The 72,089-nt window shown below is 41.9% G+C and overlaps 1 protein-coding gene and 3 long non-coding RNA genes across 13 annotated transcripts in view; 3 read left to right on the top strand and 1 right to left on the bottom strand.

Annotated features, from left to right (window-relative positions):
- The window catches only part of CBLN1 (cerebellin 1 precursor), a 3,259-nt gene extending 1,880 nt beyond the window's left edge, over positions 1-1,379 (bottom strand). The window contains exons 1-2 of the mRNA XM_017530170.1: positions 775-1,379; positions 496-615 (exon numbers count right to left, since the gene is read on the bottom strand). Of these exons, the coding sequence (XP_017385659.1) occupies positions 496-615; positions 775-1,038 (384 nt within the window). The 5' untranslated portion in view covers positions 1,039-1,379. The remainder of the gene's footprint in view (positions 1-495; positions 616-774) is intronic.
- A 306-nt stretch (positions 1,380-1,685) lies between these two features.
- LOC119471504 lies at positions 1,686-21,134 on the top strand. Of its 7 annotated transcripts, none has more exons than XR_005200579.1 (6): positions 1,686-1,810; positions 6,421-6,640; positions 9,661-9,876; positions 11,084-11,284; positions 14,027-16,099; positions 21,072-21,134. It is a non-coding gene; the product is annotated as an uncharacterized LOC119471504 (long non-coding RNA). The 7 variants fall into 7 exon arrangements; XR_005200580.1 differs by lacking the exon at positions 1,686-1,810 and adding an exon at positions 3,768-5,035; XR_005200582.1 differs by lacking the exon at positions 6,421-6,640.
- A 4,465-nt stretch (positions 21,135-25,599) lies between these two features.
- Positions 25,600-27,195, top strand: LOC119471505. Its single transcript, XR_005200583.1, has 2 exons — positions 25,600-25,702; positions 26,508-27,195. It is a non-coding gene; the product is annotated as an uncharacterized LOC119471505 (long non-coding RNA).
- Positions 27,196-27,460: 265 nt separating this feature from the next.
- Positions 27,461-55,218, top strand: LOC108305489. 4 transcript variants are annotated; one of them, XR_005200575.1, is made up of 3 exons: positions 27,461-28,857; positions 53,433-53,602; positions 54,570-55,218. It is a non-coding gene; the product is annotated as an uncharacterized LOC108305489 (long non-coding RNA). The 4 variants fall into 4 exon arrangements; XR_005200574.1 differs by lacking the exon at positions 27,461-28,857 and having other exon boundaries at positions 51,119-53,602; XR_001825759.2 differs by lacking the exon at positions 27,461-28,857 and having other exon boundaries at positions 51,131-53,602; positions 54,611-55,218.
- Positions 55,219-72,089: the final 16,871 nt, after the last annotated feature.

Here is a 72,089-nt window from a genome sequence, read left to right as displayed (position 1 = left end):
GCTAGCTCAAACCCAGAATCAGCATGGGGTAAGAATTGGGGGCAAGTCGGGGAAAACAGGTGCCCTGTCCGTGGTGCTGAAGACAAGTACACTAGCAGCCTCTTTGGCTTCTGAGCTGGGGCAAGGGATCGGGGGTACAGTCGACGGTACTTCCCCGGGAATCCGGGAAGGTTTCCCAAGTGGCAGCTGTATGGGGCGCTAACAACAGCGGTTACAAAGAAGTGCCTGCAATCCAGGAACCCTTCGGAGGGGCCCAGAAGGCGGAGGCAGAAAATTCTGCCTCTGGGGGTTATGGGGCTGGATCCCAAGAGCCAGAGACAAGGAAAGTAGAGGGCAGCTGAAGCCGCAGAACTGAGAGGCCCAGCTATTTGTCCCTCCAAGCAGCCCGAAGCACATGCAGCAGCCACTCCTGCCTCCCACCTCCGGACAGCCCGAGCACCCCTGCGGCCAGTTACCCCCTACGGGGCCAGGGCCCAACCCGAGGCAGCAGCTGACCTGGATGGTCTGTCTGTTGTAGACTTTTACCACGTGGAAGTTAAAACTGTAGATCCCTTTGCGCGGGGCGATGAAAGTGCTGCGTTCTGAATCAAAGTTGTTCCCAATGTTCACTAGCACCTACAACGAGACAGGAACGAAGGGGAGCGGGCAGGAATCGGTCCCGGACTGTCGTACCCGCGCCTCTGCAGAGCCCTTGGAGAGGACCGGGCAACGGTCTTCCAGCCACCCCTCCCTAATCAGCCCAATCTGCACACAGCGGGAGGACGGAGCACTCACCTGGTCGAAGTAGATGATCATGGTGCGATTACTCATCTCGGATGGCTCGTGATTGGTGCTCCTGATGGCAGAGAAAGCCACCTTGGCGCTGCCGGAGCGCACAGAGATGCCCAGGGCTGTGCCCGTGGGGTCCGACGTGGGGTTGGAGTCGCATACCACCAGGCACTTGCCTTCCAGCACGATGGGCTCTGTCTCATTCTGCCCGCGGGCCGGGCCCGCCAGCCACGCAGCCCCCAGCAGCAGCAGCTCCACGACGCCCAGCATCTCGCCGCCGGCGCCCACCCCGCCCCCCACCCCGGGGCTGCTTTCGCCAGCCGCCCCCCAGCCCCAGTCCCGCTCCGAAGCCCCCTCCTCGGCTCCGTGCGCAGCTCCGCCGCCGCCGCTCTGGACGCTACTGCTCTTCCTCGCACTCCGGGACGAGCGTCCCCTTCGCGCTGTGTTCCCGGAGCCCCGCCCGGGCCTCAGGGGTACCGCGGCTGCCCAGCCGCACTTGGATGCATAGCCGCTGCTGCTCGGTCCCGCTGCTGCCGCCGCCTCCTGCCCGCACCCACCGCTGCCGCTGCCACCACCGCTCTGAATTATTGATGCAGCCGGCGCCGCAGCCGGAGCGGGCGGAGAGCGCGCGCCGGGCACAAAGGCGCGGACCGTGGCCTGGCCCCGCCCCCGCCGCCTTCTGGCCTGCCTCCCTCCGAGGCCCCGCCCCCGCCCCGGCAGTGGTCACGCCCCGCAGCCAATCCTGACGCCCCGCGCTCCCCACCGAGCCAATAGTGGCGCTGTCCGCGCGCGGCCACCTGACCCCGGGAGCCGTTGTTATTAGGCGCGGCGAAGCGGGCGGCGCGCGGCAGCAGGGTTGGGCTCTGGCCTGGAGTGGACGAAGGGAGCGCGGGCGGGGAGCGCGGGCGGGGAGCGCGGGCGCGCGCCCGCGTCCGCGCCCGGAGGGTCCGCCGTGGCCGCTCGCTTTCTCGCCTCCCGCCTGGAGCCTCGATCCTGTTCCGCCCCCTCGGCCCTCTTGCCCGCCCCACTCGTCGGCCCTCAGGTAGGAGGCGGCGCGCGCCCGGGTCGGGAGTGGAATCGCTGAGGGCTGCGAGGCGCCCGCCTGCGTGTGGGCGAGCCGGGTGGGAGAGGAGCGCCCCCCAGCGGGCGCGGGCGCGAGGGCAGCCGGCGCGGGGGGCGAGCCTAGCGCAGGGTAGCGGCGGCCGGGCTGCTGGGCGCGTGCGCGCGCGGCGGGGCGGGGCCTGCGCGGCTCCGGGTGGGCGCACGTGGTGCCCAGAAGCTGCCGGCCTGGCATTCGCCGCGGGGACTCGGTGCGGAGCCGGGGCGCCAGGCGTCTCCGCTCCCCCTGCCCCAGCCGGCGGCCGCGACGGTGGAACTTGGCCTGTCACTCTCTCCCGCCTCCCGCAGCAACTGCCCCGCGGGCCGCGGGAGTCAGATCCAGCGGTCATTCATTCATTTCTTCATTTGTTCACTTATTCAAGAGAGATCACTGAACCGGTACGGAGTACCGGCTACTGAGCTGGGCGCTGAGGACGCGGGGCTGAGCAAAAGCAACCGAGGCTAGCCTTCGTGCCCCTTAAAATCCAGCTTGCGGGGCGGTAACAAGTACTGCTTTTATATTTTGCACTTAAAATTTACATTTTGCATTTATACTTTTTATTTATTGTGCACCCTTAAGGCGCGCTTTATGCGCACGTACCTGCACAGCCTTTTCTTGAGTGTAGACACCAGATCCTGAGATTTATGGGCAATTTTTCGAGAATAATTTTTACCCTAAGTGGATTTTCGTCCCACGCATGGACTTGGAACTACACACACCTAGTCAAAAACGTGAAAGTCAAAATGCAGCTTTGCCAAGTTTCGGGGAGAGTGGAGAGCTGCGGAGATTGGGAGAGGAAGGGCGCGCTCCAGGCGTTCCAGCCCGGGTGCGGGAGAGGTAGCCCTGAAGGGTGAACGCTGGCGGATAACCTGGCAACGGGAGGGCGGGCGGACCTGTCTGTCAAGTACAAAGCAGAAATGCGGCTCCGGACCCCAGACTGAGGCCGGCTGGAACGCTGCCCACTGGCTCTAGGCGCTTGGGTGCCCGCCGGGCGACCTTGAACCTGGTGTGCTCAGCGAAGCCAGCACAGCCTCGGGAGCTGTAGAGACGCGAGACACAGGCAGAGCGCTCCTGCCCTCGGCCTAGGGGTTCGCCTCTGGCCTGGATGGCCATTCCCAGGGTACGCTGTCCCCCAGCTTTGGGATCGCCAGCAGCCAAGTCTATGCTTCTAGATATCTTTTGTTTTTTTGAGACTTCATTGATAGCTGTTTAAGGAATTATATGGAGGAAATCTCTTCTCCGTCCCCTGCCTCCGTTGTGAGCCCTGCCTGGTCGATGGATGGACCCGGAGGAAAGGAAGGGGCGGGGAAGAAGCAGCAATTTTACTTTACTTTAAATTAAAATGACACAAAAATATTTTTTCAACTCAGATTTTTCTGAGACATCCCCAGAAACCGTTGCCAGCTGTGATTACACCTAATGTGAGAGCATGAACTAATTTAAGAGGTGAGAGCTGAATAATGAGACCGCATCCTGGGTAGCGGCCAAGACTGGCAGCTCTGGCCGCGCCGCGCTGAAGGGGACCGTGAGGGACACCCTTGTACAACCAGCCCCTGGCGCCCTGGGGTCTTAGTGCCCTAGTGCTGCGTTGTCCATCACTTCAAGGTATTTACTGGGTGCCTCCTGAATGCTGGGTTGCAATCAAGAGCAAGAGATGGGGGCAGTGAAAGAATCTGTTTTCAGGAGCTCATAAGCAGGGTTACAATTACCCAGAGGGAGGTGGTGGCCAGCCTCTCCCTCTTCTTTTCATGCTGAGGCTCTGGTGGTTAATGCCCAAGCCTGAACTGCCATCTCTATGCCAGTGGTTACCCATCTCGTATTTTCAGTCTTAGTCTCTCTGGTTCAGACTTGTCATTCTAAGGGCCCTGTTTCACTGACTTACAGTCTCCTCCCTCCCTGCCTTTTTCCCTACCCCACGGACAACAGCTGCACCCACGCAGAGGTGAAAACTCTAGAACTCCATGTCTAACCTAACTCCCTTTCTGTGTCCTGTTGCTTGAGCCATTCTTATTAGGCCGCCTGTTCAGAGTTCATCATCTCCTAATTTTTCATCCAGGAATTGGTGAAGTATCACCTCCTGGCTCTCCCATACACTGTTTATTCTTTCATTTGATGATATCTGTTGAGTGCCGTGAGTAACTTCCACTTCCTTCCTATATAAGTGAGATTTCACATTGATTACTCCCTTGGCTTTCCCTGTCCCTTGTCCACATAGTATGTGTTCAAAATAATGAATGTTAATTTAATGTTAATAGACATGTGCTTTTCTGAATTGTGAGGATTAAATGAAATCCTGTATATAGGAAGGAAAATCCATTAGAAACCTCAAAAGCAGTCATGTTCATTTTTGCTATTGTCACATTGTTAGAGTCCGAATTCTTTTAGCTAGCTGCAAGTGACAAAACCAACTCAAACTGGCTTAAGGACTTTATTTAGTTGATGCAAAAAGCCTCAAGTTAGGTCCTGCCATTTAAGGTAGATCTGGATCTATCAATCAAGGTTACAGGATCAGTTTCACAGTTGTGGCTTCCTTCTCAGACAAGTTGTTTACATATGATAGCATCGTAGAACGTACTACCAGCTTAGTCCTAGAAAGAAAAAAGAATACGTACTCTTCAATATTTGCAGCAGAAGTCCCAGGTCTGTTCTTATGAGGGCAGTTTAAGTCACTTGCTCTTCTCTGAACATGGAGAAGAGACTATTTAGATGACCAAAGTTGGATTCAGGTGCATCCCCTGGAATGGGGTTTGGCATTAGCTTCACATGGTCTAGAATAAAGGGATTCTCCAAAGGAAAATTAGGGGAGGGATGTCGAGCAAGTGGAACCAACAGATGTCTCCTTTAGTCCTTTCCAAAGGGTGAGCTGCAATGCACTGCAGACTATCAGAATGGTGATGAAGACAGATACAGTAGTCAAGACAATAGATGTGTGTTTGTCATTATTTTTTTCGGTCTTCAAGACCACAGCTAAACATCACTATGATGTTATTTGAGGTTTAGCTTTGAAGTGTAAATGTACCTCAAACAGTAGAGCCAGATAAATATAAATAAATAATTGTAACAGTCTATTCTAAAAGATTTCTTTGGTAATATTCTGTTGGAATTGATTTCTATCTCTTCATTTGTTAGGTTCCTGGTAAGATGAAAATTTCATTTCTTTGTGGAAAGGTACCTAAAATTTCTCATTATTCACCAATTAATGAAAAACAAATGAAAATTTGAGAGAGAGATTCTGAAGAATAAAAGGATCAAGTTGGGTCATTTCTAAAATGTAAGACTATAAGGTTTAACTTGCTAAGGCTTTTGAGGGGTTGAATTATTGGCAAATAATTATAGAACCGCTTCTCTGAGGCTTTTAAAGTGATGTGTTGCAGAGATTTAGGGAACTGTAAGATTGCAGATAAAGAATTTATACTCTTACTGTTTTATACTTTACCTGCTGCTTTAAATGTGGCCTCCTATTTTGAAGTCAAAGGTTTATTTTCTCTCACTGCGTTCTAAATTTCCTACCACAGTGCATTTTGAGAAATGAATATAACAGCAGTCTTGATAGATGCCATATTCGTGGCAACTCTGTCCACCCCCCACTCTCCACACCACACCCTGGAAAAAACCAACCCTCTGTTGTTGGAATGAGAGAACATTTTCAGGAAAAGGGAACCATTTTCTCACAGGATATAGAACAAATTTATCCTTTTATTAATTCAAAATGGATTCTCTAATGTTTATACACATCAAACAGGATTTCATCTCTTTCAGTCTTGTTTCAAAAGCCCAGACAGTACCATTCCCTAGTATTTAGTACATTTGCTCATAAAGCAGAAAAGAAAGGCTACTTTGTTCTGAAGAGTGTTAGATTTAGGATTTCAAGGTTCAAGGTTATTTCAAATCAATGCCTAAACTAGACTATAAAATGCAGGAATTATTCTAAGTTGTCCAAATATGAAATCGTATTTTAACTTTCACCAAAACCTTTATCTTCTGGGTATATCTTTTTTTTTTTTTTTTTTTTTTTTTTTTTTTTTTTTTTTTTTTTTTTTTTTTTTTTTTTTTTTTTTTTTTTTTTTTTTTTTTTTTTTTTTNATTTTTAAAAGTTACATTTCAAAATAGTTTGTAATTGAACACTTTTATAAGATGTAGGAAAATGCAGTTTTACTTTTTAATTAAGGACTGGTCTGTTGATAACATCTTGATTCTTAAATTTTTTTTATCTTATAGAAATGAAACAATATATTTAAAGCGTCTTCAGGTCTTCTGTTATTACCAAGTTATGCATTTTCTTAGCCCATGTTCAGGAGAGACTATATATATTCTAAATTAAGAGCTACTGGCACCATTTTTAAAACAAGGCCTTGAATCTGCTGTGGTATGTGCTGGTAGAAATTTTGTATGAAGCTGTTATTGAAGTAGATGACATTAAGGTCAAAGAAAAAAAAAAAAAAACAGAAAATAATGTAATCCTACAGAGCTGCTCTTGAGAGAAAACCACATAGGTAACATCAAACACTAGTTGGAATCTTTCCAAGAAGTAATTATCTGTGTGCTGTTTGCAGTGGTTGATTATGGGGACAAACCAAGGTTTAGCCAATTCAGCAAACATTTATGGAGTGCCTGCAATGTACCCGACGCTGATTTAGGACCTGTGCCCACTGTAAAGATGACCCACACGATGCCTGGCCTGCAGGACTTGGTGTTTAGCGATAAGAAGAGATGCATACCTGAAAAGCCTATTTAAGACTCTTCTAGTTCTACAAAGACAGCTTCTTGAAAATGGTAGCTTTGATTATTCTTTGGATTTATTTACATTTGTCCTATAATCAGAAGGTATACAAAACGGACACATACACATATATAAAATTAATAGGTTAGAAAGCATTTAAACAAATATTTCAGGTATGTACTTGAAATGCTTTTGGCATTTATCAAAGAAATGGTAAGTGTTGTCATCCATGAGTGGCTGGATTAACATGTGGGGCAAGTTATCAGCAATTTTGTTAGGGATCTTAAGGAAATTTCCTGGATCTTGTATTCACTGGCAATTGTATAAATACTTCCCACAGCTCAGAGAACTAACAGGATGGAGTCTTAGAGAAAAGTCTTTTGAACCACAGACTTCTTTGTTACCAGAAGGAAAATGAAAGAAGGAATTTAAACACAGCTTGAAGGGAGGAAAATGCATGGGAAATGGGGCTAAGAGAGGGGATTTTTAAAAAAAAAAATTCATTAAGTGGAAAATATCCCCAAATGTTATTTCTAGTAGATTTCTTAGAAATTAGGTCAGAGGAGCTTGGTCTTCCCACCCACATCAGGCCTCAGTGACAGGTACTTGAACAACTGAGCCCCCTAATGTGCATGCTCCCCCACCCCTGAGCCAGTCTCTGCCCTCCTCTTCCCTCCTCTTGCCCCTGGAAGCTAATTGCCACCAACTGGCCTCTGGGTGGATTTGGCCAATGGAAGGCACCAGCAGAGAGAAGAGAGCAAGGTTAGGATATTTATTCCTGCTGTCTCTCTGCTTCCCTGCAGAGAGTGTGAAGAAATGACCCTGAAAAGTCTCTGGCAGAGGATTCTTCTTTCAGGATAGTGCCTCCTGCTCCATGGCCCATCCTCCTCCCCTGGGCTCAAGCTCTCACTCCAGTAACACTCCTTCCTCCCTCTCCATCTTCATGGGGAGGTTTGCCAGTCGTGGGTTCTAAGCATCTCTTGTTGATTCCCCCTGACCATGCCAACACCTCTGTAGGTTGTCCCTTCATTAAAACCTCTCCATTTGAGCTATGTGAGTTTAATTCCTTTTCCTCCTGGCATCTCAGGGAATACAGTATCAGTACAAAATCTCTCTTCACCTTCAGAACCAACAGATTTGAGATATTTTGTCATCTGTGGAACCAATAGTTATTTCATCACTGGTGTATCAGAAAAAAATCAGAAATGCAAACTCTTCTTTATTACAAATTCAGCTTTTCATATTACCAAAGTTATATATTTTAAACAAAACTATTCATCATAAGTTTTAAAAATTAACTACTGGAATAGTTAATAAATATGAATGTAATTATAGCTTTCATAATATTAAAGTAAATTGTAGCTTTCATAATATTAAAGTAAAAATACTAAAAGCAGTATTTCTTAAGCAAATGCTCAATCTCCAAGTAAATTTTATTCTGTGTTCTTACAGTACAAGAATGTGCTAATATTTTGAAGGAATGCCATATTATTTTGGGAACTCATAAAGCCATTTTGAGTTTTTGTAAAATGAAAACCTTACCAAAATGTGTTTCACTATTGGAAAGCTTGACAATTACTGCTATTTAATTTAGGTTCTGGGGTACATGTGAATAACATGCAGGATTGTTGCATAGGCACATACATGGCAATGTGGTTTGCTGCCTCCATCCCCATCACCTGTGTCTGGCATTACTCCCCATGTTATCCCTCCCCAACTCCCTACCCCCGCTGTCCATCCCCTATTCCCCCCAACAGATCCCAGTGTGTGATGCTCCCCTCCCTGTGTCTATGTGTTCTCATTGTTCAACACCCGCCTACGAGTGAGAACATGCGGTGTTTGATTTTCTGTTCTTGTTGTTCTTGCATCCGTTTGCTGAGAATGATGGTTTCCAGGTTCATCCATGTCCCTACAAAGGACACAAACTCATCTTTTTTTATGGCTGCACAGTATTCCATGGGGTATATGTGCCACATTTTCACTGTACAGTTTATCATCATTGAGCATTTGGGTTGGTTCCAAGTCTTTGCTATTGTAAACGGTGCTGCAATGAACATACATGTGCATGTGTCCTTATAATAGTATAATCCTTTGGATATATACCCAGTAATGGGATTGCTGGGTCAAATGGAATTTCTATTTCCAGGTCCTTGAGGAATCGCCACACTGTCTTCCACAATGATTGAACTAATTTACACTCCCACGAACAGTGTAAACGTGTTCCTATTTAATTTTTTAAGCTTGTAAACTTTATTTGTGCATGTTTACAACAAAGAAGGATTTTATTGTTATTACATAAAATAGGTGATTTCTAGATTTTAAAGTCACAGATTGAAAGCAAGGCAAAATAAAGTAGATTTCAAGATATAGATACTTACGAGGCATCCTTTTAGTTATACATGCAGGGTAACCATCTATTTTACGCCTACTGTCTACTATTGTTTGAGGTCCTTACCAAAGTATTGCAGGCTAGTTAGGAAACATAAAACAATTAGAAAGTAATCTTTGACAAGTAAGCTATCTATAAATGGCAATGAAAGCTAGAATAAATTCAATGAAAATATCTATTTAATCCTAGTGTTTACTGGTCTAGAAAAACAGGCTGAGTGAATTAGTATTTCTTTGGCTGTTGTGGTAGCATACTGCATGCTGTAACAGTTTTAAGTAATTACGGGTGCATTGAAATGTATCTACGGCTTTGTCACCACATTTTAAAATGTCCTGAGTACTTTTTTCTGACCTCAATTACTATGAAGTTGGTTTCCAATATTTAATGAACCAAGAATATCAAGATGATAGGGTATTATTAACGTGAGGCTCCCATAGCCTTTTCAATAAAGACCAGAATTCTGGAGTGTCTTGAACCTTAATCATTGATCCTTAATTTTTATTAAGTAACTGCTCACCTTTTAAAGACTGAGGCCCAGGAAGTGTAAGTTTCTCTGAGACAAGGCATTCAGTGCAGTGGTTCTTGGGTATTGGCTCTAAGACCAGATGCAAATAAAGGCTAAAATCCCATGTTAGTGCTCATCAGTTGAGAGCCCTTTGTTAAGCTGTATAACTCTGTGCATAGTTTTCTTATCAGCAAAGTCAGAAAATGTATCTACCTGATGGGCTGATTATAAGGCTGGGATGAGAGAATCCGTGCAATCAGCCCTCACTGACAGATGCTGCCCAGTTCATGAGTGCTGCTGCTGTCCTCCTGCCCAGGTACCCAGCTCACAGGAGTGCCGGAGTTAGAGTCCCAAGGATGTTCTCCACGGCTACATGCTTGATCCAGGCCTATCAGGTGAGTTGGCTCTTTGCTGGTGGTTTTTCTTCTATTGCTGTACAAAATTCCAGACAATAATGTCTGTCATTTATTTTTATAGATATAGTCCACTGAAAGCCCTCATTCTCAAATTTAAAACAAAGACTCTTCGTGTACCTGAATAGCAATGTACACATAGTTGGCACAGCTTCACAAACATACCATACATTTCTTTTTTTTTTCTATATATATTCAACAAATGTATATTGACTACCTACCATGTGACAGATATTATTTGTTGGCGGAATCAGGCATCATCAGCAAACAAAACTGACAAAGCTTCCTGCCCTCTATGGAAGGCATCTGAGGAAAAGACCAGATTTCATAGCAACATGTTATTCTCATTATAAACTTTATCATTGGAATACTAAAGCCAGATCATCCCCCTTCTCCTTGGTCAGGTTACCCACCTAATTCAGGCTGCTACACAATTGTGAATGCCTTTGTTTTTTTCTGCTGAAGCATCCTTAAAAAGATACCTCACAACTCAATATTTGGCTTTTCTTAAATATGATTTTTAATTTTTTAAATTTGTATCTAGCGATTTAATTGAAAATGGAAAATTCTCAATTTTCCAATTAAATCTCTGTTCCAATCAACATTATACCTTTTAGGTTGTCATTGCCATTTTTTAAGTTTAAGCCACTTTAGGGATTTTGAATTTGGCTGCCTATAAATTAAAGGTGAAGGTAATCATTGTGTTGCATTAGTACATTTTGTCAACTGAGAGTGGTTTCCTTGCTCTTAGTGTAGAAAAAGTTTATTTTTCCAATGTAGATTAACAGGGGAGATAAAGAAAAACAAAATCAATGATTTACATGGATGAGAAAAGAAACTTTTCCTCAAGGATTAAGGAAAATTCATACCTTTTATGTCTTTTGAAAAGTTTTTAATTTTAATGTGCCCTTTAAATATTTTTTTTAAATATTTCCTATTTTAAAATGTACTCCCTGAGAGAAGGAATTGATACCTTTGTTTGAAATCAAAAATAGCATGCATAGAGACTGTTTTTCTAGTTAGTTGAAGCTTTTTCCCTCTCTCCTTTACATCAGTGAACCAGCATCTTGCCCGTCAGACCCTACAGCATGCTTGGGCTCATGAAGTGTCTGACACATCCTTTTTGGAGGATCTACCATGCCCTTGCTCCCATGACTACATGAATTCTTCTGTATGTCTTTTCTCACAGGTGAGTACTCTCTTCCTGGCCCCCCTGTGGAGTGGGGAAAGGAGGCTCTGACATTGTGCTTGTGCAAACATAACTGAAAGTTTTCCGAGTCTCCTGCATCTTCATAGATGATTTTTTATTTTATGCTTGGACAGTAGTTCTTTAAATAGAATATTCTCCCATGGAAAACGTCCACAATGCTGAGAGTACACCTTGCAAAAGGTAAGTCTAGAATATAGGGTGCCTCCTCAGCATTGCCCAGAAGCTGAAGTTAGGACTCTCTGGAATACCAAAAACAAATTTAAAGCAGTTCATTAGTGTAAGAAATTATGAAAACTGTGTGGCGCCATTACCCATAGATGAAACAAAGAGCCACCACGCAAGCGCAGACTCAAAGCCCTGAAGAGGAAACCATTGATAGGGCTCTCATTTATTCTGTAGAAACCCACTTGCCTGTTTTGAACCAGTTTTCTTTAGAGCATATGTCTCACTGTGCAAATAAAATGGTGTATATATCCTAGTCACTTGGCAAAAATTCTGTCATTGCTTCAGGGAGATCCATTTTCGGCCTGAAGCATGGAGCTGGTAATAGATGGGATTTGGAACTTCCCAAAGAAAAAACCCTACTGCAAATTTAGAGAGTTATTTTTTTCTTTTGTTCCCCATAATATTGTTGCTAGATGGGACTACCTGTTTTGCCTAGAAGTTAAATATAGAGGCCTAAATCAGTTTACTCCCACTCATTCTAAATGAAAACATGTTTGTTTCTGTTCAATGAGATGAGAAATATTTGGGGCGCTTCATGATATCTCCATCACCCACTGCATTTTTCCATTTGATGTATGTTTCCGTATGTATTTAACTTTCAAATGCCCTTTAAAAATCTATTTGATATTAAATGTAAAAAAAAAAAAAAAGCAAGATGCAAAATTATTATAGGATGCATTCACAGAAATTATAAAATGCAAAAACTATTTATGGAGGAAGATTTGTAGAATATATGTCAACATATTGCTTTATTATTGTCCTTGGTTATGAGCATGGTTTTTGAAACCTGCTTTGTAGTTTTGGTACCATTGGTACCATCAACACTGGTACCATCGAGGCATTTTTCCCTCTTTTTCAGCCTTGCAAATCACACGTGAGGAAGCTCATAGAAGTGCCTCTCAGACAGGCTGTTACTTTGCTTTCACCAATAAATCATTCACAATTAGAAATAGAAAACTTTTCTTTCCAGTGCAAATACATTCCTTTCAAAAGCAGTTCTCTTTTTTGTGAATGATGTGTAGTGTCTAAGAAATTAGGTAACCTTTATTTGTACATTGCTCTAATCAAAGTATCTTTTTGTGAGGTGAACTCAAGGTTACATGTTTAAGAAAAGCATCAGGTTAATTCCATTAGAAAAACTGTCTTATTGATAAACCTTTAACCATTGGAAAGACACCATTAGGAGGCCACACAGGTGTATATAGCTGGATAGAATTTGACGACTGACAAAAAACAATAGCCAACATTTGCAGAGTGTGGTCTTTTTAAGAACCAACATATCTTTCAGCAACAAATACATATTCACCTCAACATGCGATTCTCATGTGGTTATTAATATCACATTTTTGAATGTCCAAACTTTGGCATGTAGTCTAGCAGAGGTAAACTGATTTGCCTAAGGTCTTTCAACTGACAGAGGTAGAATTGTTTTCTATCTTCTGGCTCTAAAAACCTGTCCAGATTCTCCTGCAACACCATCCTTCAAAAAGACATTTCCACTGACTCTAATGATGGTGATGTCATGCTTTAGCTAGTAGTTAGCTGTGACTTAACTTTAAATATGGAATCTTTTTTTCCTATTAAGCAATGAAGTTTAGTTTGAAAATTCTTAAAGATGATAAACCCCTCTCCTTTTTCTCATCTTCTCTCTAGTCCTGAATGATGTTCCATATGTTTTACTGCCAAAAACAGATTCTTGACGTTCCTGTTAGGCTTTTCCACACCTTGTAATCATTTCTGCAGCTGTTAGCATTGCCAACAATTATATTTCCACTTTTAAAAAATTGTTACAAAGATGCAGAGAAAAAAGAGGAAAGCCAAGGAATAAACTACAAGCAATTACGGGATATTTTTGTGATGTGACATTTTGAGAACCGAGGGGTAATGCGTCACTGATACTGCACTACTTTTTAATATCTAGATTTTAATCTTTTGTATGAAGATAAAATTCATGTGCCTTAAACCTGCCCATGACATAATAATAGGCAGTTATTTTTCTAATTTTCAAACCATCCACATGTTTTAACTATGAGAAGAGTGCATATGTTGTATGATGGTGCCAAGAAGTAGATGTGTACAATTTACTAATACATCCTTTGGAAAATGTGTATTAATAACATGCTAAGGAGTAAATTGACAGTGTGCAAAGGGAGCCCATGAGTTTAAATGTATGGATTGTACACCTTGCATCTTCCCAGTTGGAGATTTAACAGGATTTGATGACCTAATGAGTTTATTTCTGAATGATTTATATTTCTTTGTCAGTTCGGTGATTTAGTATTTTAAATATTTTTAATCTCATTTTATTGAGATATGGCATTACTGTTTCTTTCCCATCACTTAACAGAAAGTTCCTCTCCCACTCAACTTTTGTTACTACCAATATTTTTTTTACAGTTACAAGCTGATTGGCTTGACATGTCTTAGGATATCACCCAAAGACAGTTTCATTTTATAAATACTAACCTCATTTTCCTGAATGTTTTCAAAAAGATGGAATTTATCCTCATATAGTGTATTCATGTTTGTAATTTTAGAAAGGATCATGTGACCTTGGTATTACACTGCTATGGAAGTCTGTCAGAGATCTTGTTTTGGGATAGAAGGACTCAGACATCCAAACTTTTAAACTAATGAACTTATTAAATTTTAAGACTCTGTAACAATGTTAATTTGAGATGTATAATATTTTGAAAGGTATGCTTTGCTTTGCAAAATGTATCAGCTTCATTTTCACATTATGTTGGAAGCTTAACATGAAAGAACATGGCTGAAAGGAGACCACAGGTAAGCATACTGTAACAAAAGTTAATGCCATCATGTTTGTGTCTTTGCCTGTGGTTTTTTAAGTGTATAATGTTTAATGTTGATTTGGCCATCAAATTCAGTTTTCTTTTGTTAAAAAAATTTCTGTAAATGAGAAATGTACTGAATCCTTTATTTAGCAGACCAAAGATGGGTGATGATGGCTGAACAGGTTTAAACCACAGTAATTTGAAAATGAAAATACCTAAAATGATGTCCTTTCTCTTCCACTCAGTGTTTCTTCACCAAATGAAGTCCAGTTTGCTCCGAATTTGTTGCCAATAGGAGCAATGTTATCGTGAATCATGGTTTAATATACCTTGAAAATGGCACATCTATTCTGTGATAGCATACCGGTTTTAGCCTCTTTGTAAAATACGAAGAAGAGTTTGTCAACCAGAATAACCTGGAACCTGGCAATTCAAATACTATTCAAAGCAGATGTTTTATCTAGTAACTAGAACTAAATGTTAGGTCTCATGACAGTTCAACATTTACTAAGCAAGTTTAATAACAGAGTAAGCCCTCTGTATCCAGAGCAGAGACCAGCACACCACATTTACATATACAAATTCTGCCTTTAGCCTTCTGAAAGGGCCCAGAACTATTGCGGCAAGCAAAAGAGTCTTTGTAATATCCTAAAATCCATATAGTACTCTATATTTTACACATTTTAATAGCTAGTCTAACAAATAGCAAGTACCATGCTTTATTCTCTGCATGTATTATTACAACTAATCATTGGGATAATCTTATAAAGTAAGTACTTTTGTCTCGGCCTACAGGTGAGAAAACAAAAGTTAAATAGATCACCCAGGGCCTTGCTGGAACGTGTTGAGCAGGGATTTCAGCCTGTTCCGTCAGACCCTGGAAGCTGTGTTCTTAACCATTAGCAATACATCATCCCAGGCATGCCCTACGTGATGAGCCTCATAACCAGTTTTGTGATGGATAGTATTATCCCCATTTCACAGATGGCAAAACTGAAGTCCAGAGACTCTAAGTGACCTACTCAAAATTACAGTCATGAGCAGTGGCACTGAGATGTAGGGTCTTGCTACTCTACCTCTCATGGTCCTCTTTTCTGTTTTGTGTAGGTCTCCACTACCACTACTCGATTCTCTTCTGCTGCTGGAAAGGATGTATTTTATACATTTCTGTTTCTAGCTTGGAACAAAACACTCTGTGGGTCTCTGCTTGATCAGTGACCCCTCTAAACTGCGCCCCACTACAGCAGGAATGGCATAAGATGCTTCAATACACAGCATCTTTTTGTTCCCACCTCACCCCCAGAGCTGTAATAGGTAGGGCCAACCAAATGTAAAAGAGATGATTTGTCTTGGTCACCCCTAGTTTCCCTTTTCTCGGCCTTGTATTTAACAGGAATATTCTTTAGTTCCCCTTATGTTCTAAAGCACCTCCCCACCCCAAAAATAGCAAAAGAGCTGTGAGTCATTTTCACTTTAGTGTGAATGTGCCTTCCTGATTTCGCCAAGGCTGTTTTGCCTAATCCTTTTAATCTAATTTAGATTAGAATTTAATAGCAGAATGAGAGTCTCTGGATATCTTGGCTTCTTCCCTGAGAATAATGAACTGGGAATTGTTGGTCTAGACATCAAAAGTACCAGAGACCTATTGCTCAGAGATGTTTGGGCTGTACAATTGCTGTAGATTTGGCATTTGAAGCTGCCTTTTTTGAGCAATGGCCTTCTCAGCCCAGGCTCTCTCGCTCTTTCCATCTCTCCGCTTGAACCAGGTGGACTCTGGCCCTCCACTCCTTCCAGCTTGTCAGTGATACAGAGAACATTCTCCATCCTTCCAATGATTGCATTCCTTCACCTTCGTGGGGCCCAAGTGCAGATGGAGTGGCTCTTGGGAGCAGCCTGGGCTTATAGTGCAGCTCTCTGCTACCTGCAACAGGCTGGTATTCGGGGAGCTTGAATGCACCACTGATGGTTATTGTAGGTATGGAAACTAATGACTAAGAAGGGAGAAAATAATACCAAGTAGTTGGTTTGGCTGAACACAAGTAAAGACACTTACAGTCACTGGTGTGAACTGCTCATTATCAATGTCTGATTACAATGCTGCACACTAATGATATGCATGTCATTAAATATGTCAGATTAACTTTGCTGTAAAATTTATGACAACATTAAATTTTATTCACATGCTCAGCCTTCATAATTTATTGCTTATGTAGCATGATTATAACTTCAGAAAAACCTCCAAGATGGTGTTGCCTTGATGACTACACTGCTTATCCGTGAGTCTAGTTTCCCGTTCATTTGAAATGTTTGCATCGCAATGCAATAGTTGCTAGCTCTGTCTCAGGCACTACCAGTACCCAAGCAATTCCACTTGCCCAGTGATTGAAGCTGAGGGAATTACTCCCCTCTCTTTATGAATTCCCTTATTGTGTATTATTGATCGATTCAACCAACTCTTATTTGACCCTAGCATGTAACATGCATTGTGCCAGGTAGTGTGGATTTAGAATATGGATTAGAAACTGATTCTGTCCTCAAATTGCTCCTGGTCTAGTAGAGAATCATATCACTTTATAGATGATTGTTCAAGAAGGAAGCATGTTCAAACATGAATAAAAGACTGCCTCTTCTGACGTTGTAGGTGTGGAATAACAAAGCTGTTCCTCTATTTGGTTTCCAGAAAACATCTCCAAAGCTTTACCAGTCATCGTTTTGTGCTTTCAGAAATGAGTAACATTGTAGGATAGTACTTATTGCATTGCCTCTGCTTTGTGTGCTAGCTGAGCATTTGTAAATGGAAGGCATTCATGGGTAAAATGTGTTCCCTTTAGCCAAATGCACAGTGGTAGTGCCTTTTTAGAATCCAAGCTAAAGATGTCATCAGATGCCACATCCACACACTTCAACTAGAAGAACTTTGCTATTTACAACAAAGGCAAATGCTATCAAGAAGTAGGCTTAGTATCACAGGAAGCGGAGCCAAATATGTTCTTGAAATTTACAAGTTGACCTAAAAATAATGTTTTGGGAAGCCATGGCTTGCCATCAGCTCTCAAAAAATTGAGCGTGGCAGGAGAAATCAGGGTCAGGAATGGAACAGGGATAGTCAACAGCAGACAGAACAGAGAGAGGGCTAGCATTGTTCCTGAAGTCCAGTGACTGCCCAGGTTCTAGTGCGGTACTGGCAGTGGATAAATAAGTGGATCCAGCCTAGTGTGGATAGAAGGTTCATATGGAGAGAATGTAGAGAACTGACTTTTAGCCCTTCCAAAGAATTATATGTTCCAACCTAGCAATAAATGCAAGGTATCAGCTTAGAAAATGCATGTATTAGTAAATGCCTAAGATGAGGAAAGATCTGGGCATGCCTAAAGCCCATGCCATTTTTCTCTCTCCACCCCAAACCTGTGCTATGTGATTAGTTGCCTCTATTGGAAACATTGCCACCACCTGCTTCTTCCAGCTGGGACTTCAGGACCATCTTTGAATTCTCCTCGGCTCTCCACACCCGCAGGGCAGCAACCCCTCAGATCTCTTTAAATATTTCTCAAATATCTGCCTTCCTTTTCAATCTCATGGCTTTGTCTGTGGCTATAGCCTCTTGAGAGAGGGTTTCTTGCCTCCATTCTCCCCCACCCCCACCTTCAATCCATTTTCCAAACCCATGTCAGTGGCTTCTCCTGCTTGCACAGAAAATGAAGTTCAGTTTGCATTAGAGCCTTGGCTCACTTTCCCAGCCTCACCTCCAGTGACCCCCTTCTCTGCCCTACTGCAATCCTTCTGAGCCCATCTTTCTCTCTCAACACACCAGGCAATTTCACACCACTATTCCTTGCCTATGCTCTTCCGTTGGCCCAGCTCACTACCTCTTTGAAATGTTCCAGCCCCTTCCAGGCAGAATTAATCATTTTGTATTTGTATTTCTAAAACCAAGATTCCATTCTCTGTTTATCATGGCGATGATAGCTATTTACTTGTCGCTCTTAGTTAGCTTTGTAACACCTGGCACAGTAACTGAAACAGAGTAGATGCTCAAACATGGATTTATTTTTAACTCAAAATGAGGTGAATATTTGAGGATGCCAGAATCTTTGAGTCAAAAAGATGTGGCTTGGTTTTTATATCAGGCATGGCTCTTTGTTTCAAGTAGTAAAACAACCTTAGTTCATTAAGGCAGGAAGAGAAAGAATTCAAGGCTGTTGAGTTGCCCACAGGCTCTGAGAGGTTCGTGGAGACAGATGTTGGTGGCCCCAGAGGAAGGAGCAATACAAAGACCCTCCACAGAGAACCCATTCTCCCACTGCTGCTGGGTGCAGACTCTAGCTGTACCTCCCATACCCCAAGCCTCATGCCAGACTCTGCTGCTCCCTCTGAGTAGGAATGTGGCTCCCAGTGCAGCTGCCACCCCAGCCCAAATGGATTCCCTGCAGCCCCTCCTCACCGCATGTCATGCCAAGAGTCAACACTATCTGACTGACTGAGCCTGTATCACATGTCTGAGCCCTAGCTGCAAGGGAGGCTGGTAAAGCAGGCATCTGGCTTCTGTGGAGTTGTTGGTCTCTGCCCCTCATCAAGACTCATGAGGTACTGGGTATGGCCATAGTGGCTCACACCTGTAATCCCGGCACTTAGCACTTTGGGAGGTCGAAGCAAGGGGATCACTTAAGACCAGGACTTCAAGACCAGCATGGACAACACAGTGAGACCCCATTTCTACTGAAAGAAAAAAGTACAAAAATTATCCAGGCATGGTGGTATGCACCTGTGATCTGAGCTACTGGGGAGGCTGAAGCAGGATCACTTGAGCCCAGAAGGTAGAGGCTGTAGTGAGCTGTGATGGTGCCACTGCACTCCAGCCTGGGCAACAGAGTGAGATCCTGTCCCCACCCCACTGATAAATTCATACATACAAACATACTCATGAGGTGGGAAATCCCCAGATTCAGCTCAGTTACTGGGTGGCGCTGCAGATGGGGCGCTGGGGTGACAGAAGGTGCAAAAAGAATGACAGATGTCCACTAGAACTTTCTTTCAGCACACCAGAACCCTGGTTAAGAGTTTCCTTTGATGGTATGTCTGAGACTTAGCAGGAAAACCATGGCATACTCAAATTGAGTGACTGGAGGATAATTGAATAAAGGGAACATTTACAAAGGATGGGCAGGATGCAGGGAAGCCACCAGGAACAGATGCACTCCAGGGCCAGTAGCACTGGAGAGCTTTTACCATCCGAGGCCTGAAGAGGCAAGGGTAAGGGTGGTTATCAGACCTGGAGACAAACACAAGGTTTTGTGTGTGAAGAGGTCCCTGGCAGGAGCCAAGACTGCATTAGAAAGACACAGCCAGCCTGGGCAACTCCTCAGTCGGGAGTTAAGTACTCCAATTCTTCCTTCCTTCCCCATGGTCCCCTGCTGGGGCTTTTCAAAAGCCCTGTGTGGAAGCCAGAGGGCCAGGGAGCCCCTAGTCCTCTAAATGAGCACAGAGCATGTTGAAGAAGGGCAGAGAGTGGATCTGGAGGAACAAGTAGAAGACAAGCTGCCTATGAGACTTTATCAATATGTCACCAACATTTTTCTATTCATTTTATTCAATATCTCCTTTGGGGATGTCACTTCACATATTAAGAACCTGAGCCCACAAGATCGATGTGATCTTAAAGTGTCCTCCTATTGAATTTAACAAGCTGCTATTTCCCGCCTCATTTGCTATTTAGGATGCTCTATCGTATGGTTCAACAATTTGTACCATTAACGGTTAGCAAATGCTAGCCAAAAATTCATGTTTTTCCTTCCTGGGCTTGGGAAAAGAGGATGTGACATGTGACCTGCACAAACACAGTGTCAAGAATCTCTCTTTGTAAGTCTCCATGTAGAAATTCTCCAGGATTTGTGTCAGCACACGAGATTCCCTGCTGCTCATCTCTGCCTCCTCTTCATCAATATCTACCCTCCTAAATAAGGCATATAGAAGAATGGTCATAAAGTTGAACCCCATACAATTACTAGCAGCTGTAGGTCTTCCCAAGGATTCAGGCACTATAACCCCTGATCCTTTCAAAACATCTGGTGACTTGTGCTAAAATAACCATTTACTTTGAAAAAGCGTACTGAAGAGAAAGCTTCATCCTTTGTCTTTGCATGGATGATGGGTTCCTTTACAGAATATGGAAACTGATTGTTTTCTCATAAACCTCAACTAGGAGAATTGTAATCCTGTGTTATTTAGGTAAAAGAATATTCATTTTTCCTTTTTAAAAATTACAATAATAGAATTATTTTTAAGATGCAAATGATGGAGAAGTGCACCGCAATGGGCAAAAGTCACCCTTTCTGTGTGCCCACTTCCCTTGGTCCCCCCTCAATATTAACAATATGGCAGAAAAAGATTTTTCTAATTGCATGATTACAAGTGTGTCCTCAGGGATTGCTGAGGATGTGGTCTTGGAACAGTATTTATTTCTCCTTCAAGGTCCAGGCAGCTGGTGGGTCTTCAAGCCCAAGACAGAAAGTATACCATGTCTCACTCTGGGAGAACAAAACCCATTTGCAAAGCTGTAAACTTGGGTGGCGTCCCATGACAGCCACTTGCAGGGGACTCCAGAGCCACTTCTGTTTACTTAAATATTAATTGTACATTTCTGATTTACCACTCTCCTAAAATAGGAACTTGCTGTCTTATTTTAAAAAAAAAAAAGTGAAGGAACCAACTAATAATAAATATCTGAAATTTCTAGGCATGATTTTTGAACATGTGTAGACATCAATTCTTTGCCAAGAGCAGAATATATATGCTTTTGTTACAGTGTCATGAAATGAATATAATTGATATTTAATGTGAGTGTAAGAAATGCTTGTTTCCAGTGTTACACCAAACACAGTTTTCTATATGGATTTTAGGGATGTGTTGCAAGGATTCTGAAAGCTGCTTTTCTGTGCTTTGTCCTTCAGGGAGAACTCCCTGACCTGGCCCACCCTGGCTCTTCTCTTCACTTGACTCCTAGATCACATGGTATCAGTATCCCTCATAATAGCCTGTACTCATCTGATCACAAGTACTGTTAATGAGCTGGCTTTTGTGTACTAGGCTCATCTGAGCAGATTCTAAGTTCCTGGAGGGCAAGGAAGTTGTTCCAGGATGACACAAATAGCCATTTGACTGAGTTCCTCCATCCTTCTTTTCCGTAGCTTTCCTACAAGACCCTAAACCTCTGTCTTCATTACAACTATGGCAAATATCCATGCTGGACAAATACAAATGCCCACGCTTGGCAGCCGTCTCTTTCACCCATAGCCTATTCACCACAGATGTTACCTCCTTAAACACACATGCACACATACAGCCTGACATGGTGACACACACCTGTAATCACAGCAGTTTGCGGGGCCGAGGCAGGTGGATCACAAGGTCAGGAATTCAAGACCAGCCTGGCCAAGATGGTGAAACCCCATCCCTACTAAAAATACAAAAAATTAGCTGGGTATGGTGGCACATGCCTGTAATCCCAGCTACTCGGGAGGCTGAGGTGGAGAATTGCATAAAACAGGGAGGCAGAGGTTGCAGTGAGCCAAGATCGCAGCACTGCACTCCAGCCTGGACAACAGAGAAAGACTCCATCTGAAACCACACACACACACACACACACACACACACACACACACACACTCACACACACTCTCTCTCTCTCTGTCTCTCTCTCTCTCTCTCTCTCTCTCTCACACACACACACACACACACACACACTGTGGAATGAATCTGTCATCTCTCCTAGGTTACTGCAGTTGGTTTCCCATCATCCATTCTGAAGGCCTCCCATCAGTTCTTTACACAACAGAGTTACATTTTTAAAATGCAAATCTGATCGTATCACTCCTTACTTAAAATTGTTCAATAGCTTCCTATTTACCATTCAAGAAAGACAACACTTTTCCTAGAGCCTAGAAGGTCTTGCATGGGCTGACCCCACTTGCCTCTCTAACTCATTTATATTAAGTTCCCCTTTGTCTCTGACCCCCCAGTCCCACTGGCCTTCTTCCAGTTCTTCGTTGCTTTTCCCTGCCCCTGGGCTCTTGCACATGCTAAGTCTACCTGGAAGGCTCTTCCAGTCCCCTTAGTAAAATTTCCTATTCATCATTCTCTGTTAAATCAACACTATATGAGTGAAACCTTCTTTAAGGTCCCTTGTGTGTGAATAGCTTAGCCATGCACCTGTCCTTAAGATTTCCAACAGTTGATAATTAAGCAATTATTTTTGAGCATTTGTTTAATGTCTTTCCTATAAGACTGAGGTCCGTGAGGGCATATGCCAAATCCATTTTATTTGGATCCAGTTTTTATTCATCGTTATGTCTGCTGCACCACATCTGGTATATGGTAAGCTCTTTCATAAATATTATCTTAAAATATAGAAAGAGATCAGGTATGGTGGCTCATGCCTTTAATCCCAGCACTTTGGGAGGCCAAGGCAAGAGGATCACTTGAGGCCAGTAGTTCAAGACCAGCCTGGGCAACATAGCAAGGCCCTGTTTCTACAGAAAATACGAAAGATAGCCTGTCGTGGTCCCAGCTATTCGGGAGGCTGAGGCAGGAGGATCACTTAAGCCCAGGAGCACTTGGCTGCAGTGAGCTTTGATCAAAACACTGCACTCCAGCCTGGGTAACAGAATGGGACTTCAGCTCTTAAAAGTAAATAAAATCACAAATGAAAAGTAAAATAATAAAATATAAAATGCATAAAGAGGGGAAAGAGGGAAGGGAGGGAACAGAAAGTAGGAACAGAGTAAAGAAGGTGAGAAGAAAGTTGAAAGATTGTTAAAACACTAGCTCAGGTGCCTACTTTTAAAACTATTCAAGTGCTTCCACACTTGCTATTTAAAATTGCTTTTTTGTTGTTGCAGTTTTGCTGTGGAATTTGCTAAAATCAGTTTCTTTTAATATCTTCCTTTGGACTACATGCTGTGTATAAAAATAAATGTTTGTCATGTAGATCCTCTTCCTCAGCCTGACTCAAATACTCAGCTGCCTGCTGGACACCTCCGCCTGGATTTCCTACCAACCAACATATGCAATACTTAACTCATTATATGCCCTCCCCTGAAAACTCTGATCTCTTTCTCATTGCAATACCCCAGTTAATGACTCTACAACCCATCAAGAGATAGATTCCTTGCTTGCTGACTGCACAGCCTAACAACCACCAAATCCCACCGATTTGCCCAACAAATACCTTGCCCACCTCTCCATTCCTGCTGCCATCATGCTAGTGCAGTCACTTATTTTGTCTCGCCTGAAGGATTGCAGTAATCTCCTAATTGGCCTCTGAGTTCCAAATTTAGGAACCTCCAGCCCAACCTCCCCTGAATTGTCCCAAGAGTTCTTTCTTGAATGTGCAAATCTTACCACGTCAGTTTCTGTAGATAATTCCCCAATGACTGGCTATTGTCCTTGGATTAACAGTGAAACATAACATGGCATTCAAGGCATTGTGTCCCTCATCCCGTGTCTTGCTCTCCAGCCTTATGTGTCATTGCTTCTTGAACTCTAGTCACACGGAGCTGCTTGCCTTCTCCACACCAACCACGTGGTGCTGATAGACACCACCATGTCCCCTTGCCTGGAATGCCTCCACCTCAGATGATTTGGCAAACTTCTCACCCTTCAAGTTCAAATGAAGTTATTCTCTTTACACTTGCTTTGTTCCTTGTGACAGGAATGGGGCAGGAAGTCTGGTTAGAGGTTACTGATATGGTCCAGCTGAGACTAGGATAGCAGCTGGGAGAAGGGAGTAGAGAAGGCCTAGGACATGCTCTAAATGTTGAGTTTTCTGGACCTGCCAAAGGATTGGATGTGGGGGTGAGAGGAGGGGAGGGATCCAGGAGGAATCCTAATCAGAATAGGCAGTTACCACAGCAGGAACAAAATTATAAGGAAAAATATTTACATACCATTATCCAACTTCAATAACTATCAACTCCTGAGCTGATTTTTTTTCTTTATACTCTTACCTGCTTCTTCCCCCTGCCCACCCTTACACACATAGTGGATTATTTGGAAACAAGTCCAAGACATTTCATAATTTCATCTGTAAATATTCCAGCCCCATCTCAAAAATAAAAAGACTCTTTAAAAAACATAACCATAGACTGGGCCGGGTGGCTCACCCCTGTAATCCCAGCACTTTGGGAGGCCAAGGCAGGTGGATCACCTGAGGTCAGGAGTTTGAGACCAGCCTGGCCAACATGGTCAAACCTCATCTCTACTCAAAAATACAAAAAATTAGTCAGGCATGGTGGTGGGCGCTTGTAATCCCAGCTACTTGAAAGGTTGAGGCAGAAGAATCTCTTGAACCCAGGAGGCAAAGGTTGCAGTGAGCCAAGATTGCGCCACTGCAGTCCAGCCTGGGTGACAGAGTGGGACTCCATCTCAAAAACAAAAAAAAAAACAAAACGCATATAATGCCGCTCTTAAAAATATTAATGAAGAAAGAACAAATGAAAAATTAATAATATAGCTTCATATCACCAGGTATACATTTAGTGTTTACAGTTTCCTCCTTGTCTTCTTTTTTCCAATTATTTTATTTTTTGTTGTTTGTTTGTTTGTTTGTTTGAATTGGGATCTAAATTGTCCGTGTATATTGATTCATTGCTATGTTCCTTAAGTCTGTTTTAATCCCCCATCATATCTATCTCCCCTGCTCCTCCTCTCCCCTCTTTGCCCTTCCCTCTTTCTCCCTCACTCATTTTCCTATTTTTGTTGTTGTTATTAGCATTGTTACTGTGTTAAAGAAACCTGGATGTTTATTTTATAAAGTGTCAGAAATTCTCTGATTGCTTCTTTACGGTGCTGTTAACCTGTTCCTGTGTCTCCTCTATTTCCTGTGAATTCGCTTTATCAGACACAGGGGTTTCCTTGTTTTGTTGCCTTTGGAAGAGGACAGCAAAGTTGTTTCATAGTACTTTATATCTCCATCAGAAAGTTCATAATGTCTTGTAATCTTTATTTTTGTGACATTAACAGCTATTGATGATTATTGCCTATATATGTTCATTAATTACATTTTGTAAAAACGGCAACCTGTAATAAATATTACTATTTTTCTCATTTGTCTACTTAAATGTTCTGTAAAGATAAAATTTTCCTCTTCCTCCATTTGGCTACCTTGGGGTATAGTTCAGACAGAATAGGTAGGATATGTAATTTATTTTTCCCTGTACATACCAGTTTTCAAATAATGAGGTGTTTCCTGGCATCTTCCAAAGGTGGTGAATGAATGTGTACTTGTTAATTTTATAATTAATATTATTAAGAGTTTGTGTGTCAAATATGTTTTATATGGTGATTGCAGTTATTATATTTATTAATATTTAAATTGTTCAGTCTTTGACCAGTGGGAACCCAATCAAGTCAGCTCTGGACTATTTCTGACATGGCCCTAATTGTCTTTGATAGCTTCCTTGCTTTCTGGTATGTTCCAGGTTCATCTTGTATATATCCCACCCCAGACTGGGATTCAGCCATTTCTCTTAGGATTCCTGATTCCTTTAATGGGAAATGTTATTTAGAGACCACATCCTGAGCAGTAAGTGTGCTCATTGCTTCTGGGCTGGTTATTATTTACAGTGGACAAAACACAAATTTTTAAACAAAAAGATTAATCCAATCTGATACGTCCAATTCTAATTCAGGACAACCTTGTTTTTACTTTACTTCATGGACATCACACCTGTAAATATATCCCTTCTCCTATGCTGAAAATCCTGATTGTAAATAACTTCAATGTAATTACTGATTTGCTACATCCCACATGACACACAATCAGCCTCAGAGTAATTATACAAAAATTGTGATAACAATATGGCTAGAGAAAAGAGTTCAATTTTTTTCTCTTTGTCTTTCAGATCTATCCCACCAAGGATGTACAGTCAAATTATTGTGTAATAGAATTACTTAGAATAGATCCTCTGTGTGTAGCTATACCACCAACTGTTTATATAGTTGGGTTCACTTGCTTTATTTTTCTTTAAATTTTTAAGAATTTCTTTTTAAACAATTTAATTTTGTCATTATAAAAATATTTACATGATTGCAAAGTCAAAACCACAAAATGAGGTATTCAAGATCTAGCATCCCCTCATTTCCCCCTCTTTTCCTGTAAGTAACCATTTAAATATATGATTTATCATTTCGCTTTTTATATAAGAAAATGTGTTGACATACTTTTCTCCTCTGTGTCATTCTTACTCGGTATATCCTGGCAATGACCTCATGGTGACAAATGCAAGTCTTTGTATTGGGCTTCTGGCTCTAAGTACTAAATAAGGACAGCGAACAAGCATTGAATAGATAGCCTGCAGATTCTCACTCCTCTCTCTCATATGCCACAGCTGGTCTGTCAGGATATAACTTCAACTCCAAAACCTGACCCTTTCTCACTGCCTAACTACCACCATCATGACCCAGGGACATCACCTCCTGCTAAGATTACCACAGTGGCCTCCTCACCATTGTCTGTATCTCCCCTGCTCTGGGCCCTGTGGTTTGTTCTCAGTACAGCAGCCATCAGGCCCAGAAGAGCAAGGATCTTCTCACCATGACTAGAGCATTGCTTCTTCCTCTGCCATGTGTCGATGGCCCTGAAAGTAAGAGATGATGAGGGTCGTATGGTACTTCCTTCCATCAGGTAGACACCTGACAGATATAATCAGCGCTTGTGGTTTATATGATGTTTATTATGTTAATATAAGCTTTGTATATGTCAATTAAGTCCTTTAATCCCTACAACAACACAGTGAGGATGGTTTCACAATTTTCCTGATGTTAGAGATGAAGCCATTGAGACACAGATGGGTTTGAAAATTGCTTGCAACCAGGTAGTTCACAAGTGGTAGAGTTGGGACCAGGATCCAGGGAGCTTGGCTCTAGAGTCCAGGCTTTAAGCCAGTGCTATCCAATAGAACTTTCAGTGATGAAGGAAATGTTCTGTATCTATGCTGTCCAATATGGTCACCTCTAGCCACAAATAGCTACTGAGGATTTGACATGTGGCTAGTTCAACTGAGGACTTTTTTTTTTTTTTTTAAACAAAATCTTGCTCTGTTGCCCAGGCTGGAGTGCAGTGGCACTATCTTAGCTCACTGCAACCTCTGCCTCCCTGGCTCAAGTGATTCTCATGCCTCAGCCTCCCAAGTAGCTGAGATTACAGATATGCACCACCATACTTAGCTATTTTTTTTCTTTGTGTGTGTGTGTATTTTTAGTAGAGACAGGGTTTCACCATGTTGGCCAGGCTGGTCTTGAACTCCCAATGTCAAGTTTATCAGCCCTCCTCAGCCTTCTACAGTGCTGGAAGTACAGGTGTGAGCTACTGTGCCTGACCGTGAACTCTGTTTTTAATTGTATTTAGTTTAATTCATTTCAATTTAAATGAGAACACATTGTCAGCCACGAACTCAGTTTAAATTGTATTTAGTTTTAATTCATTTCAATTTAAATGAGAACACATTGTGACTGTATTAAACAGCTCAGCTCTAAACCACTATATTATTGTGCTTTTTAGATATGACTAGAAGAATGGCACAGAGTTATTTAACTCTTAGTTGCAACTGTTATTTAAATCCAAAGATACAACATCTTTATGGGATTCTGGCTACCACCCATGAATTTGAAGTCTTCTAAATGGTGCCATCCATAATCTATGAAACATATGCCTCTCTAATTTCAAAGCACTGTCAGATCAAAAACAGTTATCCAAATACATTATGTTCCTTTTTATTGAAAGAAATGGAGGACGACCAAAGTGTTCTGACTCTAATTTGTCCTTACGTAAGGGCATAGGTGTGTAGATAAAGAAAATCTAATCATAAGAGGTAGGGCATGACATTGCAGATTTAGCTGAAATTTACAAGTTCTATTTCTATTGATTTTTTATTGTATTTTTTTTTATTTTGGAAAATTTAAAATGTATAAAACTGTTTTAAAAAGAAGAGGAAAGAATAATCCAAGAAATCTTCACCAACAGGAATTAATCACTGTCATATTTGAGTCAGTCTTTTTTCCTATGTATATAATATTTTTTAAACTATGTGAATTAATTCTCCCCTTTTTTTTAAAAAAAAAAAGCATATTATTGACTTAATCCTCCCCACCTTGTCTATCACTTTAATCACAGCAACTCTCCTTATTCTCAAGAAATAGATATTATTCTGAACTTGGTGTGTATGCTTTCAGTGCATTTTGTAAACTTTTACATGTATATTCACATATACTTAAAAGCACATAATATTGTTGATGTGGGAATTTTTTAAAAAAATTTCTATACATGATATCACACTGTGTGTTGTGCAGCGTCTTTCCACTTGTCATTTTTGAGCTGTGTGTATTTTGATAGATTTACATCTAGAAGTCATTCTATAATTATTAATTTCTAGGAACACACCACAGTTTATTCATTTCTTGCTGGCGGTTATTTAGGTTGCGTCAGTTTTTCATTATTTCCAATTATGTTGCAGTGAATGTCCTTGTACATATCCCCCAGTGCGTCTGTGCAAATATTTCTCTGTGCAGATAATGTTAAGATTATAGACTTCGCCCATCTTCGATATTACTAGGTACTCCTGAAGCACTTCCAGCTTGGCTATGGTGTAGACACCCACCAGCAGCGTATGAACACACTCGTTTCCCCACACTTACACCAACATCTGATACCAAACAACTTAAAAATTTTGCCCATCTGAAGTAAGTAGCTTATTGTGGTTCTATTTTGAATTTCCCTATTTGCTAGTGAAGTTCAACATCCTTCCATGTTCATTGGCCATTTGAATTTCCTTTTCAGTGAAATCCTTGAACCTATTCATTATGCTGCTTTCTTTTGAGTTGCTCATCTTACTGATTTGTAGGAGTTCTTTATCATTTCTGGTTAGCAGTCACCTCTTACTGAGCATGTTGGAAATATTTACTCCCTATGTACAGCTTGTCTTTTAACCATTTTACGATTTATTTTGTCAGGTAGAAGTTTTAAATTTTAGATTTAATAGTGGCTTCTAAAATTTCTTTTCTCATTCTTGTTGAACTGATTACAAGCCTTGTTAAATTGTCATGTGTTAAATTCTAGGAAAAGACAGGAGACTCGTGTGTGACATGCTGAATTATTGGCCGATTGCCATTTCTCAGAGAAAAATATTTTCTTGTGCATATTTATAGCATTTCCTTAAGGAGCAAAGTCCATTTTTATATCATTGTGAATGTTTTGTTGTGGGGGTAATGATTTTTTGATATCTAACAATAAAATGTTGACAGTGGTAAAATCTTTGTAATAGCTTATAAAGCAAAAATTGATTTTTCTCTTCTTTGCACACTCTTTGACAGTGTATATTCATGGCTCTTTTTCCTGGATTTTTCTAGTTATTTGGATCTGCTATCTATAATTATGCTGAAAATGATTTCATATGTTTAAAAATTATTTTAGATATCATCTGTCTTTAGACAGAAATCATAGCAGACTAGAGGCAGTCTACCAGCTTTGAATCCCAGCCTTCCCAACTATTAGCTGGAAACCTTAGGCAAGCCACTTTACTTTTTTGTTTCTTAGTTTCTTAATCTGCAAAATGGACTATCTATAAAATAGCATTGCAAGTGTTATGGACTGCTGTGAAGATGAACTGAGGGGTAACACATCAGAGGGTCCTGCAGCAGTGCTTGGCATAGAGAAAACACACTACAAGGCCAGCAGTCATTGTCCCTCAACTACCTTAAGATTCTTACAAATGAGGAGAAACACTGTAGAATTTAGTGCTCTCTGGAAAGTATATTCAAGTCAAAGAACAGCTGACATCTCTGTCGTTTCATATGCCATTAGTGACACCAAAAAATAGATGAATTACAGACAGTGCCGAGCACAACTGATCAATACAAAACTGTCTTTTTTTTTCTTTGAGACAAAGTCTTGCTCTGTAGCCAGACTGGAGTGCCATGGCACAATCTCGGCTCACTGCAATCTCTGCCTCCCAGGTTCAAGCGATTCTCGTGCCTCAGCCTCCTGAGTAGCTGGGACTACAGGTGCCTGCCACCACACCCAGCTAATTTTTGTATTTTTAGTAGAGATGGGGTTTCACCGTGTTGGCCAGGATGGTCTCAAACTCTTGACCTCGTGATCTGCCTGCCTTGGCCTCCCAAAGTGCTGGGATTACAAGCATGAGCCACCACACCTGGCCACAAAACTATCTTTTACAGATTCTCCCTCACACACTTTCAGCCACTTAAGTTCAGTGCTTTGTTACTACAAACACTTAAAATACAAGTTAAAAACACCAGAAAAACTCACAAAAGATATATCCTTCAACCACAACCCCAAAAGTCTGGCCCATCACAAGTGTGATGGTAAAGTTATCTGGGTGAGAATGTGTTTGACTCCGCCTGCCCCAGGAGTCCATGAAGCTCCGTGAGGGCCAAGGCTGTGTCCATGCCAAACACATGTTGGTGAAATTCAGTCATTTCTAGGTGCTTAGTGTCAGGTGGGTGCCGCCTTCATTCTTTGTTTTAATGGATAAATAATAAGTATATATTTATAGGGTGCAATGTGATATTTTGATATATATGTCCAATGTGGAATGATTGATCAAATCATGCTAAAAAATCCATCACCTCATATACTTATCTTTTGTGGTGACAATACTTAAAATCTCCTCTTTTAACAATTTTGAAATATACAGTGCATTACTATTTATTATAGTCACCATTCTGTGCAATAGATCACTAAAGCTTATTTCTCCTGTCTAACTAAAATTTTTCACCCTCATATCTCGCCATTTCCTCTCCAACCCCCTTTCCCAGCTTCTGGGAACCACCATTGTACTCTCTGCTTCTGTGAACTTGATGTTTTAGATTCCACATGTGAGAATCACAAGTGCGATCATGCGGCATTTGTCCTTCTGTGTCCATCTTATTTCATTTGGTGTAATGTTCTCCAAGTTCATCTCTGTTGTCTAAAATGACAGAATTTCCTTCTTTTTGAAGGCTGAATAGTATTCCATTGTGTACACATGTTTTCTTTATACATTCATTCAATAATGAACACCTTGGTTGCTTCCATAACAGCACTGTGAATTCTGCAGTAAACACAGAAGTGCAAATGTCTCTGTGGCTCACTGAGTTCAGTTCCTTTGAATCTCTACGTAGAAGTGGGATTGCTGAGCCCTATGGTAGTTCTATTTTTAGTTTTCTGAGAAACCTCCACATTGCTTTCCATTATGGCTGTGCTAATTTACATTCCTACCAACAGTGTACAAGGGTTCCCTTTTCTCCACAGCCATGCTAACACTTGTCTTCCATCTTTTTTAATAATAGCGATTTTAACAGGTGTGAGGGAAAGGGGCCCTTTGTTTTTTCCAAGCATTTTTCATGTGTTCTGCCCGCAGCTCCTGGCTAGCTGGATGCCAGGATCAGGGCATGTGAATGCCCTTTCACAGCTTCCCGGGAGTGCTGGGCTCAGAGTGGGAAGAGCTGAGTTTCAGGCCTGGTCCCTTACTAATAAACTATTAATTAATATAACCTCTCTGGCTTTAGGGACTCTAGGGGAGATGTGGTCATTAAAGACTGAATGAAATTAAAATGTGAAATGATGTAACAACGTGGGACTTTAAATAGTGAAAGTGGAATTTCACCAGAAATTACTTTGATGGCCACAACTAGATGTTAAAATGAAAACCGATACATACGTAGGACCGAACATAAGCCACATTATTTTATGTTTACATTTCTGCACTCTTTCCTTACCTTGGTAAATCATTTTGAAACAAACACCCCTCCCCTACCCTGCAGCCCTTCCATTCATGTATGATGCAATATTGAGCTGTGATATTTTCAGAAGTGTTTGCTGAGCAGTGGCAGCTTAACTAAAAGCATCCTCTCTATTTTGCTCTTGCTGTTGCATATGGGATCACTGCTCTCACCTGTTAACCCCCAGCAGAAAATCCGCCTGCTGAACAATAGCTTGCAAACGCAGCGTGGCACTCGGTGCTGGCATAAAGGAGTCAGCGAGCAGGGCGTGGGGTCAGCCTGCTGTTGGGGGCAGGCTGTTTTCATTGGCACATCCCTTTTGTGACGGATGTAGTCCTTGTTCTACCATCTGTACCAGGCTACACAGCATCTATTTATTTGCTATCCTTGAACTAACAGGGTATTTTCCCCCAGCCATAAATGGGTTGGTGTGAGAGAAGCTTCTCCTGCTGAGGGAGTCACTTCTGCACTGCATCCTCTTTGTTAATCTGCAAAATAAGGCAGTTTTCTGTTGAAGAGAAAGCAATCATTAATTTTTCATAAGAGCAGCAAAGTTGTGAATAGCAGAGGACCTCTTGAATAAAGAGCTTAGAGGTTCCAATAAGAGATGAATAACAAAGCCCGGAGGGGGAGAAAAAAGTATATCCTTTTTTATACTATTTATCATCAACCCCCCCTCACGCCCCCTCTATCATCCCCTGTTAGGAAGGAAGAAGCCATTTTTTACAAGCTAACAGTCCTTCAAACCTCATGAACCTTAATTTTAATCCTTATCAGTGCCTTTTTAAATGAATAATACAGTGACCTTCAGCTTTGTCCTATATTATGTGAGGTTGATTCGTAAAGACTGCTTTAGTTTTTTAAATTAAGGTAGAAGCTATATGTATTCTACTCAATTCTAGCATTAGTGCTGTCCCAAGTGTGGCATTTATGTTCTTTTGCTTCTTTGGTATAAATAAATATCGAAGTAGGAAGACCAGTGAATTCTACAAGGAATAATAAACTAAAATAATACGGCATTGATTTTGTTCAGGATGTCTAAGTGTGTTTTTATGATTGTGTATGTTTATAGCTTTTTCACACAAGTGACGTGAATTCCGGGCATTTAAAAAGGACATGAATTTCAAGACATTTAGGAAGAGAATCTGTTTTCTAATAGCTGTGCCTTTTACAAGTTGTGGTTTTTGAGAAAAGCATTGTCAATTTCAGACCTCCACCTTGAGAAACTGGTGAGTTATTGCCATTTTGTGTTGTTTTACAGTATTATTGCCATGAGACCACATTAGGGAGCTTCATTTTGGCTGCTAAAGTGCAATATGTGGATATAACAATTTAATAAAGAAGCAGACAAAGATTCCTTTACACTGCATGTGTATTATTTTCTTCTTGAGTTTCTTCTGACCAAGGGTTCTCAGACTGTAGCTTTGAGTCTTATTAGTGAGGTCTCAGCCCTTTCTCCTGTTGAGGAAGGGATGGGCCCCAGGAGCCTGTGAGCCTTGGACAGTCACAGAGGCAATTCACTTACAAATAGGAGGGGACCCCATCGTGAATGGCCTTCCACGTGATGAATTTATGACAACTCATGTTCTCGCGAATTTTAGTAAACTAACAAACAGTAACAGACCCTATGCTGCTGGGCTAATTTCTCTGTCTCCTTCTCTCAGTCCTTCTTAGATCATTAATGTTGGTTTTTTTAATCAACTTTTTGTTGCATTATATAAATTACTCAAGTATTATTTAAATTACTCAAGTAATACATAAATATCAACTCCTTGAAAAAATCAAAGCATTACAGATAAGTTAAAAATCACCTTGGACCCCTACCACCATACAAGTTCCTATACTCCCTCCTCTCCCTAAGATCCTCATCCCTCCCAGTAACAATTGCCAGTTTAGCCTGAATCCTCTGAAATATTTTTTATACATTTAAGCACAGTAGCGTGAATCTATAGCACTAAGCAACTAGATAGCATTGTTTTAAAAAGGCTTTTTCCCCTGTATAGGTATAACATCGAATGTGTCTGTAGCTGGCTTTTTACCAATATTTCTTTAAGATCTTTCCATGTCAATTCATATAGATCTACTTCATTGTTTTCATTGTTTCATAACATTTCATGTTGTGTCTGTGCTGTAATTTATGTAGCTTTTCTCCTATTCAGGGGCAATTGAGTTCCAGTTTTTCACTATTAAAAATGCCACTGTGGTGCGTGACTTCTTATGCACATGAATGCCTCTCTAGGTTTACACTAAAGATGGAATTTCTGGGTTACAGAGTATGCACATTTTAGATGGAGTCAAATGGCTCTCCAAAATGGAGTTAATGTACATTTCTCTTCTTACTGAGATTGAACCACTTGTCCTATGTTTATTGGCTATTGGTGTTTCCTCCCTATTATTTGCTTATTCAAACACTTTGACCATTTTTCTAGTGTCGAATTAATTTGTAGGAGTTATGTGCATATGCGTGTGTATATACACATACACACACATATACATATGAATACATACACACACACACACATATATATATATACATATACACACTGTATGTATGTGTTCCATATGTTAGCCTTCCAGACTATGGCCTGTCTTTTCAATTTATTTATGGTGTCTTTTGTCACCATTGTTTTTGACCTAGATTTATGTTTTTCAATCTTATTCTTTTTTTCCCTCCAAATTTCCTTGTAAATATGCTGCAGTTATCACTTTAAACTTATTATTAGAGAAATAACTGGATTCATTGGAGGTTTGGAGCTGAGACTCAGTGCTGACTCCTTGCTGTCCATCCCTCAGTTGTAGGGGAGCCTCATGTGGGGAGGGTGTGGTAATAGCTACTAAAATCAATTTTCAGCAGCCTGGGATGATAAAACAGCTTTGATCTGAATCTTTTCTTTCACAAATTTATGTGGATTGAAGGCTTGAAGTTTGGGGCAACATATATGTGGAGAGGGTGAGCGCATTCATTAAATGTGGGAGGGTTTTATCATTTTGATTTTTTTTGGTGGGTTTTTTTTTTTTTTTGGTTTTTTTTTTTTTTTTTTTGTATAATTGGGAAGGAAAAGAAACAGTTCAGGAGTGTCCATGCCATCTACTTTTGAGAGACTATGGGCCCACAACTCCCAAGGCTGTATTCTAGGTTTTATTGTGCACTTCAAATTGGGAGATATCTCAAAACACTTGCATTTAATTGGGAGATTATTAAAAACCATGAGCAAATGCAGAGCTTCTCACCCAGAAAATGCTGCCAGTGTCCAACCTAAATGAGGACATTCTTCCCTTCCTGTTTCACAGTCCTGCCAGGAGCCGTATGAAGAAGGTAAGTCAGTTCGGGTGACGGGTACGCCAGAGCTCAGACTTCACCACTACACACTACACACACGTAAGCAATCTGCACTCGCACCCCACAATATACACATATAAAATAAATAAAAACAAATTTTGAAAAAGTTCAACCAGGACAGGGCTTTTACCAGTTTGGTGTTCCCCAAACTTCAGTTATTTGCAAACCATCTTGACAAATGTTACTGTAACAACTTGCCTCCTATGCTATTGTTTGCTTAATATTCTTCTTAAACTACCTACTTATTGTTTGCAAATTTATTTAAAAGGATACATTTAACCTTTGTCACTAGCCATAGATGGAAAACCAGTTTCACTTGTCATATATAAAATAGACAGTAACCATGAAAGTAAACACAAATACAACAATCAAATATTAGCGAAATACTCTGAGCCAGAGGTCTGAGAATGAAATCTTTTAACAAGAGTTCTTGTTTAAAAGCCTACCAAACTAAGATTTTCCTCCTTGATATAAATAGAATTGAAAGAGATTGAAAAAGGAATAACTTTTTTTTATGAGACTCAGGGCCCTACTGATTAAAATCACGCATCAACTTAGAATGAATGAAACATACAGAACTTTGGGTGCCTGCGTGTTTTTGTTGGTACGAGGTCATCATCTGTGTATTCAGGGCACATACTTTGCCAGGCCATCTGTCTCCATGCCATTTGGCTTCACACATAAGCACTGTTCCATCAGAGTCACAGAGCAACAAGGCTTTTTGTTACCATGAGAGAGGGAGACAAAGAGAGACAGAGATGGGTAAGTGGCAGGAGGGAGACAGCACAATGAATCCAGAGGAATTAAAGCTTATATTGGGAAGAAAACAGCAAGATACTAGCTATAATGTACACAGTCATGGCCATATGTAAAGTGCAGCCATGTTACTCAAGGGTCCATTTCTTTTGTTTTGGACTCTGATGTTACCATGCACCTACTGTGTTTTTTTAAAACACATTGAAATCATACATATAGTTAAAAAACAACCAAGGAATACTAATAGGTCATTAAATGATTGTCCATTAAATTTATTTCCTACCCCATCTTTTTTCTCCTCTCATTGTACTCCCAAAGGCAGCCAGTTTTAACCCATTCTATTGATAGACCTTCTGGTGGTTGGCTCCACATGTATGAATAATATGCCTTTATTTGGTAGTTTGCCACCTTAAAACAATATCAAATTTTTGCTGTGTCAGATGATAATTAATATTACTATCCTAACCTTTTCCTCTAGCTTCATTATGTTTTGGCCATTGAGAAGTCTCTTGTCAGTCTGATTCTCAGTTCTTTATAGGTGATCTGTTTAATCCTGTGGAAACTTTCAGGGTCTTTATTTTTGTGATTCTGAAATTTCACAATAATATATAAGATTTTATGCCCAAGTAGTTTGGATTTTTATAAAGATGCCATCTCAGTTATTTCCTGTAATTTCTTAGTATTTCATATATTTTGCCACTGTTGCAAATGGTATCTTTTTTAAAATTTCATTTTCTGATTATTCATTTTAACATATAGAAATACAACTAACGTTTATAGAATAATCTTGTATCCTGCACCTTGTTAAACTCATTTATTATAGCATTTTTGTACACTTCATTGGATTTTCTATGTTGACAATCATGTCATATGTAAATAAACAAAACTTTATTTCTTCTTTTACAATCTGGCCTTTTATTTATTTTACTTAACTTATTCCACTGGCTAGGAATTCTGGTGCATTATTGAATAGAAGTGTTGAGAGCAGACATCCTTGTCTTGTTTCTGATCCTAGGGAGGGAAATTTGGGCTTAAGTAATAAGTATTCAGTCTTGAGTATTATGCCACTGAGTATGATATTAGCTGTATTTTTTTTATATGCCCTTTGTAATATTGAGGATGTTCCCTTTAATTCCAGCTTTATTGAGAGCTGTTCCAGGAAGGTATGTTGGGTTTGTTCTGATGCCTTTTCTGCATCTATTGAGATGATCATATGGTTTTATTTTAGAGTTTAGCAATATAGTGGATTATATTGATCACTGATTGATTTTTGAGTGTTAAACCAATTTTGCATTTCTGAGATAAACTCTACTTGTTCGTGATATATTATTTTTTGCATATTGTTGGATTCAATTTGCTAAAATTGTGTTTAGAATTTTTCTAGGTTCATGAGGATATTAGTCTGTCTTCTTTGCTTGTAATGTCTTTGTCCAGTTTTAGTATTATGGCAATGCTGACCTCACAGAATAAATTGGAAAATATTCCTTCCTTTCCAATTTCATGTAAGAGTTGTGTAGAATTGGTATTATTTCTTCTTCAATACTTGAAATAATTCTCCCCTGAAGCTATTTGGCCTGGAGTTTTCTTTTTTGGAAAAGGTTTCTTTTTTTTAATTATTATTACAAACTCAATTTTATTAACAGATAAAGGGCTATTAGGTTATCTATTTCTTCTTGAGTAAACTTTGGTAATTTATGTCTTTCAAGGAATTTGTTCATTTAAGTTCTTGAATTCGTTGGCATAAATTCTTCACAACATCCCCATTTTTATATTTTCAGCATCTGGGAACAGTAGAGTGATTCCACTTCTTTCAGTTCTGCTGTTAGCAATTTCTGTCTTCTCCCTTTTTTTTCCTGATAAGTCTGGCTAAAGGTTTTTTTATTATTATTATTATACTTTAAGTTTGGGAGTACATGTGAAGAACGTGCAGGTTTGTTACACAGGTATACATGTGCCTTGGTGGTTTGCAGCATCCATTGCCCCATCATCTACATTACCTATTTCTCCTAATGCTATCCCTCCCCTATCCCCCGACCCCCTGCTGTCTCTCCCCTAGCCCTCCCATCCCCCAACAGGCCCTGGTGTGTGATGTTACTCTCCCTGTGTCCACGTGTTCTCATTGTTCAACACCCACTTATGAGTTTTCTGTTCTTGTGTCAGTTTGCTGAGAATGATGATTTCCAGCTTTATCCATGTCCCTGCAAAGGACATGAACTCATCCTTTTTTATGGCTGCATAGTATTCTATGGTGTATATGTGCCACATTTTCTTTATCCAGTCTATTATTCGTGGACATTTGGATTGGTTCCAAGTCTTTGCTATTGTGATCAGTGTCACAATAAACATACGTGTGCATGTGTCTTTCCACTAGAATGATTTCTAATTATTTGGGTATATTCCCAATAATGGGATTGCTGGGTCAAATGATATTTCTAGTTCTAGATCCTTGAGGAATCACCACAGTGTCTTCCACAATGGTTGAACTAATTTACACTCTCACCACCCAGTGTTCCTATTTCTCCACATCATCTCCAGCATTTGTTGTCTCCAGATTTTTTAATGATTGCCATTCTAACTGGCATAAGATGGTATCTCGGTGTGGTTTTGTTATGCATTTCTCTAATGACCAGTGATGATGAGTTTTTTTTCATATGTTTGTTGGCTGCATAAATGTCTTCTTTTAAGAAGTGTCTGTTCATATCCTTCACCTACTTTTTGATGGGGCTGTTGGTTTTTTCCATGTAAATTTGTTTAAGTTCTTTGTAGATTCTGGGTTAGCCCTTTGTCAGATGGGTAGATTGCAAAAATTTTTTCCCCATTCTGATAGTTGCTGGTTCACTCTAATGATAGTTTCTTTTACTGTGTAGAAGCTCTTTAGTTTAATTAGACCCTATTTGTCTATTTTGGCTTTTATTGCCATTGCTTTTGCTGTTTCAGTCATGAAGTCATTGCTCATGCCTCTGTCCTGAACGGCATTGCCTAGGTATTCTTCTAGGGTTTTTATGGTGTTAAGTCTTATAATTAAATCTTTAAGCCATCTGGAGCTAACTTTTGTAGAAGTTGTAAGGAAGGGATCCAGTTTCAGCTTTCTGCACATGGCTAGCCAGTTTTCCCAACACCATTTATTAAATAGGGAAATTTCCCCATTGCTTGTTTTTTTCAGGTTTGTCAAAGATCAGATGATGTAGATATGTGGCATTACTTCTGAGGCCTCTGTTCTGTTCCATTGGTCTATATCTCTGTTTTGGTACAAGTAAATGCTGTTTTAATTGCTGTAGCTTTGTAGTGTAGTTTGAAGTCAGGTAGCATGATGCTTCCAGCTTTGTTTTTTCTTGTTTTGTTTTGATTTTTGCTTAGGATTGTCTTGGCTATGCAAGCTCTTTTTTGGTTCCATATGAAATTTAAGGTCTGTGAAGAAAGTCAATGGTAGCTTGATGGGGATAGCATTGAATCTATAAATTACTTTGGGCAGTATGGCCATTTTCACAATATCGATTCTTCCTAACCATGAGCGTGGAATGTTTTTCCATCTGTTTGTGTCCTCTCTTATTTCTTTGAGGAGTGGTTTGTAGTTAGCCTTGAAAAGATCCTTCACATCCCTTGTTAGTTGTATTCCTAGGTGTTTTATTTTCTTTGAAGTAATTGTTATCAAGAATTCACTCATTATTTCACTCTCTGTTTGTCTGTTATTGGTGTACAGAAATGCTTGTGATTTTTGCACATTGATTTTGTATCCTGATACTTTGCTGAAGTTGCTTATCATCTTAAGGAAATTTTGGGCTGAGATGATGGGGTCTTCTAAATATACAATCATGTCATCTGCAAATAGAGACAATTTGACTTCCTCTTTTCCTAATTGAATATGCTTTATTTCTTTTCTTTGCCTGACTTCCCTGGCCAGAACTTCCAATATTATATTGAACAGGAGTGGTGAGAGAGGGCATCCTTGTCTTGGGCCAGTGTTTAAAGGGAATGCTTCCAGGGTTTTTCCATTCAGTATGATATTGGCTGTGGGTTTGTCATAAATAGCTCTTATTTTGAGATATGTTCCATCAATACCTAGTTTATTGAGAGTTTTTAGCATAAAGCCTGCTGAATTTTGTCAAAGACCTTCTCTGCATCTATTGAGATAATCATGTGGTTTTTGTCTGGTTCTATTTATGTGATGGTTTATGTTTATTGATTTGTGTATGTTGAACCAGCCTTGTATCCCAAGGATGAAGCCGATTTGATTGTGATGGATAAGTTTTTGATGTGCTGTTGGATTCGTTTTGCCAGTATTTTATTGAGAATTTTAACATCGATGTTTATCATGGATATTGGTCTGAAGTTTTCTTCTTTAGTTGTGTCTCTGCCAGGTTTTGGTATCAGGATGATATTGGTCTCATAAAATGAGTTAGGGAGGATTCCCTCTTTTGTATTACTTGGAATATTTTCAGAAGGAATTGTACCAACTCCTCTTTGTACCTCTGGGAGAATTCGGCTGTGAACACGTCTGGTCTTGGACATTTTTTTGTTGGTAGGCTATTAATTGCTTCCTCAATTTAAGACCTTGTTATTGATCTATTCAGACTTTTGACTTCTTCCTGTTTTAGTCTTGGGATGGTGTAGGTGTTCAGGAATTTATCCATTTCTTCTAGATTTATTGGCTTATTTGCATAGATGTATTTATAGTATTCTCTGATGGTAGTTTGTATATCTGTGGGTTTGGTAGTGATATCCCCTTTATCATTTTTTATTGTATCTATTTGATTCTTCTCTCTTTTCTTCTTTATTAGTCTGGCTAGTGGTCTGTTTTGTTGATATTTTCAAAAAACCAGCTCCTGGATTCATTGATTTTTTGAAGGGTTTTTTATGTCTCTATCTTCTTCAGTTCTGCTCTGATCTTAGTTATTTTTTGTCTTCCGCTAGCTTTTAAATTTCTTTGATCTTGCTCCTCTAGTTCTTTTAATTGTGACATTAGGGTGTTGATTTTAGATCTTTCCTTGTTTCTCTTGTGGGCATTTAGTGCTATAAATTTCCCTCTACACATTGCTTTAAATGTGTCCCAGAGGTTCTGGTATGTTTTGTCTTCATTCTCATTGGTTTCAAAGAACATATTTATTTCTACCTTCATTTCATTATTTTTCCAGTGTCATTTAGGAGCAGGTTGTTCAGTTTCCATGTAGTTGTGCAGTTTTGAGTGACTTTCTTAATCCTGAGTTCTAATTTGATTGCACTGTGGTCTGAGAGACTGTTTGTTATGATTTCCGTTCTTTTGCATTTGCTGGCATTTGCTGAGGAGTGTTTTACTTCCAATTATGTGGTCAGTTTTAGAATAAGTGCAATGTGATGGTGAGAAAAATGTATATTCTATTAATTTGGGGTGGAGAGTTCTGTAGATGTCTATTAGGTCTGCTTGGTCCAGAATCTGAGTTCAAGTCCTACATATCTTTGTTAATTTTCTGTCTTGTTGATCTAACATTGATAGTGGGGTGTTAAAGTCTCCCACTATTATTGTGTGGGAGTCTAAGTCTCTTTGTAGGTCATTAAGAGCTTGCTTTATGTATCTGGGTGCTCCTGTATTGGGTGCATATATATTTAGGGTAGTTAGCTCTTCTTGTTACATTGATCCCTTTACCATTATGTAATGCCCTTCTTTGTCTCTTTTGATGTTTGTTGGTTTAAAGTCTCTTTTATCAGAGACTAGGATTGCAACTCCTGTTTTTTTTTNTGTTTGTTTGTTTTCCATTTGCTTGGTAAATCTTCCTGCATCCCTTTATTTTGAGCCTATGTGTGTGTCTTTGCACGTGAGATGGGTCTCCTGAATACAGCACGTCGATGGGTGTTGACTCTATCCAATTTGCCAGTCTGTGTCTTTTAATTGGAGCACTTAGCCCATTTACATTTAAGGTTAATATTGTTATGTGTGAATTTGATCCTGCCATTTTGATGCTACCTGGTTGTTTTGCCCATTCATTGATGAAGTTTTTTCATTGTGTCGATGGTTTTTACAATTTGGTATATTTTTGTGGTGGCTGGTACTGGTTTTCCTTTCCATGTTTAGTGCCTCCTTCAGGAGCTCTTATACAGTAGGCCTGGTGGTGACAAAATCTCTCAGCGTTTGCTTGTCCATAAAGGATTTTATTTCTCCTTCACTTATGAAGCTTAGTTTGGCTAGGTATGAAATTCTGGGTTGAAAATTCTTTTCCTTGAGGATGTTGAATATTGGCTCCCACTCTCTTCTGGCTATAGGGTTTCTGCTGAGAGATCCGCTGTGAGTCTGATGGGCTTCCCTTTGTGGGACCCAACCTTTCTCTATGGCTGCCCTTAGCACTTTTTCCTTCATTTCAACCCTGGTGAATCTGATGATTATGTGTCTTGGGGTTGCTCTTCTTGAGGAGTATCTTTGTGGTGTTCTCTGTATTTCCTGAATTTGAATGTTGGCCTGCTTTGCTAAGTTGGCATACCTTGCTAGGTTGGGGAAGTTCCCCTGGATAATATTCTGAAGAGTATTTTCCAGCTTGGTTTCATTCTTCCTGTCACTTTCAGGTACAATGATCAAACGTAGATTTGGTCTTTTCACATAATCCCATATTTCTTGGAGGCTTTGTTCATTTCTTTTCACTCTTTTTTTCTCTAATCTTGCCTTCTTGCTTCATTTCATTGAGTTGAACTTCAATCTCTGATATCCTTTCTTCCACTTGATTGATTTGGCTATTGAAACTTCTGTATGCTTCAGGAAGTTCTTATGCTGTGTTTTCCAGCTCCATCAAGTTGTTTATGTTCTTCTATATGCTCATTATTCTAATTAGCATTTCATCTAACCTTTTTTCAAGGTTCTTAGCTTCCTTGCATTGTGTTAGAACATGCTCCTTTAGCTCAGAGAAGTTTGTTATTACCCACCTTCAGAAGCCTGCTTCTGTCAGTTCGATACTCATTCTCCATCCAGTTTGTTCCCTTGCTGGTAAGGAGCTGTGATCCCTTGGAGGAGAAGGGTGTCCAGATTTTTGGAGATTTCAGCCTTTTTGTGCTTGTTCTTCCCCTCTTCATGGGTATATCTACCTTTCATCTCTGAAGTTGGTGACCTTTGGATGGGGTCTCTGAGGAGATGTCCTTTCTGTTGACATTGAAACTATTTATTTGTTTGTTAGTTTAGTCAGTCTCCTCTTCTGCAGATCTGCCGGAGTTTGCTGGAGGTCCACTCCAGACCCTGCTTGCCTAGAAATCACCAGCGGGGGCAGCAGAACAGCAAAGATTGCTGCCTGTTCCTTCTTCTGGTAGCTTTGTCCCAGAAGAATACCTGCCCCAGACTAGCAACAGCTCTCCTGTATGAGGTGTCTGTCAGTCCCTGCTGGGAGGTATACCCAATCAGGATACACAGGGGTCAGGGAGCCACTTGAGGAGGCAATCTGTCCCTTGTCAGAGATCTAATGCTGTGCTGGGAGATCATCTGCTTCCTTCAGAGCTGGCAGGCAGGGACTTTTAAGTCTGCTGTAGTTGTACCCACAACCGCGCCTTTTCCCAGGTGCTCTGTCCCAGGAAGGTGAGGGCTTTATTTATAAGTCCCTGATGGGCTTCTGCCTTTTTTCAGAGATGCCCTGCCCAGAAAGAAGGGAGTCTAAAGACAAAGTCTGCCGGCAGAGGCCTCGCTGAGCTGGTATGGGCTCTGCCCAGCCACTATGTAAACTTCCCAGTGACTTTGTTTACAGAGACTAGGTTAAAACCGCCCGCTGGAGCCTCAGCAATGGCAGACACCCCTCCCCACAATCTCGACTGTCCCAGGTTGAGCTCAGACTGCTATGCTGGCTACGAGAATTTCAAGCCAGTGCATCTTAGCTTGCTGGTCTTCGTGGGGGTGGGACCTGCTGAGCCAGATCACTTGGCACTTGGCTCCCTGGTTTCAGCCCCCTTTTTCATGGGAATGAGCTGTTTTGTCTTGCTGGTATTCCAGGCACCACTGGGGTATGAAAAAAAAAAAAAAAAAAGATTGCTGCAGCTAGCTCAGTTTCTTCCCAAATGGTCACCCAGTTTTGAGCTGGAAACCCCAGGTGCTGGTGTTATAGGCACCAGAGAGAATCTCCTGGTCTGCGGGTTGTGAAGACCATGGGAAAAGCACAGTATCTGAGCCCGAGTGCCAGAGTGCCAGGAAAAGTCCCTAATGGCTTCCCTTGGCTAGGAGAGGGAGTTCCCCAGCCCCTTGTGCTTCCTGGGTGAGGCAACGCCCCACCCTGCTTCAGCTTGCCCTCCTTGGGCTGCAGTGACTGTCTAACCAGTCCCAGTGAGATGAACCAGGTACCTCAGTTGGAAATGCAGAGATCATCGGCCTTCTGCATCCCTCTCTCTGGGAACTGCACGCCAGAGTTGTTCCTTTTTGGCTATCTTGCCAACCCTCCTTCCAACAACATCTGGCTAAAGGTTTATCAATTTTATTGCTCTTCTCAAAGAACCAGCTTTTCGTTTCATCAATTTTTTTCTATTTTTTTCTTTTTTCTATGTCATTGTTTTCTGTTCCTATCTTCATTATTTCCTTCTACTTAAATTTTGATTTGCTCTTTTTTTTTTACAGTTTTTTTAAGGGAAACACTAAGACTCTTTTTCTTTTCTAATATAAGCTAGTAGTATAAAATTTCCCCTAAAAACTGTTTTAGTGACATCCTCCAAATTTTGATATATTGTATTTTGATTTTCATTTGGTTCAAAATAATTTCTAAATTCCCTTTTGAATTCATCTTTGATCCATGAGTTATCTAGAAGTATGTTGTTTTGTTTCCAAATATTTGAGGATTTTCCAGAGATCTTTCTGTTGACATTTTTAAATTAATTCCACTGTGTTCAGATAATACATTTTGTGTGACTTTAATCATTTTCAATTTAAAAAGACTTATGGACCACTGTATGATCTATTGTTATAGATGTCCATGTGTTATTGAAAAGAATGTGTATTCTGCTGTTTTTGGAGTGAAATGCTCTATAAATGTTCGTTTTAAAAATTACTTGATGATGTTGCTCAGATCTTCTATTTTCTTATTGATTTTCATTCTATTTGTTCTATATGTTATTGAGACAGAAGTATTGAAAATCTGACTATACAATGAGAACACGTGGACACAGGGAGAGAAGCACTACACACTGGGGTCAGTTGGGGGAAACTAGGGGAGGGACGGTGCGGGGTGGGGAGTTGGGGAGAGATAGCAAGGGGAGAGATTCCAGATGTAGGTGATGGGGAGGAAGGCAGCAAATCACACTGCCATATGCGTACCTATGCAACAATCTTGCATGTTCTTCACATGTACCCCAAAACCTAAAATGCAATAAAATAAATAAATGGAAAAATAAATAGAAAAAAAAAAACAAAATCTGACTATATTTTTGGATTTGCATGTTTCTTCTTTTAGTTATACCAGTTTCTATTTCATGTCTACTGAAGCTTTGTTAGTAGGTGCATACACATGATTTGTGATTATTTATGTCTTCTTGATGAAGTGACTCCTTATCATTGTGAAATGATATTTTTCATCCCAGGTAATACTTTTTGATCTGAAACCTCTTTTGTTTGATATTACTATAGCTTTCCTTGATTGGTGTCAAGCATAGTATATATTTTTTTCATCCTTTTACTTTTAACCTGTTTGTGCCATCACACTTGAAATGTGTTTCACGTAGGTAACATATAGTTGAGTCTTGCTTTTTAATCCAATTTGACAATCTCTTCTTTTTAATTGGGTAATTTAGACCATTTATATTTCATGTGATATGTGATGTAATTAGGTTTACATGCTAATTTTTGTGGGAGGGTTTTGTCCCATCTCTTCTTTTTTTTTCTCTCTCTCTCTCTTTTCCTGCCTGATTTTGGATTAAATGAACAGTTTTTACAGTTCCTTTTTGTGTTCCTCATTGGTTGTATTTTAGTTATTACTTTAGGACTTACAGTACATATATTTAGTTTATCACAGTTTACCTTCAAGTGATTTTTATGCTCACATATAGTGTAATAATTTTGCAATAGTATATTTTCATTTTTCCCCTCCCAATCTTTTTTGAAATTATTGGAAAATATTTAACCTCTGCAGATTTTATAAACCCCACATTGTGATATTATTTTTATTTAAAGTTAATTGTCAAACCCTGGAAAAAAACCTAGGCAAAAGCATTCAGGACATTAGGCATAGGCAAGGACTTCATGACTAAAACACCAAAAGCATTGGCAACAAAAGCCAAAATAGACAAATGGGACTTAATTAAACTCCAGAGTTTCTGTACGGCAAAAGAAACAATCATTAGAGTGAGCTGGCAACCAACAGAATGGGAAAAAATTTTTGCAATCTACCCATCTGACAAAGGGCTAATATTCAGAATCTACAAAGAACTAAAACAGATTTAAAAGAAAAAAACAAACAAACCCATCCAAAAGTGGGTGAAGGATATAAACAGACACTTTTCAAAAGAAGACATATATGAGGCCAACAAACATGAAGAAATGCTCATCACCACTGATAATTAGAGAAATGGAAATCAAAACCACGTTGAGATACCACCTCATGCCAGTTAGAATGGCAATCATTAAAAAATCTGTAGACAACAGATGCTGGAGAGGATGTGGAGAAATTGGAACACTTTTACACTGTTGGTGGGAGTGTAAATTAGTTCAACCATTGTGGAAGACAGTGTGGTGCTTCCTCAACGACCTAGAAATAGAAATTCCATTTTACCCAGCAATCCCATTACTGGGTATATATCCAAAGGATTATAAATCATTCTATTATAAAGACACATGCACACGTATGTTCACTGTGGCACTGTTTACAAGAGCAAAGACCTGGAACCAACCCAAATGCCCATCGACGATAGACTGGACAAGGAAAGTGTGGCACATATACACCATGGAATAGTATGCAGCTATAAAGAACGATGAGTTCCTGTCCTTTGTAGGCACATGGATGAATCTGGAAACCATCATTCTCAGCAAACTGACACAAGAACAGAAAATCAAACACCACATGTTCTCACTCATAGGCAGGTGTTAAAAAATAAGAACACATGGACACAGGGAGGGGAGCATCACACCCTGGGGTCTGTTGGTGGGGTCCAAGGGAGGGACAGTGGGGAGGAGGGTAAGGAGGTCAGGGAGGGATAACACGGGGAGAAATGCCAGATGTAGGTGACAGGGGGATGGAGGCAGCAAACCACAATGCCATGTGTGTACCTATACAGCAATCCTGCATGATCTGCACATGTACCCCAGAACCTAAAGTACAGTAAGAATAAATAAAGTTAATTGTCTCTTAAAGAGATTTTTTAAGTTAGAAGTAAAACATACACACACATCTGTATATATATGTACATGCGTATACATACACATATGTACACACATACCCATTTCCAATACTCTTCATCCTTTGTATAGATTTCTGTTTCCATCTGGTATTATTTTCATAATCCTTAAAGAATTTTTTTAATTTTATGGCAAAATCTGACAGTGATGAATTCTCTTAGCTTTTGTATGTCTGAAAAAGTCTTTATTTCCCCTTTATTTTTAAAAGATCTTTTACTAAATATAAAATTTTAGTTTGACAGTTTTTTCCATTCAGTATTTTAGAAATGTTGCATCATTATCTTCTCACATGCATTATTTCTGTCTAGAAATATATTATACAATAATCCCTGCCTTGATTCTCTCTATATAATGTACCTTATCTGAAGCTATTTTTAAGAGTTTCTGTTCATGACTTGTTTTGAGCAAGTTGATTATGATGTACATTGCTTTAATTTTCTGTATATTTCTTGCACTTGGAGTTTATTGAATTTCGTGGATCTCTGGTTTTATTGTTTCTATCACATTTGGACATTTTATATCCATTATGCCTTCTAAGTTTTTTCTTTCCTGCCCTTTGTTTCGGGGACTCCAATTTCCTAAGTATAGACTACTTGAAGTTAGCCCACAGCTCACTGATGCTCTACTCATTTTATAAATTCTCTTTCCCTTTGTCTTTCATTTTAAATATTTTATAGCCATGTCCTCAAGTTCACTAATCTTGTTTTCTGCAGTCTCTAATTTGTCATCATTCCCATCCAATGTAATTTTTATCTTAGACATTGTAATTTTCACCTCCAGAACTTTTATTTTAGCCTTTAGAAATATCTTCCATGTATCTACTTAACATTTTGAACATTTGAAATGCAGTTATAATAGCTGCTAATTCTGTGTTAATTGGGGGTCCATTTTGATTGATTGATAAGATATCCTCTCACGGTCCTATTTTCCTGCTTTTTATATGCTGGCTAATTATTGACTGGGTACCAGATATTGTATATTTTACTGTGTTGGTACCTGACATTTTTATATTCCTATCAATATTCTCAAGCTTTGATCTGAGACACAATCTCATTGCTTAGAAACAGTTTTATCCTTTGTCCTCACTTTTAAGATTTGTTAGGTGATATCAAAGCAATGCTTGGTTTAGGTGTTATTATTCCCTACAATAGAGGCAAACTGCTCTGTGTATGTCGAGAATCTTAAGGTTTCCCAATTCTGGGTCTATGTGAGTAGCAGGCACTGTTATTCAGTCCTTTTGTGCGGGTTTCCACCTGGCCTTAGGTAGTTTACTCACATGCATACATACGCTTTTCAGTATTCTGCTGAACACTCAAGAAGGACTATCTTTATTTATTTTTATTTTTATTTATTTTCACCCAGGCTGGAGTGCAGTGGCATGATCTCGACTCACTGCAACCTCATCCTCCCAGGTTCAAGCAATTCTCCTGCCTTAGCGTCCCAAGTAGTTGGGACTATAGGTGCATGCCACCATGCCTGGCTACTTGTTTTGTATTTATATATATATAGAGAGAGAGAGAGGGGGAGAGAGAGAGAGAGAGAGAGAGAGAGAGAGAGAGAGATGGGGTTTCTCCATGTTGGCCCAGGCTGATCTCGAACTCCTAACCTCAAGTGATCCACCCTTCTCGGCCTCCTAAAATGCTGGGATTACAGGTGTGAGCCACCATGCCCAGGGAGAAAGTCCTAGTGTTTTCTCTCTGTGAAGCACTCTCAACTCCAGTACTCTTCTCTGTAAACTGCAGCTGCCTCGGTCTCCTCAGACTCAGCTTCATCTACTCAACATGAGGAGTCCACTGGGCTCTGTCTGCATTTGCACTCTCATGCTGTAGACTGGAACTTCTCTCCAGGCAGGAGGCTCAAAAATCACCAGGCCCATCTCATTTGCTTCCCTTCTCTCAAGGATCACTGAGTGTTGGCTGATGTCCAGTGTATTGTGTACTTTTGTTTCATATATTTTGTCCTGGGATGGGGGGAGGGAGGTTAGGTGGGAGGATAAATCAAGTTCCTATTACTCCATTTTGGCTAGAGGTGGAAATTTGGCATTTACTCTCATTTTAGTGGGGTTTTAGATAGGATAAGAAATAATACATGTGCTCATTCCACTGTATTGACCCACAAGCACATTGTACATTTTTTTTAAAAATGCTGCTGCTGCTGGCATTGTAACCTCTAACACTTAGTTCATGGTTTTGTTAATTATTTGTCCAAGTTTATATTCTCTAAATGGACTTTTTGAGAAGTGAGAACTGTGTCTCATTCACTTTGGGATAGTCTCAGTGCTAAATTGAAGCTCTATAAATGTTTGTTGACTGGATTAGTGAGTTAATACTATTGTCTTATTGGTAAAATTGCAAGTTAAAAGAGTCAAGACTGAAGGTAAGAGTGCTTTTTAATTAAAACCTTTGTAGGGAAATGCAATTTACCCTTCAGGACATTATTCTTTTCAGGCTGCAGCTTTTAATGTTCACATTAGCACCCTCTTCAGCCTTTGTGGCAGGAAACACTTCTTAAAAATGTTGTCACACATTTTCTGGTAGAATGTATATGCAACATTTGGGGGAATTTTGTTCTTGGCCATTTATCCTGGTCATTTTCTAACCTGATCTCAATGTAAAAGTTATTGTGGAATAACAGAAAGATGTATGTTTCCAATCCATCTATTCTCTTGTTTAGGGTGTATGTGAAATACCAATTTAATCTTTTAAAGGAACCTTAAGCTTCCATATATAATTATAAATACAAATAGGTATATTTTAAGTTCAAATTTCCTCAATTTTTCTCCTGTTCTAAAGAGTGTACAATTGTATCATATGTTCTCTCAATCTTTCAAAGTTTTAGAAGCTGAGAAATTAGAGCAAGATCATCAGAATATGTCACTTGTTGATTCCTTTACTTATAAAGGCAGCATTGCGTAGTGATTCCAAATACTATGGAGCCCGATGGACTGTGTACAGCTCCACCTTTTACTAGCTGTGTGGTCTTGAGCAAGTCACTAAATCTCTCCAAGGGTGTCTTCTCCTGTGTAAAAGGGCTTAATAATAGTACATTCTAGGGTCATTAAGAAGATTAAATTGGTTAATGTTTACAAAGTGTTTTAAATGGCGCATGATATTCATGGTAAGTGTTATATAAGCATTAGTTTAAGCAAAATAAAATATAGTGAAATTGAATAAAATAAAACTAAAATGTTATTTTATAAATCTTTCTGCATTTAATTCTTCTGACTTTCCCAAGAAGTAAAAATTACACTCTTTATGAAGTTATGTCATACTTTAATAGCTTGCATTTTTGGAAATCAGTTGAATATTGAGGGGATAAAGAACACTTCTAGTTTTCCTTCAAGATCTTCTACAAAACAGTGATGCCTCAATGGGTATGAGATAAAACTTGCAAGGCTTTGCTACTTTTCTCACAGGGTCGATTTTAGCAAGGTTTTGCACTTGGTGCCTTTATTTTTCCTTCAGTCTAAACTTCCGGTTGTCCATGATTCAACCTTAAATTCCATCTCTGAACGTCCCCTTCCTCACCACCAAGTTGATTCTAGAGATTTTTCCCATCATGATGTTCAAGATCTTTTTTTTTTTTTTTTTTTTTTTTGAGACGGAGTTCCACTCTGTCACCCAGGCTGGAGTGCAGTGGCGTAATCTTGGCTCACTGCAACCTCTGCCTCCCAAGTTCAAATGATTCTCCTGCATCAACTTACCAAGTAGCAGAGATTACAGGCACCCACCACCACACCCAGCTAACTTTTGTATTTTTTTAGGAGAAATGGTGTTTCTGCATGTTGGCCAGGCTGGTCATGAACTCCTGAGCTCAGGCGATCCACCCACCTCGGCCTCCCAAAGTGCTGGGATTGCAGACATGAGCCACGTGCCTGGCCCAAGATCTCCTCTTATCTCATGTTGTCTATTACCCAGGACACTTTAATACCATAAATATGTTTTCTAACCTTATTGAGTTCTTTTCTAATTTAACATCCTTATTTTCTATAGTGTTCCAATTATGAGCATCTGTGACTTGCAGAATTTGTCAGCTTGTTAGAGACAGACATTTGATTTAGCATTCATTTCCATTTTTAAGCTTATCTGTCTTTTTTATTTGTGTTTGCAGAATTTTCAATTTCTCATCAGTCTCTCTGGGTTACTGTTAACGTCCTAGCATCTCATTGTCCAGATTATTAAGAAGTTAAGAAAGCTTAGTCAGCAGTAGATGGTTGACTGTATTTTGTAAATATAAGACTCAGCTAATCACTCTTTGAAATTTACAGGGGCATTATTTACTTAATAGTCTTAGTGTGTTTAATGCCATCTTTGAGAGACTTCTGTGCACAATCTCTTATCATCTCCATGTATTTGTTTCTAGCTGGGTGTTTGAGGTTAGATAGGCTCACAAGGAGTTTATAGAAACAATGATGCATCAAAAATTCACATCTCATAATTAGAGTAATTTTCAGTACAGCCCAGTCCTGTCCAGAATCAGGAGACTTGACAGGCCGCAAACCAAAAGGGCATTTGAAATACTTACTGCTCATCCCTCCACCTGCTCCCCCATGCCGGGGCAGGCGCTGTGGTGAGCGTGTGGATGGCACAGGCTCTGCGGGTGTCTGACTAGAGAGCCTCAGTTACGTGCTCTCCACCTCATCACACAGCAGCCCCGTGTAATAGAAATCACTTATTATGAGGGTTGGCTAAATAAAGGCACATTGTGACCGGTCACAATTCCTAAATGAATCCTCCTGACTGATCTGGTTCTGACACTTTCAAAGCTGCTGTTATTACTGAACATGAACATGTGGAAAGAATAAATCAAGACAGAATGATAAAATTCTTAAATGCTTTTGCTTAAAATTATTCATTCTCTAGTATGTGTGTAAATGGGGACACATACACACACTCCACATATACTCTTGCATACTAAACGGTTCCCTAGGTGCACTTTTATCATTTTATCCCATCTCACTTTGGTAGTTCCTGTTGTAGTCCTTCTGTAGACTAATTCTCTAAATACTTAGAAAAATAAGAGAGTCTTATCTGTGTGTAGTCGTGGATTTTGCTCCCTCTTAAAGCATTCTCTTTTCTGAGTTCTTAAGTGTTAGAAGTGGGAAAGCCATCTTTCTTTCAAATTTAGCAGATAGCATTTCTTTGCATATGTACTTAAACCATATACACACTTACACTGTAATAGATACATCATGGAAAAGCAAACCATAGGCTTTTAGCACTGTCAGGCATGAGCTCTTTCCCTCTCATCTCCACCTGGAAAGATGTTTAGGAGAATGGGAAGCCTCTCTGGGTCTGTATTTATAAGCCTTGCTGGAAAAAAAAAAAAGTCGATTATTTTTTAGACTCAGATCACACCATAATAAATGTGAATATAAACAATCACTTAAGTGCTTTCTAAGCACTGGTTCTATCTATGATCCGTCTTCCTTCTTTTATTTAGTAAAAAGCTAACAAACAAGAATAGAGTGCCATTTGCATGTTTCATATTTTTACCCATTATGGAGTCCAGTGGTTGAGTAGACTCATCTGATAGCCAAGAGAAGCAAACAAAATTGATTTCCTGTAGCCCACAGTGAGTTTCCCTAGATTTAGAGAGCAGGTGATTCTAAGACGGATGTGAAATAAAACTTGCAAGGCTTTGCTATTGAGAGACCTGGGCATGCGGCGGAAAAACCAGATGCCGTCCTTGGGAAAGCGAGGCCTCTCTGCTCCTTGAATGAGCTGTTTTAGGATGTTGCTCATGTGCAAATATTGCACTTACCGCGGTGTAAAATGTCAAGCCATCACATCCCTGGGATAGAAACAATTAAAGAAGGATTTGTGTTTGTAAAAACATGTGCCTATCAAGGTAAGTGATTAGGGTACATGAAAGAAAGAAAATATGGAGACGTAAAAATTGTGGGTTCTGCAATCAGACCCTCTGGATTTAAATCCTACCTCCACTTGCTGAGTGATATTGGGCTAGTCATTGAACCTCTCTGAGCCTCAGCTTTTTTCCCTGTGAAGTGGAGAAACTAATAGCTAACCATAGGTTTATTGTATTAAATGAGTTAATACATGCAAAACAATTCACACATAGTAAGCATGAAATAAATTCTAATTATTATCATTGTTATGCACTAAGAAAGGATTTTTGCAACTAAAGTATCAAAAGAAGTGAAGATGCTAAGGAATTCTTTGGCTTTACAAGATGAATTCCATACAAAATGAGGCCGTCAGACAACCAGATTCCATATGACAATGAGAAAGTTCCCGCACAGTACTTCAGGCTTCATCTAGGGAACATGTTTAAAGGTACCAAGAATTTTTGTGTTTTTTTCCAATTTCAACAAATAAAATTCTCATTCCTTTCTGTCTGTCTCTCTGTCAGTGCTGTTGCTTTCTCTTACTCTATAGTCAGTGTTTCTCTTCCTAGTTTCTTTTTTTACAACTAGTTGTGAATTCTTTATTCTCTCACATAGACATATGACAGTAGGGGAGGAGGGCATGTGTATTTCCTCAATGTTAGCAGGAAGTCTGTCTTGCCATCTCCATAGAGTGGAAAATTCAGCAGGTAGAGCCTGCTAATGTCATTCCCCTTTCAAATCACATTCAAAAGTGTACTTAATACACTATGTACATTAATCGGACATTTTGATCTTGAGTAATGGTGATGCCTTCAGAAGTTTAGAGTGGGGGCATGGGTTTTATATATGCTGGAAGGGTTCCTAAGTCCTTGGGTGACTTTGGAGCAGTCTCTATGGGCGCTCCACCCATATCCACTGCATCTTTGTCAGACATATGGCCCCTAGGCTCCTGGAACCCACTTTGTCCATAGGCATGGAAAGGTGAAAGTGCCTAGGAATTCATATCTCTCTGGGGGCACTCTTAAGCAATGGCTGTTGGTTATATGGGTATAAATACCCGAACTCCCTCACCACTTGGCTAAAGTAATTCCAAGCCACATACTTTGCAGTTTTCCAGAGTTACCCTGTGAGATTCAACTGCTGTCACCCGCTGTGGTAGCTCACTTAATAATGCATCCTATGTTGTGTGGCCACCTTTCCTTCTCTGTCTCACTTCTCCCTCACTACCCAGGCTCTCTGTGTCTCTCGATATACCACTCACTTGTTCAGGGTCACTTCTGGAGTTTCCAACCCCAGACAATGTGCACACTTTCAGAGGTAGAGGGAATCTACTAAGCCTAGACCCAGGTATCATCAAAACTACGCTGGGCCCCAAACTGGCAGCATGCATTCTGGCAGAGCTCTGCTTTTCCCAGGTTTGGAATTCCACTGACTCAGACCCTGATTTGTCATGGAGGCAGACCTGTCAAGGTCTCATCAGAGGAGCTGCTAGGGAAGTGGACCAGGATCACAGCTGCCCATTCTCTCACCCCACCTATCTTCTGCAGAGTGGCCCATTTGTGCTTTAGGAGGAAGAGTGCAGGAGCAGTGGTCAGCATGCTGTGAACGTTACTTTCTGAGCATGGGTGGGTCTTGATAAATGCTCCTGTCCACTTCATTCCCTCTTAATAGACCCATCAAACAAGCTCTCGTTGTTTTCCAGCGCCAACCTAGGTAAACCAGTCATTTTGTGCCCCAGCGTGTCAAAGAAAACGCCTGCTTCCCAGAAGTTTCCCATTAACGGGGAAAGAAGGCTTGTTCACACAGCCTTTTATTGTAAACCAGCTCATTCTTTGGCAATCTGAAACCAAGACTGCACATTTAGCCAGGCGGGTCTTTTCAAAGCATGTCCTTTACCATAGTGTCCATTGCATTATGTCTTCTTTCTTGTTTTGTGTTATCATTTTTGTGATGCTTTAATGCTCAGTGCACAAACTGAAGCTATGTGGCATCCGTATCATGGTGTATTAGGATTCCAAAAAAACATGCAATCCCTGAGCAGACAATAAACTTGATTTTGCACAAGTGGCATCCTTTATACTTTGCTCATAAGGCAATCTCTCAAGTGTATTTTTGTTTGAAACACAACACAAATAGTCTGATGAAGTAAAAATGTGTTGCATGATGGGTTTTGTGCTCAGCAAAAAGAACTTGGACAAAGCAGCCATGCTGATGTTCTTATTTACAAAGGTTGCCATCTGGGAAAATAATGTCTGCTGTTGCTCAGTAATTAGGAAAATTTAGGACCCCTAGTGCTCCAACATCTTGCATTAAAGGTTGTATGTCATCGGTGTTTTCATGAGAGTTTGCAGGATTTCTGTCATTAATAACAGGCATAAGCCCAGCAAGCAGTAGAATATGCATTACATTTAATCAATTTGCTATTTGTATTCATTATGCATGTCGTCCATTTTGAGTCATGAAAAATTGAAAGGCCATTACGAATAGAAAGAGCATCATGGATTACAAATGATGTAACAAGAGCATAAGCGCTATTAATTGGTCAATTGTGCTTGTCGGTACATTTAAAGTGATTAAGGCAGAAAGATTAGAAAGGACACCAATTGCTTGGGAAACAGAAGCATCGCAACACAAGGGCTTTCCCAAGTCCTTTGTGCACAAGTAAATGCAGCAAAACCCAATGGCATTTATTCCAACTAATTCATTCCACAGATATTTGTTGAGCACTTACCATGTGCTGAGTACAAGAATTGTACTGAGTACAGCAGAAAACAAAATAAATGAAGCCCTTGACCTCAGGGATTTACATTCCAGTAGGGAGGGGGAAGTATGAAATGAACAAATAGATATACAGTGTAATATATTGTAGTAGTAGAGACCTTGAAGACCACCAAAAGCAGAGAAGGCCTCTTTGGGGAAATGACATTTGAACAGAGGTATTAATGAAGACAATAAAAAGACAGGGGGCGTCAAGCACAGTGGCTCCTGCCTGTATTCCCAGCAATTTGGGAGGCCTAGGTGGGAAAATCACTCAAGCCCAGGAGTTTGAAACCAGCCTGGACAACGTGGTGAACCCCGTCTCTACAAAAATACAAAAATTAGCAGGGCGTGGTGGTGCACGCCCGTAGTCCCAGCTACGCAGGAGGCTGAGGTGGGAGGAATGCTTGAGCCCAGGACATGGAGGCTGCAGTGAGCCGAGATCGTGCCACTGCACTCCAGCCTGGGTGATAGACTGGAACTCTGTCTAATAAAAGAAAAATAAAATTAAAAGGTTATATGGACATCTGGGGGAAGAATTGACTCAACAGCCCCCTCTCTCATCTCAACACTCAGGAAGAAAAGAAAATTCTTGCAATTATATTTTTACTCAAGTGATTTTGTGAGGCTTGACCCAATAATGGAATGGCTTCCCAGGGCTAGAAAATTTACTCAGCCCATTTCCTATTACAGACCTCTCTTGTGGTAGCACTTCTGTTAAGGTGAAAACTGATGGCATCATTTGCCATTTTTACTATCTCCATGCATAGCCCTTCCCATGGCATGCAGAACCCCATGCCGCCCAGCTCCTGTGTCCCATTTCCTACCACTCCTCCTTCTCCTGCCAAGTACTGGCCCCTAGACTTTCTGTCGCTCACATTTCCAGCTCGTTCCTGCCTCTGTACCCATGCATTTGCTATCTCCTACCCTCAGAAATCCAGAACTAAGCTCCCAGGCCACATCACAGAGGCCCTCCATGACTGCCAGGGCTGCACCTGTTCCCTGGCCCTTGTGATTTGATCCTCACCACCCTCATTGCCTGAATTCTGTGCTGTCTGCTTTCTTGTTTCTTACCTACCTTCCACATTTTAATGTGAGTTCCATGTGACCAAGCACAGGTCACTTGAGCTCACTGCAGTATCCCATCATGGGGAACAGTGCCTGGTATAAAGAGGTTCAGTATGCCCAAATTGAATGAATGAATGAGTGGATCAATCTATCAGACAACTAGCCAAAAATAAAATGAAAAATTGAGAGTTGGGTTTCTGCTTTTGTATTCAGCTAACTATTTTAAATTTTTTTCTTTAGGTAGCTATTTTTTTAAGCCACATGGAAGAAAGGGATGTTTGTTCTGCACAGCATTCTCTGGAGGAATTAGGTAGCACTGATTTTGCTTCACATGTCTGCAATCCATTGCTGTGCGTTTCTGAATAACTTAATATTCCTTTTCAGTATACTGACTTGTTTTTTTTTTCTTTTTTTGTTTTTACTGACTAAATGCTATGGCATTGTCTTTGAATATTAACAGGTAATGGAACATGGGCCCAGGGCAAACCATGGCGAACTCGCGTTCCAGCAGTCCTGCTTCTTTAGAATTGACATTCTGGCTTCTTGCTTAATTCACAGCATCTGACGAATGCATCAGAAGAGGGTGATACTGTGGCGTGAGGATACCAGGATTCCAAATTCATTCCAGATACAGTTGGTGCATCATTCACAGCAGACTCGTGAGTCTCTGTCCTGTACCAGACTCCATCGCAGGTGCTAGGGATACCAGGCAGAGGACACAACGTTGCCAGCTATCAGGAAGATCTGACGGTCAACAACAGTGCTTCCAAAATCACCTGCACATTAGACTTCCTTGGGGGTCTGCTATAATATACCTGTGCCTAAGCCCCGTCCTAAGCCAACGGAATCAGAATTTCTGGGCCTAGGGCTGGCACACCCGTCTTTTTTAAGCCCCAAGTGCTATCCATGGGCAGTCAGGGCTGAGACCCCTGCTGGAGCAGAAGGATGGTACACAAGTAAGAAAACCACAAACCAATGGGCAAAGGTCAAGCTGCGTGGCAGGTGTGTGGGCTGGAAGTGGTGATACTTCTCTTCAGTGCATAACCGCTACTCAGAACAAAATCTTTGTAGGGATCAGGAAGCTAAGTGACCTGGTATTAAGCAGTAGATAAATGCCGCATCTAGTTATCACCACCCTCAAAAAAAACCTGACTAGAAATGGCAAATACCATTTATTAAATGATTATTTTTCCTGTGTGAGGTCAAACAAATAATCTTAGTTTTCTATATATACCCAAAATGGGATGTTGTATACTAAGTCAAATAAAGAATTTAATGGAAAGATAATGTCTTTCCTAACCAGCAGGTATGAGAGAAAGGAAAATAAGAGAATATTCCTGGTAACTATCAGGGGGAAGGAATTAACATGTTCTCTAAGACTATGTTAAGAGGGCAGAGCCCAGCACAGTGGTTTATGCTGTAATCCTAGCACTTTGGGAGGCTGAGGCAGGAGGATCACTTACTCCCAGGAGATCAAAGCTGCAGTGAGCCATGATCCCACCACTGTACTCCAGCCTGAGCAATAGAGCAAGACCCTTTCTGAAAAATAATAGTCAGAATTTCCTGAAGTGGAACAGTAAAGTTGATGTGAAACTCTCTCCCTCAGATACCCTCTGCCTTTGAAGGTGGGCATTAAAAGGTTTAGATTGGAAAAAAAAAAAAAAGCAAATCTTTCTGGGTAATTAATTGACGTTTATATTATTCATTTGAAGATCAAACTTTGCTCCTTCCCTTGAACACAGGTGAAAATAACAGGAAAATGATAATTTTGTAAGGGCCAAATTATTACTGAGTGGTACTTCTGAGTGTGTGGCAGAAAATTACATCTTTTGTCAAGTGATAAACTCTGATTTTTTTTTAAAGCAAAGTTTGTGATCTAGTAAGCACTTTGCAAAACTTAACATGCTCTGTGAAAGTCTGTACACAGAGTGCGTAACTGCACACTTCAGCCACACTTACTCCAGCACATTCTACAGCCCTCCACGGGGGAGCAGCAGCTTCCACCTACAGGATGAATGCAGATGAACGCCTTTGATGCTGGGAGCAGCAGCCGCCCATATCTCCAGATACCTGTCCCTCTGCTTCTGCCTCCTTGGATTTTACAGTTACCAAGAGTTGATGATCTTCAGAAATGTTCACAGTTTCAGAGGCACCACATCCTTACATTTTTAAACAAAGCAGTATTTTACAAAACACAAGGATGACTTGAGAACTGCAGGAGGATCTAGCAGCCCTTTGTTGGGAAATGAAGTTAAACAACAGGATCGGGTCTCAGAAGACCTCCCTGGCTCCCCCAGGACATGCTCCCTTCTGTGAAGCAGCGGTTCTCAGCCCTTGCTGCTCATTGAAGTCACCTGGGGTGCTAGAATAAGACTGATGCCTGAGCATCTCACTCTGTCTCCCAGGCTGGAGTACAGTGGCGTGGGTCTCACTCTGTCGCCCAGGCTGGAGTACAGTGGCGTGGGTCTCACTCTGTCGCCCAGGCTGGAGTACAGTGGCGTGGGTCTCACTCTGTCGCCCAGGCTGGAGTACAGTGGTGTGGGTCTCACTCTGTTGCCCAGGCTGGAGTACAGTGGCATGACTTCAACTCACTGCAGCCTCGAGCTCCTGGGCTTAAGTGATCCTCCTGCTTCAGCCTCCCAAAGTGCTAAGATTACAAGTATGCACCACTGTGCTGGGCTCTGACCTTTCAACATGGTTTTAGAGAACATGTTAATTCCTTCCCCCTGATGGTTACCAGGCAGATTCTCTTATTTTCCTTTCTCTCATACCTACTAGGATCTCATACCTATGCCAGAGATTCCTGGGAAGGAGGGGCGGTGTATTTTGGAAAAGCTCTCAGGTGAATCTGAAGTGCAGCCATGGTTGGGAACCATTGATGTAGCCCCAGATTAGTGACTGAAATGGGTAATAAGAGAAGCAGTGTTGGCAGCACACTCTACCAAGCTCAAGGTCTTGACAGGTCCTGGGGTCAGCAGAGGGCAAAGACTTCATTGCAAAAGTAGAAGGTTTAGTGGGAGAAGGTAAATAAGTCTGTGTCCAGGCAAATGTCCCCTTTCTGCTGTCAGCTTCCTGGCTGTCTCTGCTCTGCAGAAAAGGCACTGAGCAGGACAGGGAGCCTGAGGACTTAGACTTCACTTTCACATAAACACCGGCTTTCAGGTCTCTCCAGAAGTTAATGACATTGTGTTGGGAAAAGCCACTTGCAAATGAAGTAAATCCTTGAAAGAGTCAGACAGTGGTGGGCTTTGTAAGCTCTGCCTTACAGGAGAGCCTGCAGAGTGATTTTGGGTGATTTATGCAGGGATCAGGGTGCCATGGCCAAGGATCTCAGGGCAAAGGCCCCATGGAGTCTTTTGTTTGCCACTGCACGTGACTTTACACTGCATCTTCTACAGAGCTCTCCCAAGACAGATGAGTAAGAGGGTGGAGAAGCAACTGGGCTGAAACCCCAGCCTCAGCCTGATCCCATGAGGGGCTTTGCAGCATAAATTATCCTTCAGAGTTATTGCAGCCTGGGCAAAGGAGCTGTGAGGCATTTTTCTCTACATGGGTTAGTCATTGGCTACCAGGACTCCTGGTAAGAGTGATGCAGCTCCAGAGCCCAAGAAAGAGCAGCCCCTGAGGTCCTGGGTGGGGAGCTCTTAGCAGCACAGCACTTAGAAGCTGCAAGATGGGTGCGCAGACCTGATGCTAGGGATCCAGGGGTCTGGGCGAACACCGCGGCAGGTACTCCAGAAGGGAAGCCTTGCCTCCTCCATCCGTCAGCTCGGCACCCTGTATAGAAATGCAAACCGTGATGTGTGCTTCTGCATTTCCCACCTCTGATATGATAGATGGCACCTCAGGGCTTTTCTGTTCCTCAGGGCCCATTCCCAGGCTGGACTGCAGTGGTGCAATCTCACCTCACTGCAGCCTCCACCTCCCGGGCTGAAGCAATCCTCCCACCTCCCACACCTCCCACCTCAGCCTCCCAAGTAGCTAGGACTACAGGTGCATGCCACCACACTGTCTAATTTTTGCATTTTTTGTAGAAACGGGGCTTTGACATGTTGCCCAGGCTGATCTTGAACTCCCGGTCTCAAGCGATTCAATCCGCCCATCTCAGCTTCCCAAAGTGCTAGAATTACAGGTGTGAGCCACTGTGTCTGGTTCCCATTCCTTGCCTTCATTGTTGCTGGTTTTTTTCTCATTACTATCACAGTAGAAAATCTAGCATGTTGGGGAAAGGGTGTGACCAAGGGAAAAGAGGCAGAGAAATTACTTTGCCCGTGACTAAGATGTTAGTGACTAAGATGTGAGACTTCTTCTCACATATCAGAAAGTCTAGCAGCAGGTGGTCCAGCGTTGGCCCTGTTGCTCAACGATGTCAGGGCTCTTGGTGGCTGCTCTGCCATCCTCTTGGTGGCAGAGTGGCTGCAGCAGCTCCTGGCATCATATCCTCACACCGTAATATTCAAAATCAGGGAAGGAAGGACAGCTTCTCATCATGCATTGTTCCCTAGTTAGAAAGGAAAAGACTTGCCAGATCCAGCCACAGACTTTACAGGAGAAGGCATAGCCGCGTTTGCATTGGGAGGCTGGGAAAAATGATTATCTGGCATTTGAACTTCCGTCTGCCATGTCCCACAAAAGGAGAGGTTTTTCTCTAGTTATCCCTTCAGGTCCATCCTCTGTCCTTCTTTACCCTCTTCCCGGCTCCATGCTTTTGAAGGCCAATCCTGTATTTCATCACTGGGCTCTGCCTTTGGACTTATCATTGACTTCAGCCAAAGGGAGGAACGAGGAGAAGATGACGGGAGGGCCGGGGGAGAGGCTGGGTGTTTCCTGCCTACCAAATGCCACCTTTACCAAGGCCATGAAGACACTGCCCTTTGTCACCTTCTGAGGCATTGTTTTGCCTCCAGATTTAGACCTGCTGCCCACCTGGAAGTGATTTCCCCTCTGATTTTTGTTATGAAAGTTTTCAAGTCTACTGAAACGTTAAAAATAGCTTAAAAAACACTACTACCTTTCCCTAGATTAACCAGTGGTTAATGTTTTGCCACATTTTTCAAAATATAGATATAAATAGATAGGTAGACAGCTCATTCATTGAGCTGTACAATTTTGTTTTATTCCAAACCATTTGAATGTTTTAAACATTTTGACATTTCCCTCCTAATATTTCAACATGCTTCTCTTAAGGATAAAGACATTCTCCTAACACTCCACAATTAACATCAATTCAATAATATCACCCAATTAGACTTTTTTGCTTAAAAAATACTTTCTTAATAATCCCCAATATTTGATATTGTTCTGCAGTTGACAAAGCACTTTCACTATCATTATTTCCTTTTATTTCCACAGTAGCCTCTGAAGCAACTGTGATCAGCTCCCTTTTCTAAAATGCTGTCACATATTTTTACATCTCATACAATTTTCACAGTAATGTGGCACTTTGAGTATGATCATCCCCCATTTTGAAGCTGAGGAAAAGAATCAGAGAGGCTAAGTGACCTGCCAAGGTCACACGGCTAATGTGTAGCAGTCTGGGATTCAAAGGCAGGCCTTCCAACTCCAAATCCTATACACTTTTGATGGCATTACAGCCCCTTCTCAAAAGTGCGTTAGTTTTTCTAGAACTTAGACCCCTAAAAACTTCTTATATTTGCCCCCCACCAACCTTTCCATCCACCAAAAATGAGGATCCCCTTTCCAGCTTCAAATAATATTCTAGCGATGCTGGTGATTCACCTGGGTCTCCGTTTGATGTGGGAAAATGCTAGGCAACGCGTTTGGACATTGCATTTTATTTGAGCTAGTGTGGTTGATTACATGGTATTTCTTAACTGCATTACACCTGATTCTCCTCTCATACCCTGGGCTCAGAGTGAAAGAAAGCTTCCCTCTGCAAACCCTTGGGTTTATCCTCCTTGATGGGGAGGACCTGGTTCGTACTTTTCAGCAAGCAGGCGAGAACAAGTGTCCTTGAAGCCAGCAAGGACAGGATCTCTGACTCTCCTTGGCTTACCAGATCTGCCTCACAGCATCTCTCAAATCGGCCCATCCCTCTCCTTCACCATTGCTGCTGCACCAGTTCAAGCCACTTCGACTCTTGCTGGGAAAGCGCAGCAGCCCCTTTCGTGGTCCCACATGGCTGAGTGTCTCCTCCATTTAACAGCTGAATCTCATCAGCTGCCGTTCCATCCAGATCCCTTCTGTAGTGCCCACTACATGGAGTAAGATACAGCACCATGTATAGTGGGTGTGCCTGTAGTCCTGGCTACTCAGGAGGCAGAGGTGGGAGGATCACTAGAGCCCAGGAGTTCAAGGCTGCAGTGAGCTAGGATTGTGCCACTGCACTCCAGCTTGGGTGACAGAGCAAGACTTTATCTAAAACATAAAATAAAATAATAAATTAAATTAAATCAAATATATTTTTTTAAAGAACCACACAGTAGAAGGTGTGCTGTGGCCTCCACAGCCTCCTCGGTCTGGCCCAGCTGGCCTCGCTGCCTCCTTTCATGCCACGGCCCCCATCTCACCCTAAGCTCAGGCCTCATTTTCCTCACACAAGCCTGGCTCCCGGCTCAGAGCCTCAGGGCCTGCTTTCTTCCCTTCCCCTTGTTTCCACCCCAGTCACCTGCTGATGCCTGTGCATCCTTCAGACCTCAGCTTAAGCACCGACCCTGTAGCGTGCAGCTGGATCCCATAACTATTTCCACAACGCCCTGCGCTTTTCCTACATGCACTCCAGCATCTTTACACAATAGGTGCTCAACAAACTGTCCAATGACTGAATTCTCACAATATCTCTAGAGAAGATGGCAAGCTCAGAGAGGAGGAGTCACCCCTGAAGCCACACAGCTGGCCTCAGAGCCAAAGCATGAGCCTTGGTCTCTCTGACCCAGAGCTGCCACCCTTGCTGCCTTGGGAAGAAGGAAGACCCCTCCTGTTTTATCCTCGGGCTGCCTTGGAAAGGAGGGGCCCCTTGCTGCTGCCATTGTCACAGAACAGCTCCACTCCCACCTTTTCTTCACATCTTCTCTTTAAACCGCACACATTCATTCATTCATGCATTCATTCCCTTTATATTACCAACCATTTATTCATCAAGTATTTATTGAGCATCATTAACTGCATGGCATTGTGCTAATTATAATCATGGGCACAGTCACTGCTGCTGAGCAGAACAGTCAGGGCTTCCACCCTCAGGGAGTTACCAGGTAGTAAGGGAGACAGACGAAATCTCACGTAGGAATGCATGCCTGATTGTAGCCCAACGGCAGTGCCACAAAGGAGACCAAAAGGGCAGGGTGATGGAGAAAGCCCAGGACAAAGTTCCTCTCTTCCTCCCAACACAATCTCAGTCCCACTCAAGACCCCCTTGAGCCTCAGGAGAAACTACCCCGACTACCAGGTCAAGAGGAAACCTGACTGGATGTGGTGCCTGGAAGTGCTACAGCCATTCAAGCCCAGCCTGAAGACTAAACAAACCTCCAACACAGCCAACAGAGTGATGGAAAGAACAAGGACCCTAATGACACCACTGAGCAGCTCTAGCAACAGAGCCCTCCGACTTCCCGCCAATGTGAGATGATAAGATACTGTTTAATTCCTCTCTTTTTATAGCCAAAAGCACCAAAATGAACACAGAGATGTGAGCCATGCCTACTTCTCTTACTGCTCCATCCCTAGCTCTGACCACAGTTCATGGCACATGGTAAAGAGCCAATAAACATTTGAAGAATGAATGGTGCATGTTCAGTGGGCGACAAGGCTTCAGGTACATGTGTTGTGTTAAGGAAATGCTCCCAGGGGACAATAACAGAGTAGCAGAAATGGGACAAGGAGGCCAGGGAGCCAAGCACAGGGAATCAGTCATCCAAACAAAGCCCCCTGGGAGTAGCTTCCACCTGATCCCCAGGGGAACTCTGGGATGTCAATGACTCCTCAGCATTGTCCTGGAGGCAAGGGAGCTGGGCTTTCCTAATCCCCCGCTCCTCAGTCTCTGGCTAAGTGCTGCCCCCAGGGGACTTAATCACCCAAGCACTTCCCCAAGAGCAGCACCTGCCGACCACTGAAGGCACTGGTACAGTGAAGCAATGGAAGGGATCAGAGAGGGTTCAGGTGGGGCACAGCAATGTGGCTGAACAATAACTATACTAATTCATATCGTTAATTCTCTAGCAATGGTAACGTGTAGGCAGCTTCTCGTCTACAAACGCTTCCACCATATCTCTCCTGCAGCTAGGTGGGTCTTTGCTGCTGCCTACACGTTCTGCTGCCTACATAGAATGTCCCCAACTCTTATTAAAATGGAAAAAAAAAAGCCTTTGCATTTCAGTATTATTATTGCACTTTATGACTCATCTCCAGGTCCTCTGCAAAACATTGAAAGCCCGATCATAATTTGATGATGAAATATTGATTATGCAATTGTATGCAGAGGTCTATACTATAGAGATAGAATTCCCACCCTGCAGTATCTTCTATTTTATGTCAATATGAAGACGGATGTTTCCCCCCAGGTAAATTTTGATAAGATACTTGTGTCAATACAAAAAGACATTAATGCCAATGCGAATCAATACCCGCTTATTGGTCTGGGTTGCTTCTTCTCCACGCAGCAGCTGGCTCCGAGCGGGGTTTCCAAACACCAGCAGCTCCCAGCCAATCTGCATATTTCTTCATTTAAATTATGAGAGTGGGAAATGGCAAGGCAATGGTGGGTTGGCAGAAGGCCGCCCATACCCACTCCCAAATTGAGAAGGGAATGAAAATAAAGCCAACGCAACTTGTCAACAAATCTGGGAGAAGCTTTATTACCATCATTAGCAGTGTGCTTGTCCTCTGCTGCTTCCAAAAAGAATAAACTTAAAATGACAGAAGAAGAGCGGTCTCCATCCTCGCTGGGTTCTTGGCGTACAGCAGGGACTGGGCTCATCTCGACTGTGTATCTGCTGTGTTTTCTGCCCAGCCCCCACTGCCACCTGCAACGCCCTATATGTAGTGCTTCTTTAAAATCTCATTTATTGTCTTCCATTCCCACCAGAAAGTAAGGTCCAAAAGCATGGAGGTTTTGGAGTAGGAGGTACTTTTTGTTCACTGCTGAATTTCCAATGTCTGGATGTTAAATTAATTTCCTTCTGTTTCATTCATTCTACTAACAAATTGAGCAACTACTATGTGACAGGGCCCTTCAGGTTCTTGGGATACATCAGTAAACACAACAGACACTCTAGTGGGTGATAGGGCAATAGAGATAATTAAAAGTGCCACATGGAGAATGTTAGAAAGCAGTCATTGCGGCAGTTGGGGGCAGTGGCTCATGCCTGTAATCCCAGCACTTTGGGAGACCGATGCTGGTGGATCACCTGAGGTCAGGAACTTGAGATCAGCCTGGCCAACATGGTGAAACCCCATCTCCACTAAAAATACAAAAAATTAGCCAGGCGTGGTGGCAGGCACCTGTAATTCCAGCTACTCAGGAGACTGAGGCAGGAGAATCGCTTGAACCCAGGAGGGAGAGGTTGCAATGAGCCGAAGTTGTACCGTTGCACTCCAGCCTGGGCAATAAGAGCAAGAAACCACCTCAAAAGAAAAAAAAGGTAACAATTGCTATGAGGGAGTGGAAAGTGAGCATGGTAAGAAGGACTGGGTAGGCTGAGGAGTTCTAATTTTAAATAGGAGGGTCAGGATCAGCCTCACTGAGAAGGTAAATGCGAGCAAAGCTGTGCAGGAGGTCAGGGAATGAGGAGAGCAGCAATGCAGGGGGGGGTGTTAGGAATTTCCAGGCACATGGACTAGCCAGTGCAAACATCCTAAGGCAGCAGTGTGCCTGGTTTACTTGAGGACTAGAAATAAAAGGAATGGCTGGAGGCCGGGAGTGGCTGCTTCCAGCACTTTGAGAGGGGGAGGTGGATGGATCACTTGAGGTCAGGAGTTCAAGACCAGCCTGGCCAACATGGTGAAACCCCATCTCTACTAAAAATACAAAAATTAGCAGGGAGTGGTGGCACGTGCCTATAGTCCCAGCTACTTGGGAGGCTGAGGCAGGAGAATCGCTTGAACTCGGGAGGTGGAGGTGACAGTGAGCCGAGGTCACACCACTGTGCTCCAGCCTAGGAGACAGAGCAAGACTCCATCTCAGGGAAAATAAAATGAATGGCTAGAATGGAGTGAGTGTATAGTGATTGGACAATTAAACAAGTGAGTCTGAGGATTTCAGAGGCCACCTTGCCCCGCAGCGAGCTTCTCCCCATAAGAAGAATAAACTAAGCAGAAAGTGATCCAGTTTCTCCCTTCAATCCAGCTATGCCAGAAGCAACTTCTACCCAACATATTTTCATTGCTCAAAGTGGTATAATCCCTTGTAAAAATCACTTGTAACTGAAATAATCCTGATAAAACACTAAGACTCGAGTGCCCAGGACACCTGAGCTGCTGTGCCCACTGTGGGATCTTAACGATGTCTGCTGGCTGGTCCTGGGGCAGTGGGGCGTTCAGCCTCAGAGGGCGAGGAATCCATCTTTGCAGGGGAGGCCTGGACAGCTGACAAGTGAGAAGGAACCTTTCAAATTCGCAATTTTCAAGTGTCAGAAGGATATTGTGCTGCTCCTCTGACACCTGGCATCTTAGGCAGATGCGCCCCGTTTTCCATCAACACATCTGCTGTGTAAGGTGTGGCCTTTGCACTCACAGGATCCGGAACCCACACCTGAGAATGAGAACTCCAGGTGTTAGCTTCCCCAACAAGTCACGTTAGAAGGACCAGACAGGCCCCTTTGCTTCAATTACGAAAGTTGGTGATACAGCAGTTGCAAAGGATTGTATTCAATTCAACAAGCGCTTTCAGCAGTGGCCCTTCAAGATGCTGAGGGGTTGGAGAAACACATGATTTGGTCTGTCTCCTTAAAAAGAAGACACCCTACTGGGCAAGTGACTCTTTAATTCATTTCATTCACTATGTGTTCCATGGTAAAGGCAAGACACTAGAGGCTAGGATGGAGACTTCTCAAACAGGGGAAAGACAGAGGTTTGCATGTGACTACTTTGTGTGCAACCACTTGTTATTCATTCAGCAAACATGAAGTAAGAACTTCCCACGTGCCCTGCACTCTTTGAGGCTCTAAGGACACAGCAGCCAGCAAGACGGGCAAGATCCCAGTCCATGTAGAGCTTATGTCCTGCGGGTGGATAAAGATAACAGACCAGGCATGATGGCTCATGCCTGTAATCCTAGCACTTTGAGAGGCCAAGGCAGGAGGATCTCTTGAGCTCAGGAGTTCAAGGCCAACCTGGGCAACATAGCAAGATCCTGTCTCTACAAAAAACAAATTAGAAATAAATTAGCCAGGCATGGTGGTCTGTGCCTATAGTCCCAGCTATTCTGGAGGCTGTGGTGGGAGGACCACTTGAGCCCAGGAACTCGAGGATGATGAGCTATGATCATGCCACTGCATTTAGCCTGGGAGAATGAATGAGATCCTATCTCTAAAAGAAAAAAAAAGGATAATAAAGTGAAATTCATTTTTAAAAGAGTGATTTCTGAAATTGATAAATGCAGTGAGGAAAATTACAGTGGGATACTACAATGAAGAGATGCTGGGCAGTGTGGAACAAGACGGAGAAGTCAGGGAGGGCTGAGCTGGATGCAAGTGGAGGGGAGGAGCCAGCCTGCAGAGAAGCAGGGTGTGTGCTCTGGCAGAGGGAGCAGCAGGGCAAAGGCTCTGGGCAGGAGCAGGGTCAGGGTCACAGCTGTGTGGCTAAAGCTCAGTGGGCCAGAGCGAGAGTGACGGAAGGTGGGATCACGGTGGGCTGGGGCCAAACCCTGCAGTGCCTTGACAGCCATGGCAAGGATTTGGGGTTTTATTCTAAGTGCATCTCAGAATGCCAGCACCTTTATATCGGGGTGATATTGCCATACTCCCACTCAGATAAGTTAACATTCTCATCTTAACAGATCATTGGGTAGACAAGAAATGTACTGAGCCATGCAAAAAGAAGATGAGGAGGGCTCTACGGTTCCTCCAGATAAGAACCATGACCCTTTGTTTTTTAAAAGAAAAAAATCTGCAGATAAGTACAGCTGAAAGTAAAGGGGGTCACAGTAGAGGACAGAACAAGACCACACAATGTGCACAGCAAGGAGGGAGCATTAATTCTCAGTGGAGAGATGAGAGGAGGTGGGGCCTGGGAGGACACAGGAGGCGCTGACCCCCTGAGGCAGGGAGAGATGTGCCTTCTCTGGGGGTCAGCGGGTTGGGATAGCGGTGGGGCAAGTTCCCTGGGGAAATCCTGGGCCAAGGGCTGGGGGTGGGAGTTGGAGAGGAGAGTGGGGTCTTCAGAGCGGATTTAAAGTTAAGTGGCCTCCGTGGACCCCATGTGGCCCCGTCAGCTTCGACCCTCCTGGGAGTTCCTGAGTCTGAGCCTGGGCAGTTTTGTCCTGCATCTGCTGAGCACCTGGGCCATGACAGCCATCAGGCTGCAGGAAGGTGGGGTCCCAGCAGCTGGGAAAACATGAACCAAGTTCATTTCTCTGCAGCAGCTATACTGATCATGAAAAGAAGTGACTGAAAAGGTCAGACACGCCCTTCACCTACACAGCTCACAAGTCAGGGAAGAAGCAAAGCCTGAGTCTTCCTCAGAAGAGTAAATCCTCTGCCTTGCCAAGGCCTGCAAAGCTACGCTCAGGACCAGCCTGCCTAGGAAGGTGGCTTCTCCTGCTCCAGTTCCCAAGGCCCTCTGGCTTGGCTTTCTGAAGAGAGAGAGGTCTAGACGAACTGTGCCTCTAGACTTGAAAGGAAAGGTACCTTAGGGAGGGAGGATAGGGTTGTAGTCAAACGAATGGGCTCTGGACTCATAAAAACATCAGTTCAAATTCAGACTTCACCACTTATTTGCTGTGTGATCTTGGGCCACTCACAAAACCTCTCTGAGCCATCATTTCCCCTCTATATTGTAGGGTTGATAACAGTACCCAAACCATAAGTCACTGAGAGGATTCAATGAGAATCATACACATCAGATCCTTCTCTGAGAGTCAGATCAATGCCTAGGCTCCCACTGCATATTGGCTGTGGTTATTATCTTTATCATTTATTATTATTAACACTTTAATTATACCAGCCTCCAAGATGACCTCCATGATCCCTCCTTCCTGGTATTCACACCTGCTATTTAACCTGAATAGGGTTGATCTATGTACTAATAGGATATTGGCGGGATGGCAGAATGTGACTTCCAAGGATAGGTCCTGAACGATGCTGTGACTTTCACCTGATTCTCTTGGGTCACTCGCTCTGGGGCAGGGCTGCTGTCATGTCATGAGGACACTCCAGCAGCCCCATGGAGAAGTCCGAACAGTGAGCACCTGAGACCTCCTACCCACAGCCAGCATTAACTTACCTGCTCTGTGAAAGAGGCAGCTTGGAGGCAGATCCCCTCGCCCCAGGTGCAAGCTCATGAAGGAGTCTGAGCCAGAACCGCCCAGCTAAGCTCCTGAATTCCTGACCCACAGAAACAGTGTGAGATCACAAATGTTCATTTTTTTTTTGGAGCCATTAAGTTTTGGGGTGATTTGTCAGACATCAATAGATAATTAATACAATTAGTATGCTGAAAATTTCTCACTAGGATGGGGCCACTAATTAGGCAGCTCTGGCCTTCAGGCTCTGTCCAACCCATTAAAAGTCAATTATTTTTGTGCCAAAGATCCCTGAAAGAGATAGCATCTTGTTTGGGTATCGCCTCCTCCAGGGAGCCTTCCTGAGCCTTCTTGGCCAAGTCAGGAGCTTTTCTCCATGTGCCCACATTAAGGCTCCATGTAATCCTCTACCTCACTGCATTGTCATTCTGGGACCAGTCATGTTTTCTTCTATGCTTTGGCTACTGGGAGGCTCAGACCCAAATTTTCAGGCCATTGCAGAAGACTCTTAATTTATTCCCACCCTGGTTTACTCACCTATTTGCTTTGTCCTGTTTTGTGTGTTCCTTGTATAAACTATCGCATATCCTTTGTGAAATGAAGCAGCATGAAAAAATTCCTTGCTGAAGGTCCAGGGCATGGCAAGAGAACCTGAGCTTCAGATGCAGATGTCACCTGCTGGCAACAGGCAGTACCCTCTGAGTCAGCTTTGATGTCCCCTCCCCGGATCCTCACTTCTCTCATAGCGACCTCCTCTTCTCCTTGGATGGGGATGGGATGAACATGCTTGATCAGCCCTTCGCTGTAAACACCTGACCTCTCTCACTGCACCGGGACTGATACAGTTTAGTTGTCCATAGCTGTCATCCAAACTTGAGGGTGGCACTTGTGAGGCAAAAGCAAACTGACAAGCTATCCTAAGAGGAGGCTGGCAGCATGAAGAAGGGGCTTGCTGTCCCCTGTGCCAGTGCGGGAAGACCAGCCCAAGATGCCCATCCCACTGCGGGAGCAGACTCAGCTGTCACTGAACCAGAATGCAGGTAACAAGGGCTGCAGCCTGAGCATCTCAGAGCCCAGAGGCAGTGTTAGCACATTGCTTCCAGCATTATTTGGGCCACAGTGGGGTCTTAGTTCCTCAATGGGCTTGAATGGATCTAACTCTGGGAAGTTGGATCCCAACAGTCATCATAGTTTGCAGATAATGTCGTTAAGACCATCCAGATAACTCCCTAACTCCAGTTTTGTGCGCACCAAGCATCCTTCTGATTTCAAATGGGCTTCCTATGCCATGTGCAACTGGGAGAGTGTGTGTGGACAGAAATGGGGCCAAATGATTATTTCCCTTGGCTGTCATATTTTTCATTTATAAACTAACTCTCCAGCCACACATACACACTCAGCCTCTTACTACTCCAGATCCTCCATTCACTGTGAAGGCAGTCATGGGGATGATGAATTCCATCTCCCAGGTGTGGATTAAACTGTGTACCAGGGGAGATCCCTGTGGTTCCATTCCGCGCCTCTTAGTACATCAGAGTTCAACAGGATTAGGTCAAAACTGGAAGGATCCTGAGAGCCCCCTGAAGTAATGATTCCTGTGCTGAGGTTCACAGGAGTAGCACTGGGGCCTGTGAATTCTTGGCAAAAATTCAGAAAACCTAAGGGAATCCATGCATTAGCTGATAATGAGGCCACA

Source organism: Cebus imitator, unplaced genomic scaffold (assembly GCF_001604975.1).
Source record: "Cebus imitator isolate Cc_AM_T3 unplaced genomic scaffold, Cebus_imitator-1.0 Scaffold63, whole genome shotgun sequence".
NCBI classification, from domain to species: domain Eukaryota; kingdom Metazoa; phylum Chordata; class Mammalia; order Primates; family Cebidae; genus Cebus; species Cebus imitator.
Note: the sequence above shows the minus strand (reverse complement) of the source record. Positions and strands in the feature narration are given on the sequence as shown.